Source organism: Lepidochelys kempii, chromosome 3 (genome assembly GCF_965140265.1).
Source record: "Lepidochelys kempii isolate rLepKem1 chromosome 3, rLepKem1.hap2, whole genome shotgun sequence".
In the NCBI taxonomy this organism is placed as follows: domain Eukaryota; kingdom Metazoa; phylum Chordata; order Testudines; family Cheloniidae; genus Lepidochelys; species Lepidochelys kempii.
In genome coordinates, this window is record NC_133258.1 from 199,420,509 (window position 1) to 199,492,597 (window position 72,089).

The window sequence follows — 72,089 nt, forward strand, 5'->3', positions numbered from 1 at the left end:
CACCTTAGAGACTAACCAATTTATTTGAGCGTAAGCTTTCGTGAGCTACAGCTCACTTCATCGGATGCATACTGTGGAAAATACAGAAGATGTTTTTATACACACAAACCATGAAAAAATGGGTGTTTATCACTACAAAAGGTTTTCTCTCCCCCCCCCATCCCACTCTCCTGCTGGTAATAGCTTATCTAAAGTGATCACTCTCCTTACAATGTGTATGATAATCAAGGTGGGCCATTTCCAGCACAAATCCAGGTGTATGATAATCAAGGTGGGGGAGAGAAAACCTTTTGTAGTGATAAACACCTATTTTTTCATAGTTTGTGTGTATAAAAACATCTTCTGTATTTTCCACAGTATGCATCCGAGGAAGTGAGCTGTAGCTCACGAAAGCTTATGCTCAAATAAATTGGTTAGTCTCTAAGGTGCCACAAGTCCTCCTTTTCTTTTTGCGAATAGAGACTAACACGGCTGTTACTCTGAAACCTATTGTTTACAGTTACCTTTAAATTAAACCTATTAAAATGCAACTTGTTTCACAGCCTCAAGATAACTGTGCTTTCTGGTTGTGTCAAATGACTACCCATGGTCAGTCATCAGCCCTCATGCCTTATGGGAACCACCGTAATCAACATAAGGAGACATGGATTTGTAATACAGGGTGGATTTTGTCTCAAGAAAGCTCTGTAAAAAGAACAGCTTTAAGAAGGCCAGTGGTGAGGGAAAGTGTCCCTGTCTTAAAAAAAGCGGGTGGAGGAGGTTTAGTACTAAAAATACAATGGGAGTGATTTGGGGGAATAAACCATCAAGCAGGCCAGTTTAAGAGGATATTCATACTTCTGATTAACTGTTTCCTTAAACATTTATCGTGACCTCCTGTCCAGGGATAAATGAATATCTTAGCAAATGATAGAGACTGAATGGACACACAGCTGGAACACTAGTGGCAGTAATTATTTATTTTTAAATTAAGCTTCATGTTATGGTCCCACGTTACTCTTGGCGTGACTGTAATTTCTGATCTGGGGAGATGACCTTCACATTGAAGAGACAGGACAGAACTTTCAAACCAGCCTGCCTGACACAAAATCACAGCCTCAAACCCACCATTTGTAGATTGTTTTTGCACACAAGCAAGCACAAATTGCAACTTGCCTATCATCAATGGCCGCTCAAATTTTAGGTCTCTTATAATGGTCATGGTGCTGAAGGCTTGTTGATAGAGCAGATGCAGGCTTATAATGGCGGTAGCAGCCTTCATTACAGTTTATCTGGACATGGCTGGCAGGATATAATAAACTGACTGAGGTTGAAATGACAGTCATGTCTCCAGGCTTATGAAAACCTAGTGCTATTTCCAGGAAAGCCTAGCAGTTTAGACAAAACTGACGAACACTTAACTCTCTTTTCTGATAGGTGAAGAACATTCCAGTCCAGGACTGTTTATCTGAATCTCTGAAATCATCAGAAATAAGTTTGAAGACAGGTCTCTGGAAAATAAACTCATGCCCTCAAACACAGCCAGGTGCATTTTGTTTATCTCAGTAATTTTAAAAAAAATTGGTTGGCTGAAAGGAAAATTTTAGTGATTAATTATATAATGCAATATCAAATTAATCTTAAAATATTATTGCAACTGAAAAAGGAATGCAAATTAAAGAAGGTCACTTCTACACCCTCTCTTCACAATACTTCTACACACTCTTTTCATAATACATGAACAAGAGGACATTCAACAAAACTGAATGGTGGCAGATTTAACACTGACAAAAGGACATACTTTTAAAGCCTGTGGAACTCATTGCCACAAGGTATTGCTGAGACCAACAGTTTGACAGACCTTCCAAAAAAGAACAGACATTTATATGGATAACAAAACTGTCCAGGGTTAGAGTGGTAAGGATTTATAAAATGGACGAGATTGAAAGGCATAAGCCAACCTCTCTAACTAGTAGGCGTTAGAAAGAAACTTTCCCTGTGGGCACATTATTCCATAACTGCTGCAATGTGTCTTGAACTTTCCTCTGAAGCAGCTAGCCATGAGAGGAGACAGGATACTGGACTAGATGGACCATGGGTCTGATCCAGTCTGGCCATTCCTATGCCTTATTCCCTCTTGTGCACTGAAGCACAATTCCTTCCTCAATTCCCCCTCAGGCAGTATATCTTCATACTCCTTTACTCAGGGTGTACTTAAAGGCACCATTTCTGTCTGAATGAAGCAGGGCTTAGCAGACCACGCTGTCCGACCTGTGACTATCCAAGGCACGGATCCTCAGCGATGCAGAAGCACACGATCAAAAATGAAGTGCACCTTTAAAACTCAGTTATTGCCAGAAGAGAAATCAGATACATCTCAAAACACAAACTTACCAGAGAAAATTCCCTTTGTCTGAAAACAGGAGAAAACAAAAGATCCATTTTCAGCTGTAGGTCTAGAGTTTTTCTTATGATGCATTAGAGAGAGAAAAGAGAGCACAGTCATAAGGCTAGATAGCTTTACTGGCTTAGTTGTATCCTTAGAGATGGGCTCAAACTATAAGATCCAGATGTGTTCTAGGTCTGACTGTCAAACATCCCAAAGTTCCTGGGCTGTTCAGACCCAGGGATTTGGGTCAGTCCATTCTAAAACTTGTGGATGTTTGCAAAATATGAGGGTATTTGGAGCCAGGCTTTTTGTTCATGGATCATCTCTTGTAAACCTAAATACATTAATGATGAAAATTGATTAGATAACACATTTGACCATCAGCCTTTGCTTTATAATCCTCTAGCCCCCAGCTGGAATGTTTATGGGGCCTTTTATAACTCAGATACAGCTACCTTGTGGAACCATTTAATCATATAAAAGTCTTACAATACAGATGTGTGAGTAAAACAACAACAGCTGCTGACTTCTATTTCTGGTGCGCTGCTTCACCTCTCTACCAGCACACTTTCCAAGATGTAACCTAGCTCCTCCCAAAAGCGACACTCCCCTGTTTTGCACACTATTTTGAAACATTGGTGTTTCTATCTCTGCAATGTGATTTGAGCACCTACAGCCTTCCCAATGGCCATGTGGAGGCACAGAACAATAAGGACCTTCGTATAGCCACAGATGTTAGAGATGCCAGGGCATTCCTTACACCCTTATCATTATGTATTACCTGTATAGCACCGACCGCGTCCGCTCTGTGATTTGCCAACATGTATGAAAAAGGCCCCAGCCCTGAAGAACTCACACTCTAAGGCCTACATTGTGGTTTTCGTGTTTGTCCTGCGTAAGGGGTGGAGCCCGGCTGCATCACACCCGGGGTAGATCATGGAAAGACCTTTGCCCCAGAGCAATGTAATTCCTTCTCTGCTCACTCCTCTCCCCCTGCCCTTTGCCCCATGAAGACAATAATCCGCTGCTGGCCCTCACTAGTAGAAAAATTACTCTCTCACCCTCTCCCAGCTCAATGCTGACCACACCCTGGCCTTTTCTGTCACTCGGGGTTCTGAGGGTGAGCCGTACCTATCTGATTCAGCAATGAGTGGGCACTCCAATGCTTGAAGGTACTTAGTTCTTTGCAAATCTGCCTGCACTGTTGGTGCATTATAGTTGATATAGTTTTTAACAATGTCATTGAATGCTTATGTACAAAGCACAGGTGGTCAGTTGGGAACTGGGACTCCCTCACAGTGTGACCGGCCACAAGTCACTTCAACTCTGTTTCTCCAAAGTAAGGGGAAGGTAATAATACTTACCTACATCACAGGGATCTTTCCAGTGTTATGCTGAAAGGTGCTAATGGCTAATATCAAGGGGGTCTTGGATCCAAAGATAACCACAAATCTCAGTAAAACCAATTGGTGTGCTATGCACAGCAATTAAGCCCTTTACATAGTGAAACAATTGCAGACAGTGGAGGCTACCATCCAAAGCACTAAACTGCCTGGCTAGGCCTCAGAAGAGCTAACCCCGGTAGATGAACAGGGGTCTCCTGGGTTGCAAACACAAGGGCAGGGTATTGGTGGCAGAAAGCCAAGAGGAGGAGGAGTGAGGGGAAGCAGAGAGACAGGGCTACTTGGCACAGAACTCCCTGGGACATTTCTGAGCAAGCCAAAATCTGCCTGCTGTTGTTTGTGTCTACTGTGCTCAAGGAAACAGGACTTGGTGCACACTTTTTGGAAATGGACACAGTTACCCCAAAAATAGCCCTGATTTGAATCTGTGATTGCTCATTCTACTGGATACACCCCCGAAAGGCCCTGAATATTACCAACTGCTTGGGCCCAGGGGCAACAGGAGGCTTAATTAATACAGTAGTTTTAGATTTTCAGAAAAAATAAGAACATAAGAACGACCACATTGGGTCAGACCAATAGTTCATCTAGCCCAGTGTCCTGTCTTCTGACAGTGGCCAATGCCAGGTGCTTGAGAGAAGATGAACAAAACAGGCGATCATCAAGTGATCCGTCCCCTGTTGCCCATTCCCAGCTTCTGGCAAACAGAGGCTAGGGACGCTTCAGAGCATGGTTTTTCTTCTTGTTGTTACTATTATTCAGTCCTTCAGTGAAACACTGGAAAATGCAGAAGAATCATGAGCAAAGTAGGTGACAACATCTCATCAACATGCAAAACCTATTAGTATGCAGCACAATCAAAAATGTATCATGTTTGAATGATTCCATTTCTATTTATAACCTTTTCTTTCTAGATTGTATTTCCTTTCTTTATTTGCTTGCCCTCTATCTCCCCTGCCAGAGAAAGGGGGTGGGGGTCGGGGGTGGGATGCAACGTGGGGGGGAAGGGGGAAGAAGGAGGGGGCTCTTTATATTATAGTTTATGTGACTAATCACTGATCAGTGTCTTCTCAGAATTAACATAATCTGAGAAAAGTTCCCATATGGTTAAGCATGAGTCAATGTTTTTATGTATGTTAATCATGTTCAAATTATAATCACCATATTACAGCACAACCCAGATAAGTAAATGGGTTAAATCATCACCCAAGATTCAGAGAAATGACAAGCAGCAATGTAGTAGAACCTGAGGCTTTAATTCCCTTCCATCAATGGGGGTCAGGTGTCAGGTGCATGGATCAGAATGGGAATAAGCACAGTTGTGTGCCAACATTGCACACACACAACATGCAGTCAGGAACAAAATGGGCAACTGCCTGCAATTTGCACTCTTGTTGCCTTTCCTTTGTTTGCATCTGCAGGTGCAACTACCTTTTTCTGCACATGCAATGGCATGTCTTAGCCTATATAATGTGGGCAGCGTTTTGATCATTTAATCCATCCACTTATTACTTTTCCACTTCTAGGATCCTGTGGCTATTCCTTTCACTATATCAAGGAGGCTTATGTGCTGGCAAGTGACCAGGTACAGATGTAGTTAACAAGATGCTCATCAAGAATAGCTTGCAGTAAAGAGAGTAGTTGAGCCAAGTCACCCCTAAACTGCTGTTTCTCAGCATCCATCTTTAAGGATCACTATTTATAGCTAGAAAAATCACCTGCAGCTGTATTCCTCTGGCGCGAAAGCCTTCAGAAACATTGAGCTTTCATTTCATCTGCTCCAAGCAGTGTACTCTCTCTGGATAGCCTAAAGAACGGATACATGATCAGATAAATCTGTCACTTAAAGATGATCAGAATGTGGTTACTGATCACTGACCCACCCAATTTTCTTTATTCAATGTCTCCTCCAACAGGCACTTGTGAATAATCATAACATACCCCTAGCCTCTTCTACTATGATGCTGATTTGGTTCTTCTTTTTTTTTAATCCTTCACCTGTTCCTAATGAGACTGGGTTAGTGGTGTGTGGCATGCAGGCTGTTCTTTCTCAACAGAAAATTCAAAGAACATTTGTAATTTGGTTTCATAGCTGACAATCTTTGCATGATTGTTTCAAGTATGAAAGCTTTGGCAATGGTTTGAGTCTTCTTTGCCCTGTCAAGCAGCTTTGCTTTCCCCCCGTATTGTACAAAATGCATTCACAAATCATTCCCTGAGAAATCCCAGGTGATTATTATGAGGGTTATTAAAAAGGCATGAAAGAGCTGAGGTTTAAAGAGTTATTAAAAGCAACCGTGCATTTCAATAGCAAGAAAAATGGGGTCAGCTGCTGCCCAGCTTAATTATCTTATTTTCTTCATCAATGGCCTGATTTCCTTATTGCAAAGTTCTCCAAACTTGTGCCTGATGACACTGCATGTCTGCTTTCTGACTGGAAACACTAAAATGCCCACAGGTCAAAAGCTCATGAGCATGGGTATTAGCTAAAAACAGAAAGTGCTGCAAAAATCATTGGTGCATCTCTGATCACTAAAGATGTGCACAGAGGTCAAGGAAGGTGGAAAAGTGCAGGTGCTCCTATGAAAGCTTCCTTGGGATAATTCAAAGGGGAACTCAGCATTTAGACAACAAGGCGACATCAACCTTAGAAAAGTTTCAGAGTAGCAGCCTTGTTAGTCTGTATCCGCAAAAAGAAAAGGAGGACTTGTGGCACCTTAGAGACTAACCAATTTATTTGAGCATAAGCTTTCGTGAGCTACAGCTCACTTCATCGGATGCATACTGTGGAAAGAAGATCTTCTACACTTTCCACAATATGCATCAGATGAAGTGAGCTGTAGCTCACGAAAGCTTATGCTCAAATAAATGGGTTAGTCTCTAAGGTGCCACAAGTCCTCCTTTTCTTTCAACCTTAGAAAAGCGATACTTAGCATGTAATGTGGTTTCCTTCATTTCAGTTACCTAAATGAACCTGGGGGTTCAAAGTCATCCCAGCCCCCTGATGTGCATTAAATATTAATATTAATAAGTCAACTGCATTGTGTATTTGGAAAACAAACTTAGCACCAACTTCTGCCCTGATTGGGACTCAGTGGGGTTTTCCAGGGTATAAGTTAAGGCAGAAACTGGCTCTGTACAGGTTGCTTATTGGCTCCTCTTATTAGCCAATCACTGCACAGTTAACCCAGCTCTTACCCCAGCCCATCTATCATCCCCAGTAAAACCTCTGACCCAGGTTTGACGGTGTTGTAAGCATGGGCCACCTTGCCTGGCTGGAGCTGCAGGTTACAGCCTAGGCTCTGCTTTAACGTGGACTGGAACTTGGGTGAAATTACTTGAGTTCTGACAATCCTCTAAAGCCCTTCCCACAATTCCCCCCAAAGGACAGACAAGATCTACCACAATTGAGAGCATCTCAGCACAAAGAACCATAGGCTATGTCCTCAGAACATCGAGAGAGTGTAGAAATGGTGAGGACACAACAAAATGAGAAAGGCTTTGCAGTGAGGATGTTCACACACAGGATAACTCTGCAGTGAAGACAGACCCTCAGTCCCTAACCATACAACACCCCTTTACTTTATATAGATTCTTTTTGTGCTTGTCTTTTCCTTTTTATTTTCCGGATAGCTTCATCTCACTGCATCCTACATCTTGTTATGATACTGGATTTATATAGATAGGTATTTCTGTGGTTTCCTATCACCATAATATCATTGTGCCTCATGAACTTATCCTCAGAACATTGTGCCTCAGAACTTCCCTCAGGGTAAGGGAAGTTTTAGCTTCACCATTTTACAGATGGTTACACTAAGTGATTTGCCCATAGTCACACAGGAAGTCTGTGGCAGAGGCAGGAATTAAACCCACATCTCCTAAATCCCAATCCAGTGCCTTAACAACATTACCATTCTGTTTGTATGAACTGACCATCCTTTCACTAGGTGCTTTTGGGATATCATAGCATAGGTATATTATAGTTGAATCATTGTCAGCTAAAAGACCAATAACTTCTGCAATGCCTCAGGAAGATCGTACTGAAGATTACTTGTATTGTTTAATATTATTTGTTCTGTAGAATGAGGTTTGGGGCTCCATTGTCCTATACAAATACATAAGCTGACACTGTCCCTGTTGTGAAGAGTTTACAGTCTCAGACAAGATACAACATGTGAGTGTAACAAGTAATAGGTAGAAGGGAGAGGAAGGAGGATAAAGGGTAACAGTAATAAGAAAGGTTTCAGAGTAGCAGCCGTGTTAGTCTGTATGTAGCTCACGAAAGCTTATGCTTCAGTAATAAGAAAGTTTCTTTTCAGAGATTAGCTGTCTGCACAGGATTTGCAGAAAGCATGAGCATGCATGGCACAGACCTGATTCTAAAGAGTTTTGTTTGTCCAGTATGGGGGCAAAAACATATAATATGATCAAAGTGTCCAATCAAAACCTCTCAAATCTCTCAAGTTTTAATACAATACTTATCACTGGTATCTAAGTGCTGGACACAACTGAAAGGTTGTGCAAATCAAAAAAGTAAACCTCTCTCATGTCCTAACAAGACAGTGGGACTTGTACATTTTGCTAGAGTTAGTCAATTAAAAACTGATTAAAATAAGACTATCAAACACTCACAGTGAACAGCTCATGGCAAAGCTACAGCTCTTGGATTATTTAAAGAAACTGTCCAGTGAATAACATTTCATAAAATCATGATCTGTTTGTGGATCATTCCCGATCAGTCTAAGCAGTGAAATTCACCAGGTACATTATGTGTTAATTATTCACCCAGCTCTCAGTGTAAACTTTTTATTTTTAACAAATCGTTAAAACGCTCAAAAAGCTGATCACAGTCCAACAGTTTATACAGCCTCCTGCCTTGGTTTTTTTCCACTTCTTATTTCTAGCCACTGGTTTTTTGCAAATAAACCTTTCTGGCTCAGTAATTTAGCAAACCAGTGAAAATGTTACTTGCAATGAGATAACTGCTGCAAGGCATTCCAGTCAGCAGGAATGCATCCAGAAGATTCATGGCTGCAAAAATGCATAAACAGCAGCTATTCCCTACCAAAGTGGTTTTTATTGGGGAAGCTGCAGTCCGCCGATGATCTGAAAACGTTGATGTATTGGAGCAAGGAGCAGTGTGAAAACACCGTTAGGCTTCTGGAACTCTGGAGATAGTTAGACTGCTCATCTACATCATCGTTATGACAGGTGCTGGAAAGGGCTAGATTGTAAATTAGATGATCAGGTGGAGGGGAGGAGCTGTGTCTTTTTTAAACGGAGCGTTTTATTAACTTTAAATAAAAATTCATCCTGATCCTGAGAAACGTGAAACAACATTTCACCACTTCCAGCTCACGTTTCTGCCATGTCCCTTTGTGTCTTACCATCGAACGGGATGTGGAGCCTGCCCTCTTGCTGTGAATGGCTAAAAGCCAACGGGGTATGAGGGCCCATGGGCCTCAAACCTGACCCCATTGGTCCCCAGGCAGCGTGCAGGTCACACGTGCCACTGGAGAAGAGAACCAGTGAAGCTCCACCTCACAAAGGGCCCCGACCCCAAAGCTCCTGACTGGGGGCAGCATCCAGCAACCCCATTGGGCTCTATTTAAACCAGGAAGAAGCACAGGAAGTTGTCTGAACTTCTAGTGGAATCCCTGGCTGGCTGCTACCATGGGCCCCTTCTGCTTCCCTGACTCATGAGCCCTGCCTCCCCGCCAGCTCCTGTCCTCCTTATGCCAGACCCCCACCTGCTCCCAGGTCCTGCTTTCCTGCCTCACTCCAGGTCCCTGCTCCTAAGCCTTGCCCCTGACACAGTCCCCGGTTCTGACCCCTGGCTTGGTACCACACTCTAATCATTAGGCATGACTGCTCACACCCTGGTTATTCCACATGTCCATCACGTCCTTCTTGCCCTACTAATCGTGTTTCTCCTTTTCTTTTTTGTTTGCTGTGTCATCTTTAGAATTCATTAAGATGTTATAATTTATTTAGTTTTAAACCTTGAGTGAATTCCTTGCTTGTAAAAGGTACTGGCTTGAACTGCTCTGGATAACACAAGGTCCTCTCTCTCTATCTATTCATACAGTACTATTCTGCTCAGTTCATCCACCTGACTCCCACATTTGGACCTCAACTCTGTTTTGGAGGGGCCTCTTCTAGGCCTGAGAGGGGGTCTAGTCTCTATGCTCATTTCATCCTTAAGAATGGCCATGTTGGATCAGATCAATGGTCCATCACGCCCAGTATCCTGTCTTCTGACAGTGGCCAGTGCCCCATGCTTCAGAGGGAATGAAAAAAATAGGGCATTTATTGAGTGATCTATCCCCTGTCATCCAGTCCTAGTTTCTGGCAGTCAGGGATTTAGGGGATACAGAGCATGGGGTTGTGTCCCTGATCATCTTGGCTAATAGTATTGATGAACCTATCCTCTGTTAACTATCTAATTATCTTTTGAACCCAGTTCTACTTTTGGCCTTCACAACATCCCCTGGTATGGGTTCCACTGGTTGACTGTACTGCTTCCTTGTGTTTGTTTTAGGCCTACCAGTCAAGTAATAGCATTAGGATGGCAGATTTTTACTGTGCTTTAAACTAGTGGGAACTGCTCTGAAACCACCAAATTCACACTAGATAAATTGCCAAACATGAGACAGTGTCAGCTCTTGATCATTAATGACCTTGGTTGGATCTGAACCCTTGATCTAAACCTGTATAAATGCTTTTTCAGTCCTCAAGCCCTCCTGGTGCCCTATAGTTTCTATTGAGGCCTATATCATTCTCTGTATTTGTGTGTGTGACTTACCTGTAATATAATTAGCTTAAACTCTGATGCTGTTTGCATGTGACTTGCTTCATTGAAATTAGATCAAATAGGAGTTTGTCCTTATTTTTTTCATGCTGTGCACACAAAAAGTGTAATCTTTAAATTCCCCTGCCTCCAGCAAATCAATTTTAGAAACTGCTGAAGAAATTCACGTTTGCCCGCTAAATGGTCAGGAACTCAGCAGTTCTGTTTGCAGCAATACTGAAAGCTGCATATTGTAGAAGGAGCAAAAGTTACATTTTAAACTGATTGTGCTGTGTTATGGTGGCTGCTTAGACAGACCATGAATCTTAGACAGCAGCAGTGGCTTTAGAAAGAGGCAAAATAATACTGGTATCAGCAAAGTGCTGTTTTCCTTGCAAGTTGTTTTACAGATTTTTGGTAAATGTTATTCACTTTTGCTTCCTGATTTTAATAGTAGAGAATTGCACAAATATCAGAATTTCTATAATTTTCCTCTTTTTTATATATATCTGTTTCTTTATACTAATATCAGTATTTGTACTCTCTGCTCATCAGACTCTTCTTCTATTGAGTTACAATCTCTATACATTCTGTAGAGAGTGATATACAGTAATAACCCACACTGAGAGCCCCTCCCTTATGTGTCAATCTTTATTCTATTAACTCTCCCTACAGCAGTGTTGCCCTTTTGTGGGAGCTTTTTCCCAGCTTGCTTTTCTGTGAGCTGGCCCTTTAAATTTGGCAGAGGCAAACAACTGCTACCATAAATTGGCCATTTTGCAGCCAGCTCCTGCTTGGTATGGTTCTCTCTTCCAGCTAGTTAAATAGGCTCAATTCCTGATCTATTTTCACGGTCTTATTCCTAAAGGAGATAATACTTATTCTCAAAAAGAAAAGGAGGACTTGTGGCACCTTAGAGACTAACCAATTTATTTGAGCATGAGCTTTCATGAGCTACAGCTCACTTCATCGGATTCTGTAGCTCACGAAAGCTTATGCTCAAATAAATTGGTTAGTCTCTAAGGTGCCACAAGTCCTCCTTTTCTTTTTGCGAAAACAGATTAACACGGCTGCTACTCTGAAACCTACTTATTCTCAGTATATCACATATCCACAGACAACTAAATTCTGCCCTCAGATATCCACTGAACTCACAGAGTTCCCTAGAATTTGTGAGGACTATCAGAGGAAGGAATTTGGCCCCGTGTACTATCTATGCCACATGCTAGTCATTAAAATAATCACCAACGCCTGTGTTTCATGAACCAGGATGTAAATTCCAAGCCATTATAGAAACTGACTTTATGGTGCATTTGCAGAGGCCAAGCGTTTGTTACTCTGCACCAGAACTAGAGTGAGATCTTCTGAAACAGGAACTCCACGCTCTTCCTTCCTGTAGCAGGACCGGTCCTATTGGGAGATGTATTATAAGCAAAGCCACCTGTGCGCTGCAGACAGCTTGACCTTATTCTGAAGATTGATTTCTGCATTGTGTGTCATCCCAGTGCAGCAGACTGTTGATCCTCCAGCAGCTGCAGATAAAATACAAAAGGTGATTGCCTTCAGAGGAAGGATGCTCCAGTGCTTAGGGTACTAGCCTGGGACTCAGAAACTGAGGTACACCACAGACTTTCTGTGGGCCTCATGTTCTTCTGTGGTCTCTGTTCTCACAGTATCTTTAACCTCAGAACACCCGTGTGAGGTAGGAAAGTATTATCCCCATTTTACAGATGGGAAAATATCAAATTAAATAAGAAAATGAATCATTCACTAGAGCAACCCTTCTGCAAGTTGACTATTACATTCATTTTATTTTACACTACTCCAAAATTTTAATTTTCAACCTGCTGCAGAATATTGTATTGAAAATGCACAGCTGTCTTATAGAGAAGTTGTCAGGGGGAAGCTAGCATTTCTGTAGCTGGATAGGAAACAGGGTTTGTGAAACCTGCAGAAAAGGTATGGGGAGACAGCTAGGGTCAGTGAATGAAGCTCACTAGCTGGATGTTAAAATGATCAGCAGTGAAATGTTGACAGTGAAATTTACTTCATTAGATTTCAGAGTGAACACCCAGTTGAAATAACCGAAGGTAATTTGCACTTCCTTTAGGACTATCGTTCCAAGGTAGCTCCAGACCCAGACTAATCACACTGCACGGCTTTGCACTCTGGTCACATTTGAAAGGTTTCCTTTTGAGTGAAAACCAAATGTCAGCTCTGGCCAAAGCCATAGGTGTTAGCTAAGAACAGACAAACTCATAGCTGGAAATCAAATCAGTTCACCTGTATGTTAGTCTTGTTCAAAATAGTATGAGTCTTATAAGAAAGTATTTAGTGTTTAGATTCTGTGGAATGCTTGTGAGCTGCTACATGCATGAATTTCAGTTGCAATGACTGTATCCCATGCAATAAGGAAATATGTAAGTTTTCCTTTATAGCTTTAAAAATGTCTGCTCTGAACTTGTGAACCCAGGCACATGAATGGCTGGAGCAGGGAGGATGATTCAGGACACCTATCAAGATTAAACAGGCCATGAAGAAATATCACAATACAAAGGATTGGTGAATGGCCCTATCACACCTTGGAAATGCTACATGCAAGGAAGCTTGTCTCATAGACTGAAGGCCAAACAGGGTCACAAGAAAATTTGTCATCTCTTTGCTGTTTGAACTCTCACAGGGACAGAGTGAAGCCAGAGATCTCCAGAGGCTACCCCAGAATCCTCCCTGAAAGACGTTTTGAATTGACAGGTTTCAGAGTAACAGCCGTGTTAGTCTGTATTTGCAAAAAGAAAAGGAGTACTTGTGGCACCTTAGAGACTAACCAATTTATTTGAGCATAAGCTTTCATGAGCTACAGCTCACTTCATTGGATGCATACTGTGGAAAGTATAGAAGATCTTTTTATACACACAAACCATGAAAAAATGGGTGTTTACCACTACAAAAGGTTTTCTCTCCTCCCACCCCACTCTCCTGCTGGTAATAGCTTATGTAAAGTGATCACTCTCCTTACAATGTGTATGATAATCAAGTTGGGCCATTTCCAGCACAAATCCAGGTTTTCTTCCCCCCTCCCCCCATACACACAAACCCACTCTCCTGTTGGTAATAGCTTATCTAAAGTGATCACTCTCCTTACAATGTGTATGATAATCAAGGTGGGCCATTTCCAGCACAAATCCAGGGTTTAACAAGAACGTCTGAGGGGGGTGGGGGGGTAGGAAAAAACAAGGGGAAATAGGTTACCTTGCATAATGACTTAGCCACTCCCAGTCTCTATTCACGCCTAAGTTAATTGTATCCAATTTGCAAATGAATTCCAATTCAACAGTCTCTCGCTGGAGTCTGGTTTTGAAATTTTTTTGTTGTAATATCGCAACTTTCATGTCTGTAATCGCGTGACCAGAGAGATTGAAGTATTCTCCGACTGGTTTATGAATATTATAATTCTTGACATCTGATTTGTGTCCATTTATTGTTTTACGTAGAGACTGTCCAGTTTGACCAGTGTACATGGCAGAGGGGCATTGCTGGCACATGATGGCCTATATCACATTGGTGGATGTGCAGGTGAACGAGCCTCTGATAGTGTGGCTGATGTGATTAGGCCCTGTGATGGTGTCCCCTGAATAGATATGTGGGCACAGTTGGCAACGGGCTTTGTTGCAAGGATAGGTTCCTGGGTTAGTGGTTCTGTTGTGTGGTATGTGGTTGCTGGTGAGTATTTGCGTCAGGTTGGGGGGCTGTCTGTAGGCAGCCTGTGTCCCAAGATTTGTGAGAGTGTTGGGTCATCCTTCAGGATAGGTTGTAGATCCTTAATAATGTGTTGGAGGGGTTTTAGTTGGGGGCTGAAGGTGATGGCTAGTGTCGTTCTGTTATTTTCTTTGTTAGGTCTGTCCTGTAGTAGGTGACTTCTGGGAACTCTTCTGGCTCTATCAATCTGTTTCTTCACTTCTGCAGGTGGGTATTGTAGTTGTAAGAATGCTTGATAGAGATCTTGTAGGTGTTTGTCTCTGTCTGAGGGGTTGGAGCAAATGCGGTTGTATCGCAGAGCTTGGCTGTAGACAATGTAGACCTATTTCCCCTTGTTTTTTCCTCTCCCCCCCCCCCGACGTTCTTGTTAAACCCTGGATTTGTGCTGGAAATGGCCCACCTTGATTATCATACACATTGTAAGGAGAGTGATCACTTTAGATAAGCTATTACCAACAAGAGAGTGGGTTTGTGTGGGGGGGGGAGGGGGGAAGAAAACTTGGATTTGTGCTGGAAATGGCCCAACTTGATTATCATACACATTGTAAGGAGAGTGATCACTTTACATAAGCTATTACCAGCAGGAGAGTGGGGTGGGGGGAGAGAAAACCTTTTGTAGTGGTAAACACCCATTTTTTCATGCTTTGTGTGTATAAAAACGTCTTCTGTATTTTCCACAGTATGCATCCGATGAAGTGAGCTGTAGCTCACGAAAGCTTATGCTCAAATAAATTGGTTAGTCTCTAAGGTGCCACAAGTACTCCTTTTTTTTTTTTTGAATTGACAGATCACTACAATTCTGTCACTTAGGAGTTAGATTGCAACTCATTTGTGTGTATATGTTTGCATGCTTTGACTTGTAAATAACTCTCTTATTTCTTTTTCCTAGTTAATAAACCTTAGATAGTTTATTACAGGACTAGTTATAGGCTTTGTCTTTGGTGTAATATATAGGGTACCAATTGATCTCAGTCTTTAATAAGACTAAAGAGGATCTTAGGGATAATGGTAGCATGATAAATGGGAATGAGGATATGGAGGTAGACATCACCATATCTGAGGTAGAAGCGAAACTCAAACAGCTTAATGGGACTAAATCGGGGGGCCCAGATAATCTTCATCCAAGAATATTAAAAGAATTGGCACAAGAAATTGCAAGCCCATTAGCAAGAATTTTTAATGAATCTGTAAACTCAGGGGTTGTACCGTATGATTGGAGAATTGCTAACATAGTTCCCATTTTTAAGAAAGGGAAAAAAAGTGATCCAAGTAATTATAGGCCTGTTAGTTTGACATCTGTAGTATGCAAGGTCTTGGAAAAAATTTTGAAGGAGAAGGTAGTTAAGGACATTGAAGTCAATGGTAAATGGGACAAAATACAACATGGTTTTACAAAAGGTAGATCGTGCCAAACCAACCTGATCTCCTTCTTTGAGAGAGTAACAGATTTTTTAGATAAAGGAAACGCAGTGGATCTAATTTACTTAGATTTTAGTAAGGTGTTTGATACTGTGCCACATGGGGAATTATTAGTTAAATTGGATAAGATGGGCATCAATAGGAAAATTGAAAGGTGGATAGGGAATTGGTTAAAGGGGAGACTACAACGGGTCCTACTGAAAGGTGAACTGTCAAGTTGGAGGGAGGTTACCAGTGGAGTTCCTCAAGGATCAGTTTTGGGACCAATCTTATTTAATCTTTTTATTACTGACCTGGGCACAAAAAGTGGGAGTGTGCTAATAAAGTTTGCAGATGATACAAAGCTGGGAGGTATTGCTAATTTAGAGAAGGACAGGGATACCCTACAGGAGGATCTGGATGACCTTGTAAACTGGAGTAATAGGAATAGGATGAAATTTAATAGTGAGAAGTGTAAGGTCATGCATTTAGGGATTAATAACAAGAATTTTAGTTATAAGCTAGGGATGCATCAACTAGAAGTAACGGAGGAGGAAAAGGACCTTGGAGTATTGGTTGATCATAGGATGACTATGAGCTGCCAATGTGATATGGCTGTGAAAAAAGCTAATGTCGTCTTGGGATGCATCAGGAGAGGTATTTCCAGTAGGGATAAGGAGGTTTTAGTACCGTTATATAAGGCACTGGTGAGACCTCACCTGGAATACTGTGTGCAGTTCTGGTCTCCCATGTTTAAGAAGGATGAATTCAAACTGGAACAGGTACAGAGAAGGGCTACTAGGATGATCCGAGGAATGGAAAACTTGTCTTATGAAAGGAGACTCAGGGAGCTTGGCTTGTTTAGCCTAACTAAAAGAAGGTTGAGGGGAGATATGATTACTCTCTATAAATATATCAGAGGGATAAATACCAGAGAGGGAGAGGAATTATTTAAACTCAGTACCAATGTGGACACAAGAACAAATGGATATAAACTGGCCATTAGGAAATTTAGATTAGAAATTAGACGAAGGTTTCTAACCATCAGAGGAGTGAAGTTTTGGAATAGCCTTCCGAGGGAAGTAGTGGGGGCAAAAGATCTATCTTGCTTTAAGATTAAACTCGATAAGTTTATGGAGGAGATGGTATGATGGGATAACATGGTTTTGGTAATTAAATATTCATGGTAAATAGGCCCAATAGACTGTGATGGGTTTTTAGATGGGGTAAGATCCAAGTTACCCGGGAAAGAATTTTCTGTAGTATCTGGCTGATGAATCTTGCCCATATGCTCAGGGTTTAGCTGATCGCCATATTTGGGGTCGGGAAGGAATTTTCCTCCAGGGCAGATTGGAAGGCCCTGGAGGTTTTTCGCCTTCCTCTGTAGCATGGGGCACGGGTCACTTGCTGGAGGATTCTCTGCTCCTTGAGGTCTTCAAACTACAATTTGAGGACTTCAATAGCACAGATATAGGTGTGAGGTCTTTTTTAGGAGTGGTGGGTGAAATTCTGTGGCCTGCATTGTGCAGGAGGTCAGACTAGATGATCATAATGGTCCCTTCTGACCTAAATATCTATGAATCTATGAATCTATGAATCTGGGGTAAGTGACTGGTCTCGGGACTTGAAGCAACCTGCATATTTTGTGATTTTTGGTGTAAGTAATAAATGGTCACTTACACCAAACTGCAGCTTGCCTGGGTGACAAGATAGACTAGAGAATCTAAGGGGACTATTTGTGACTCCATGGTAAGACTGTTACAGTGATCCAAGAGTTCACATTTGTCAGTGGTTTAGTGAATTCTAATAATCGAAAATACCACTAGTTTGGGGGGCGGGCTGGTGTCTGCCCTGAGCTCAGCACTCACAGTCTTGAGCCACTCCAGACAGCGTAACACACACATGGAGGAAAGAACTGAACAATATACAAGATATGCATTGAACTGGAATCCCCAGGTCAAGACGCCAGGGACAACTTAGAAACACATAATAGAAGCAGAACTGAAAGCATCAAAATGACACGGGAAGAAGGTAAGACTGGAGCAAAAGACAGCCAAAGATGGAAGGCAATGGGGAAGGCCCTATGTTCCACAGGCATAAATCAGTAAGTCAAATTTGCAACCCTTTGGGCTTAGAAATTTAGGGTCAGAAACTGAGATGGTGGAAGCTGGCATGGCCCTGCTCAGTGAAACTACACGGACTTATATCAGTTGAGGATCTGGTCTGTAATTTTTTTTTAATGGATGCTGGAGATCACTTCTGTTGCAAAGGTGGATTCTGCAAAAAAGTCTGTGGCTCCCACTTTTCAGTGTACATGGAACTCTCCTTACTTCAGGGTATAAACTGATCACTAGGTAGATTGGGAAGAAATGTTCTCATGGGATCGTACTGCACAATGTTCTCCCTTTAGTACCACGTGTGCATCACAAACAGCTGAAAAATACATTTCATACGTGAATGTTCTTTCCACCATGGGTTGGTGGCTCTCTGGAGATCTTTCATTACCAGAGCTGTAAATAATGCAAAGGTTCACAAATAGTTAACAACTCGTGCAAGCTTAGATTTGACACCTTTTCCCCAAGATTAAATAGGATACTTGCAGAGAAAGACAACTCACCAACTTCAAAGCTTCCTGTCTTAGTAAAAAGAAACAAATTGCTTCCCCAGTGACTTTTCTGAAGGGAGCAACTGAAGGATAAAACTGTGATATTTGCATTAATTCCTCTTTAAACATAAATCTTAGGAGATTTCTTTAAAATATTTTCACATTATTTAAAAAAACAGTAATATATTTGCTATGGGGATATTTTTCATTTTGTATTTACTTTTGGGCAGGCCATTCATTCTTATAAAAAAACAGCTGAATGTAGGTGATTAAGGATTACAAAGATTTTAGAAAGGATTTCCACCTAAATCCACCTTCTTCCTGACTTTCAGTAGGGCTAATTTCCAAGGTTTAGTGACATCTGCAGTACTGCCAACTTCAAGAGATGAAAAATCAAGAGATTTTTTTAAAAAAAAGATGATCTTGTGTTTTTTGGTCGGTCTCTTGATTTTTGACCTCCCCCTACCCATCCACAGGGTGTGGGCATGTGACAATTACTGTTGCCCACTCTCCCGTGTGTCCTGGATAAGGTGATTTTGGCCCGTGCTGCAGGAGTTCACTCCCATATTTGCACATCTCTTGCCCAGCAATTAATCCTGTCCCCCATCAGTTCCGTCCCCACCCAACCCCCCTCAATTCAGGTCCCCCTCGGTTCACCTTCCCAGCACTCACCCAATCTGCTCAGAACCCACCATCAATACAGTCCTCCCACCCCGACAGCACCCAGCCTCCTCACGTCAGTCCCCCTGCAGACCCCAATCTACCAACACCTCTGCTCCCCCTAGGGTTCTTCACCCTCCCCAAGTCTGGGGCGGGGGGGGGCTGCAATGGGGTCCCCTCTCCCACTTCCCAGGCTGGCAGGGGAAACCTGGCCACCTGGAGCTGACAGCAATTTCTAAGTCAAATTAAGCCTCACTCATGATCTCAGGATAGAACTCTCAAAAGTCAGGATTTTTTTTTCACCAGTCTCTTTCAGGCTCAACGGAAAGAGCAATCCAACTCCTTTACGTAGTCAAGTCAGCTGTAAACAAAGGAGGCTACCACACAGAGACTAGACAGGTCAAAGTTAAGCTGTGTGGACTGATGGGTTTCCCTGGTAACCAACCTAGGGGCTAGGATATTTGGTTGTGTGTGCTGAGGGAGAAAGCCTTGAGAAGAAGTTGTGAGCATTATCCTGAGAGGAAGCAGAGGGAAAGGGCTGCTTGAGCACAGAGTTCGCCGAGCGCTTCCCATGCAAGGAAACAGGACTTTGGCCCGAGTAACCTTGCAGGGTTGTATCCGTCAGGATGAGACAGGTATATTCTTGGCGTAATCTTGCACAGATACAAAGAACAAACACAAAGAGGCAACAGGGTCTCACTGGTTGGGATCAAAAACGCCTTCACCTTGGTACCATCCTGAGCACTTGGTGCTCGTGTTCTGATTTGAACGGTGATGGTACCCTCAATGGTAATATTTATCATTCTCTACACAGCGCCGCGGATGGATCAGCACTCATGGGTGGATGCATTGTTGAAGCGCCAGCCCTTCATTTTCTTTAAGACAATCATGAGACACCAGCTATCAGACAGAAATCAGACTGTATGTATGCTAGGATCAAACCGTTCAGCATGAGTCAAAGAGGCTGTTCATGTATATTAGGATCTCTGCATTGTACTCAGAGAAGGTGGCTTGGTGATTGCTTATTGTGAAGTGTCAGAAAACAAATAGTGCCTTGATCACTGAGCCTTGGTCTACACTGGGGTGGGGGTGCGAATTGATCTGAGTTACACAACTTCAGCTGTGTGAATAACGTAGCTGAAGTCAACGTACTTAGATCGACTTACCGTGGTGTCTTCTCTGCGGCGAGTCGACTGCCGCCGCTCCCCCCCGTCGACTCTGCCTGCGCCTCTCATGGCAGTGGAGTACAGGAGTCGACGGGAGAGCGCTCTGGGGTAGATTTATCGTGTCTGGGCCAGACACGATAAATTGATCCCTGCTGGATCAATCACTGCCCGCCAATCCGGTAAGTAGTGTAGACATACCCTGAGTAAAAGCCTTGAGTTCTCTATTGTCTTTCAGATTTCCTGTTTAGCCACTTTGATTCCTACCATGTGCAAATGTTTCCAGTATTAACTAGAGAAGAGTGATTTGTAGGCAGGGAACTGGAAACATTACATCAATTTAACTGGGCCATTTGGGGTTAGTGCAAAATGACAGAACAGCAGGAAGCAGTTAAAAGCTTCCCCTCAGCAATCAAAGCGTTGCAATTTTGTGACTTTCCTCCAATCAAGTGCTGTATTGACAAGAAACCATTTCTGATAATGACCTTTGAAAGACCTCTTGTTCTGGTCTTCTGGGGTAATTTGTTTTTCTCACTAGGGTGCCATAGCAGAAGCACGGGGAAAGCATGTTTCATGTGTTCACTCACTCGATGCAGCAAGACACACAGCACGGACCTGGTTTATTAGATTCCCCCCACCCTCAACTGTCCAAATCCATTTTTAAAATTTATTTTTATGTGCCCTTATTTGGTCCTAGACATATGATGTTGCTTTTTCTGCATGTATCTCCCATAAGTGATACACTTAACTCTCTGTACTGGGTCACAGAAAGTAGAGATGGAATAGACTTATGAATTCCTCATTTCTGCTATGCCATTCCCCCATCTCCCATGCATGGTTGTTCCCTTCTGTATATTTTTTTTTATTTTAGTTCTCTAGGTATTATTACTACAGGACTGTTTCCCAGATCAACTCGTGCTCATGTCAGCATTTCATTCCAAAATTCATTTCAACTAATCCAATTTTCAGGATTTTTTTTTTTTAAATCAGATTGAGTTACTGAACAAGGATGTTGCAGACACACTGTTGTTAAAACAGGGATCCCTTAATATCCACCCCACTTTCTTTTACCAACAAAGCAAAAACTTTGGATCATGAATGTCTGAGCTAGCTTTTCTCTTGGTGGAAGGTGGTAGGTATTTGCTATTAATCTCAGGGATGCTGGCATTCAGGATTTTCTTCACACACCACATTAATGGAAATCAATATTCACCCAATGATAGCACCAATTCATTCTGTAGCTTCAGACATGCAAAGAACTAGAAAGGGTTAAATAATCCAGTGTAATAATCTCTCACCTGATTATTAAGCACACCCCAATCAGCTTTCTAAAGCCACGTTTTTCAGGATGTGCCTTGTCATAATACACTGGAGCTGATGGCATCAGTGCTTAGCATGACCACAGAGCAAATGCAAAGGCCAGCATCTCCCTAGATGTTGGACGCTGATGCCCACTGCTAGGCCAGGCTGAGAACTGCAGATGCTATGTGTGTTAATGCAACATCTGTGCCAGGAAGAGCAAAGTGTATTATTTCTTGGCTGACAGAGACGGGAAACAGGAGCCAGCAGGGTGCATGAGACTGTGGCTGCTGAAATTGCCTACTCAGGGTCTGCTCCTGCATCATGTCACTGAGGCCTTCAAGTCCAGGATGCTGTTCCTATTGACTAAGGGAGGAAAAACTGTCCTGGCGTGGAAGGCAACAAACCAGCCAACCAGCACCCTCAAAAGAGGAACCAAAGCTGTTCCTGAAGAGTGAGGTGTAGAGCCCTCCCAGGCAGGGGAAGGACCATTATTTCAATGAGCTTCACCCTTCCAATTCTTGGGCCTTCTCAATGTCCTCATCAGATACCAGTCTCCAGGAGAGAGACTCAGAGACTGCAGTACCATCCTATGGGGTGGCCAGGTTGCACTTGGCTCTGCAGAGGGGTTTCTTTTTAAATTAAAACAAAATCCATCCCTGGGTGAAAGGAGGGCGGTGTCCTACCATTGAACGTCTGAGACGGAGGAAGGGAAAGGTTCCTCCTTCAGTTGCTGCTACATGACTCCACCCTGCCATCCTCTTCTGGGGACCTTCTTCACTGAGGGCCACAGTGGTTGTGTCTGGACAGGGAGGGTGGATGCTTGGAGTTGCAGTTGTTCTGCCAGCAGCAGCCTGACAAATTCAGGTTACAGCGTCTTTAAAATTATTTCCCAGCAGGCTGAATCTACTGGGCAACAATTCTGGCAAAGAGACCTGCTCAGTAAATCCACCCCACATGGTTTCAAAGAGCTCATTTGCCACATTTTGGGAAGGAGCAGCTAGGAGAGAGAGGGGGAGAGAATATGCTGTTTATTTTAAGAGGCAAAACCAATCTCCACGAAGGTCTCTGTGTCCCATCAAGCATGAGAAACAGGGCCAAAATGATCAATGGTCATGCCTTTGTAGTCTTTACCTTACGTCAGGTTATTGGCTCCTGAAACGCCTGAACGGCTCCTCTGAAGCCAGTGTTTTGTCTATTGTTTATTGTCTGTAACTGACAAGAGCTGCCGTTAACTGGTGGGATACATTTTTTCTTATTTCTCAGTTTCCTCCTCCTTCCAGCTCTCTGACCTTCCTTTCTCTCCAGCACTTTACCCAAAGCACTAATGTTGTTGGACACAAGTAATGCTGCTGGCTCTGTCCCCTGATAAAGAGAGTGCACCAGGTTGTTTCAGGAAGAGGGGAGGAGGAAACATAAATAAATAAAAAAAAGCACACATTGGCTCAACCTTGCATGCCAAGGGTCCCAATCCTGCAACCTTGCATCTTTGTAATGTGAGAATTGAACCCCTGAAGAATATCATTCAACACCCAGATGAACAAAAACTAATCTGAACCCCTTAATTATAGTTCCCTTTAAAAAAACAAACAAACAAACAAACATTCTTTTAATTTACTAGAGTTTAAATTCCTGTGAGATGACATTTGGCTTTAGGCTGGGAGTGGATATTTTCCCCCCACATTTGAAAAAAACCTTGTAAATTCAGTTTACTGCATTGTAAAGTCCTAAAATCAAGGTGCTAGAGAGGAAGGCCCTGATCCTGAAAAGACAACTTTAAACATGTGTCACCCTGTTGAACCCATTGAGTTTATTCATGGGCTTAATGGTAAGGCATGCATAAGTCTTTGTAGGATCAGGGCCCTCACACCCTATAAAACTTTTGTCCTGGACAGTATTGTAAGAGAGAATCAATTGTGGATCAGTTCCTCAGCTGATGGAAACTGGTCCCAATGGAGCTATGCTGATTTTTTTTCTTTTTTTTACATGAGCTGAGGATTTGGCCTTGTGCCTAAGTGTACAAAGCTAAATTATTTTATTGAGGACTGTTGCATCTTTCAAACAAACGGCAAGAACTCTGCATCCAAGGACAGGCCCGGCTCTGTGGAAGTGAGGTGATGAGTAATCCCATAAAATTCACTTAGATAGCAGACATCTTATGTGGTTGGCTGGAGCCTGAGGAAATTAGTCCTATGTCTCATTTGCATAGTAAAATAAATGCAAATGAGCTCTGTAGGAGATAAGCGCTCTAGCCAGGAAAAAATCCTGACGGAAGCCCCAGAAAAGACATGTACTGAAGCGAAGCTTATTTTCTTTGTTTTTACAGTAGTGAAACATTAACAGAGCTGTGAGAGTCCTTTCTCTTCCACTGGACTGTTCATGGGAATCCGCCATACCAGTCTTCTCTGCCTGAGGTGACGATCTGGGAACATGAGGCCTATCTCACTAGGTTTTCATCACTACCTTCATTTAGAACCTCTCTTTCTGCTGCTTAAGTCCCGTAACACTGCCCCTGTACTACTGCTGTACCATATATGTGACTTTCAGCCTGCTGCTGAAATTAACCATGGGATGGTGTGAAGGGCCACGCCCTCACACTGGTATGGAGGAGACTAAGGAGCTTTTCTGGCCTGTTCACCCCTAACGAGGTGCATCGGCAACGCTTGGTCAGCCTGGAGTGGGAGGAGCGTAAAAGAAGAAACTTACCCCAGGAAGAGGCAGAGAAAACGAAGAAGGCTGCCCCACTCAAAAACTGCTTGTAATAGAGGCAATCCACACAAGGAGGAGACAGCCGCAGGCTCCCAAAACTGCCCTGAATGGTGGCAAAACAGTACCCCCCAGGAGGAGGGACAGAAGGAGAACCCCACAAATTCCACAAAGGGCCAGAGACTCTGATAGACTAAGCCCATAGGGCTAAATCCCCTGGGACTGCCTGAGAGACTGGCCATCTTTCCAGATTCTCCTCTCTTGCCAGGGGAGAAGCCAATCCTTTGCTGTGCGTTTGCCTCAGAGTTCCCCAAGTGCTGCCAACTGGGGGAGGGGGCAAAGAGGGTAAACAATGGACAATGGGACTGGGGTGGGGGAGGAGGATCCAGGAAGCCCCTGCTTCCCCTGCACCAGGTGGTGGATAAGACAACACAATAAGGAGTGTCCACCCTAAGGGGGACAAAATACCTTGTCCACAGCATTTCCTTGTGGCATTGCTGCTGAACTCATCCCCCTCTTCCAAGTTCTAGCTTGTTTAGTCTAAAAGCCAGCCCGTGCTCTTCTTGAACCGCTGGCTCTCCCAGAGCGGCAGCTGAAGTAGCTAGAAAGCTTTAAAGTTAGATCTAGAAAACACCACCGCAGCAAAACATAGGATCCCCTGATGGCCAACTACACTATTGCTGTCTCTAGCAACCAATTAAAAAGTGAATGTTAAAATATTGTTGTTAAAGGATTAATATAAATGCATTCCTGACGCTGTTGACAAACTAAACGGACTTTAAGAGATTCTTTTAAAAGGACTGAACCTTGGAGCAAAGTAGCTAAAGCCTTTCTATGTTTTTCCTTCACTTTGAACAGGTCTTTTGAGTGCATGAAGCTTTGCAATTCAAACATCTTCTAATGGGAAAATTACTATACCCAGGCTAAACCTTGTGTGCTATGAATTCTAAGTACTGCTTGTAAAAATGTACATAAAAACATATGCGAATATCACTGTGGTTTAGGATAAATTATTTCATGTTATTGTTTGCCATATGCCCTGGAGGGTTATTTTAAGATTTATTATGGGATTTCTATCCTATCACCTGTGTTATACAGGGAGCCAAACTAGATGATCACAGTGGTACCTTTTGTCTTTAGAATCTATGAAGTTTTGATGGACTTCTAGATAATCAGTTTACAATGTGGATTTTAAAATTTTCTATTCCCTCAGCAATGGTACTGATGTTATTGATGTTAACTGAATGCTGTGGGTGAAATCCTGGCCTCACTGAAGAAGAGGCAAAACTCCCATTGGCTGGGATTTCACATTATGTATTTATAAGGGGAAGTCTTGGGAAAAGGAGGTCCATCTGAGGCAGAAACAATGCAAGGAGAGAATACCTCTCTGGGCGAAAGGATAGCTTATTCTTCACACTCATTCAATGCCGAGTCTCAACAGAGAGGCTGAAGGTGCTGGTTTTCTGATGCAGTCAGTTAGTCCAGTTAAAACTGGACTGACACTAATTTATACTTTTTGTAGTTGATAACATAGATACCGTATGGTATGTGTCTCTAAGTACTGATGCAGTTAGCATAGAACAAGGCATAGACAGACCCTACTGGAAGAGCTTACAACACAGCTAATGGGATGCAATGGGATCACCAGCAGAGGAATAAATTTGAAATCATTTAGGGTTTTTTTTGTGGTTTTGCATCTCAATGTGCACATCGTATGTTTGTGGATTAACAGTAGTAAACGATTTTAGAAAACCCATCACAAGTGATACTAGATGGAATGTTTAAAATGTATTTTAGTTTGCATTTTAGGATCAAGTTAAGAATTCTCTCTTTTTCATGAGGGTGGACTTCTCCAGTTCTCTTTAAATGTCGCTTTCTTGAGTCTTTCCTAACCCTCTCTTTAGCTGGTTTGTTATTAGATCCAAAATTCACAGAAAGGATCATAGAAGGGTAGATTCATCTTCTTTGATGATTTTCTGTGAAGAAATATAATGAACTGATATTCAACTCTGTTGGGAAAGAAATGGTTGAATGAGAAGACTCAAATTTCCAACAGGGAACAACCTCTTTCCACTAAGCCTGCATCATAAATCTTTCTGAATTCTATCAGTGTATCCTGTTCCAGAATCTTAAGGACTGACAGCGACGGTCACTTTCAGTACCTACTATCTTTTAGAATAAACAGAATGACACACCAGCCCCCCCACCCAGCTTGGTAATAGTAATAGAAAATATTAAAATGCTAGTAGACAAGAAATTTCATAAAGCATATAAATTAATTCATTCACTCCATCTCATTAGCTTAATCGTCACTCTTAACAATGTAACTGATTAACATATTCATTGTTCTTCCTTGGTTTTGCCTCAGACTTTTACTTCTTTTGGGTTCAAAAGATCCCAGAATACCTAAGCTTAACAAATACTCTCGCACAATTATGTGGAACAATGGAAAACACTAAAAAGAATAGCCAAAGTAAGGATTTCACTATTTATTCCATGGATGCTTCAAAAGTATCACAGGAAACAACTATATAAGAACCAGTTTTATTTATGTGTTTAATGTGATTATACACATTCATGTGTCTAACAAGATCTGCACTGTTACATTAAAGATACAGTACAATAACATTCAACATGAGGTACTTCATATTTATATATCTGTCCTTCATAAATAATGCTGTAAGCCTAAGGTCAAGCATAACAGGCTGCTGTGACCTGAAATTAGCTGACTTTATTACAACAATTAAAAAAAAACAGTTCAGTGCAATAAGTATGTAGAAATTAGAACATTAAATACTATTTCATATCTGCTTAAAGCATATTACATGACAATGCCCTATCTTAGTTCCCCTTACTAGCAAAATCAATATACAAGTAGTAAAGACTGCCATAAAATTCCATTCACATAATGTTCTTTTTGCTGAAGTTGTATTTATGTTGCAGCTTGATACATTGGGTGCTTCCAAAATATAGATCAATATTTTCGAACTTGGATACCTCAAGTTAGTTGACCAGACCTAGATCCATATTTAGGCACCTAATTAAGTGGCCTGACGTACAAAAGTATTTGGCAACAGCAGATTCTATTTACTGCAATAGGCTTGCTGGTGTCAAGCACCTCTCAAAATCAAGCCACTTACTTAGGTGTCTATATTTACTGATCCAAGCTTAAATAGTTTGACCGTAGGCAACAACTTTAATTTATACCTAGAACAGATTAAGAGGAATTAAGCAAGAAGCAGAGCTTTCATTCCACTTTGTCAAAAATATTCAAGGGATAACAAGTAAAAAAAAAAAAAAGCTAATTTTCTACATATCACAGCTGTACATTAATTTGATCCCATAACTATCTGTTCCAGCCAGTCAGTTTAATAGATGCTAAGCCTTTATTTGTAGATAAATTAAAAGCACCAAAAAACTAGAGCCAATCAGAGACTGGCTTGTCCATACTAATAGAGTACACTTTTTGTCCCACTGTGAGGCACGTAAGTCTGTTCTAAACGAATCAGAATGCAGCTATTTAACAATGTTACAGCAAGTAACTGTCACTCTACCCCGTAGCATCATTCAGACAGGGCCATTATGTTCGTGTCAACCATTTCATATACAGTAACATGGCCAGTCTTTGCTTCAAAGTTTATTTTAAATAAATTCAACTACTGTTCAGATAATGTCTAAAAGTAGATGACTATTATCCCATGACAATCTTACATTCCTTCGTTGTCTCTTCAATAAATATTTCCCCAATCCATAAAATTATACTGCACGTATATTTTTGGTTGCAGAGAGATCTAAATATAATTAACTGGAGCTTTAAAAAAAAAACCCTTCAGTTTTCCAGGGAGCATACTGTCCAAATCTCGCTAACAGTCTGGTTTAGGTACATCTGTTATAAAAAGCATTCTCTATATATTCTGAGGGTATTTAATACTTCAGAAAGAACGTATTTGCTCATATATGTAAAATTGTAACCATTACAGTGAATAAAGAACATGGTACTTGCAGAATAGTCTTCCCCTCGCTCTTCTTTTCATCATCCACGGGACAGGGAAGAGACTGGCTTTGGCCTTTGAGTTTTTGATGCCTACTCCAATCCAGTTATCATTACTCCAGGTCATGTTTTGGCCACTGCAGAAACATACCAGCACTTTGAGATGGCCAGAGGCCAAGATTCCAACAGTCAAGAAGTAGGTGGAACAATAATATTAACTGATAAGTAACCATACGGGAAAAGCGGTTCCCTTGTAAAACTGATGATTACATTTAGTGTAGCACAGACATTAGTCTTTAGCCTGGCCAAAGACTCATTTGGTCCTCTATTTTAGCTTAAAATATGGAAAGCAAGTATAACCACTTCAGAGATATTATAAAGGAGAGACAAATTACCTCGGTAGTGTCCTCTTTGTAAGCAAATGTTCATAATCTAGTGACTAAGGATTTTCTTTTCCAAAGAGTGGATTTTATAAAGTTTAAATGGTACTTGGATCTTTAGTTACACCGATTTCCTTCCCTCTTAAACAGCAATGAGTCTGTAGTCCCTTCCTGCTAAAAATAGACAGGGCTACAGAAAGCTTGAAAAGTAATTCAGAAAAAAAAAATAGCTTTTGGACCACACAATCCTCCATTCCACATTTAAATTAAAACTAATTGCAACAGATTAGACATAAGTTTCCCCTCACTGTATTACATTTGGTGCTCACCACCAGACATAATCCACTCTTGGGAATTTCCTTGTTATCATCTATTTAATTATCTGCTGAGTCAGAGTGTGTGGCAATAATATAATAAAGCTCACATTCCAGAGAAAGAAAATGTAAATCAGGACTAGTACGTTACTCTGCAGTGATATTTATTTTCATTTTTACAGGGGGAACCCCCGCCCCCCTCCAAATGCTGTAGGACTATATTGGATAAAGAAATGTAAATTAACCTATCCTTTGTCTCATGCTGGATATCATCACCCAGCTATTTAGTAGTGGGCCAAATGAGAGCAATTTTAAAAGCATCTCAGTATAAGTATTGCAACATTTGGTTAAATGGGCAAATGCTTCAAAGCCACCTACACAGTTTGTGTGTACACAAGTATGTCCCAGTCTTAAGGGAACGAGTCAAAGGAGCTCAAGAGGGTGCTGATGGGAAAAGCTGCATGAGCCCAGTTCATCCTGGCTGCAAGTATGATCCTGCAACTGTATAAAGCAGTGTGTAGCTCCTTGAATGTTGCCTGCCAACCCTCACTCTCTTCTCTTTCAGCCATCCCCAATACAGCTGGCCACATACAGGACTGGCTTGCCTCTATGGGGCTTCCTGCTCACACACAAGCTTCTCTTCTCTTCTCTGCCTCATAACACTTGGCTCGGCTGTAACAATTAAAGCAGCCCAGCCTTGTGGAGCCCCTTCCCTGACTGAGCAGCACGGAGCCTTCTGGAGAGTTGGGGAGCAAAAAATAATGAGAAGCAGAGAGAAAAAGACATGAGACGGAAAGAGAAAATGGACCAAAAGAGGCAGCATCCAGTGTATTGGGGGGCACAGTCCGTAGGAGATATGAGGGAGAGCATCCATCTGCTGATCCATTGCAAGTAAGCGCATACCAACAAGACAGGCTGGGAATCATGGACGTAGGTATATCTGACTCAAACAAAGCTTTAGGAACTTCCTTGCTCTTAAGAGATTCCAGTTAAAGTTGAATATTACATTTAAATTTCATCACCAACAAGGCTACAAGTCCAGCAAGCAGTAACTATCCACAACTTTTAATTACATATTCTCTGTACTGATCACAGCTGCAGATAACAAGCTAAGCAGCAGTGGGTCTGAACCAGATGTGTACTTCAGGTCAAACTCTTCCTCTGGAAACATTTTTGCTCAGGCGTAAAATATGAGTTCTGGAATCTGCCCTCCCTGCACTCCCGTGCCATTAGTACTGTCTGAAGAGCACTGGAATTGAACAGTTACCTTCCCACACTGAACTTCAGTCATTCCTTCTTGTCCAAAATAGCTTAGTTCATTGCCATCCAGTATCACACTAGCTGTATAAAAGGTATCGGGCTCAATCTGCACTGGATACTCAAACCACACTGGGAAAGTGTTGCTCGATCCATCTGAGAAATACTTGCTCAAGTTCTGGCCTAGGATAACACCTTGGCGCTTAAGTTCGATCTTTGCACTGTATTCTGCTGATCCACAACTAGAACCATACAGCCCAAAGCCGGCAATGAAAACTCTCTTATCAACAGCAAACTGGATGCTGTCACATCGACCCCTGTAACGCCACTGGTTGCTGCGGTAGGCGCAAGACTGGAATCGGTGGCAACGCTGGGGGACAAGGCCTTTTCTGGCATTGCTCACAAACTCTAATTCTGGCTTTTTGGCAGCTGTATACCAAAGGAAGATATCATTGGTTTCATTGAGCGTCAGCACCCCAGACTGAGCAGCACCATTTGCAAAGTCGTCGAGTGCCATCGTAGGGATGCGAATCAGGTAGAGAGCTTTCCCTAGAACCTTGCGTTTATTTTCTATGCTAACAGGTAAATCTTGCCGTTGACACTCAACTTCAGCCCAGTTAAGTGCAGCTTCGAAAACAACAATTTCTTTGGCATTCAGCGTCTCCCTTCGGAGGATGCTTTCAAGCGTCTGAAAATCAATATCACAGAACCCCTCAGATTTCAAAGCCAGCTCTGCTTGGGCATCAATCACTTCCCAGCAGCGCTGGGTCAGGTCAGGTTCCTCAAATAAGCAGCTCTGGGATAGCAGCACACAGGCATTCTTTGCACTTAGGCTCGTCTCTAGGAAGTTGACACACGCTCGGGCAAGATGAGGAACGATGTACTTCTTGGCAGCATAAAGAGTGGCCAGCACGGTATCAGCAGCTAAGTCAATTTCATCACAATAGATGTATCTGAAATAAAATATGCACATGTAACACTGCTCTTTAGCAAAAAGACATTGACTGTCAATAACACATGAAAACTCGAAGCACAGGGCACTTGAATGGTGCAGTGCAGTCTTAAAACTAAGAAATACCTTCTGGAAAAATCAAATCCTGCTTCAAATTACACGATAAAGAAACTACAGGCCAAAGTCATCCATGGGTTAAACTCATCAAAGTCAGTGGGCTTATGCTAACGATGAATTGGGCCTTTCATTTGGGTCACAAAAAAACTGATAAAACTATGAAGTGCTACCCCTTCAGTCCCATTTTCTTCCAAGTTCAATAACAGCTGCTTTCAATAATGAGGTAGATAGTGCACTCTAAACAGTCAATCAGCAATTGCAATATGGTAGTGACTCTAATGTATCCATATCCTAGCAAACTTGGGTGAACAAATTCCAAATAAATGACTTGATTAATAAGATTTTTTCACCCCCAAAAAGGGTTCATGTCAATCAAGGTGCTTGAAGAAGGGTTGGTTTATATGGCTATAACAACAGTTAATACTGTCTAAGAACTTCAAGTGGGCATACATTGAACTTCCTTTTGTGGTGAACTATATGGTGACTTTATTCAGACACATGTGCAAAGGAAAAGAAAAGTGAAGTTTTCAGCAGTAACACACACTTCACATCAGACATGGGTGCCAAGACAAACTGGTTGAATATCTAGGCTCTCAGAAGTGTAACACTGTCTAAATACATCAAATACCATGCATCATCATGCCATAGCCTCTAAGAGTTGCAATCAATTGATGAAACCTCTTAAGACTAACTAACCTCAAATGGTAAAGGGAAGGATTTCATGTGTTTATTGATGCTACAACATGCTAGCTTCCCCAGAAAAAATGTATTCTCACACTTTCCTAGGGAAGAAAACTTGTTAAGACCCACTGCCATGTCAAAACAGAAGAGATTCAGCTAAAATCTGTTTACATGATAAAATTCCTGAGGTCCACTACTATTGGGGAAGTAATGAATTAGGCACTTTGTTTTTAATCTCTCACACATGAGGTCCGATCTATTCAGGGTAAATGCATTCTGTTAGAAACAATGTTAAACATAAGTTTGCCTTTATAGTGAACAAGGGAGTTATGTTTAAAAATATGCTTGTTGGTTGTGGCTGATGAAAGTCCTTGTCCACACTAAAGGGAAATTGCATTTCATGCTAATGAAAATGTGTTAGTTAACTGGTTTTCTAAAAAGATGCATTTTCCCAGGATATACAAGGCCTAGGAGAATAAATGATAAAATGACATTTACTGGATTAGTATCAACCCTGATCTCATTATGGCTGTTTTTGTTTTTACTGTAAATATGTATAAATCTTGTTTTGTTGTTTGGTTTTCATGAATCAGGATATGGCAGACTCAACCTGCCTGGGCAGATTTCCAGTTAATGATGGAAAACTAGTAATGTACAACATGTAACGGGGCAGAGAATTATGAACTCAATTATGAGTTCTAGAGAAATTGGGGTCAAATAAAAATTAGATACATTTTTCACAGTAATGTGCCTCTAAAAACTCTAAGTCACACTTGAAAAATTCTATTTAGAGTATATAAACACCAAGGTGATGCAATGAAATGTAGGAAGTAATGAAGAAAAATATTAATATAGGACTGAATCTTGCGACCTTTAGTTCTTGACTTCAATGAGACTACTTGCAGGAGTAAGAATTACTCATGCAAACATAAATTTCAGGTTTGCATCCCTAAGGGTCTATATATTTTCTTGTTTTTTCTACCATAGTCTCTCCAAATTTGTTCCATTTTATAATTCTCCTCCTCAATTTCCAACTTCTTCTCCTTTCTATTCTCCTTCTCTGCTTGTTAATACAAAAAAGTAGGGCAGCATCTGTTTTAAATTTAAACAGTACAAAAACTGCGAGTTTAATATTCATGGAAGTGGAGAACTAATATCACTGGTTTAAAGCAGCCATAGCACAGATAGGCTGTCTGTAGCATTCCACATTTCTCATCCTGTCAACACATCTCTATCCTGATCTGCAACTGCAGATATTCCAGTCCTAGCCTATTCCTCAGCAAAGTACGTTACAGCTGTATAAATTGTGTGATGTGCACAGGCTGAGATTAGAATGAGACCGTGAGTCTAATTTTAATTTATTATTTGAATCCTGGTCTTCAGTGTTAAAGACACTAACTGAGTGTGCCAACCAGGATATGCATTTAACAACATGTAATTGTTTTGCATTTGTAAAACTACAGTGAACAGCTAATCGATTTTGCTGGGGGCATAATTACTACATGCCAATAATAGACACTACTGAAGATTCTGCATCTAATAATAGGTTTACTGGTGTTTGTCTTCCATGTGTCCACTACAAAATTAACCAACTAAACACTACTAACAACTAATACACTAATCTGTATTTGTGTGTATCACATAATAAGAGTTCGTCTTAGAAAAAGATGAGTATTTCTAACTCTTTCTTTTCTTACAAAAGATTACACTGTACTCCTCCTGATTGTTGAAAAGGGGACCTGGTGAGAAGAGGGCTCAACTAAATGCTCCTCTCATTCCTGCTTTGCACGGACAGGTGCAAATTCTCTTCTACTCTTCTTCCTGTAGCCTAAGTGTTTTGGGTCTTCAGTCTCAGGCTGCTGCTTGGAAACGTTTTGAACATCAGTAGAGATACTAGAGCTTTCTCCAGATTCAGGGAGACAGCGCCGCATCAAATTCTCATTTGGAAGGTAATCTGCACGACCATAATAACTAGATCTTTTTTTTTTTTAATGAAAGCTTGGATTCTGAAGAAGTTGATGATGGAGTCCTCCCACTGTTCAGAGAAAGTTTCCTAATTTGCTATTGTCAAGAGAATTCATCAGGCATTGGATTTCGGTATTAAAGTTCTCGTTTTTTGTTGTACAGTTTGCCCCACTGTACAAATCTCTTCAAGCAGATTTCAAAATCCATTTGTTCTTTAAATGATAGGGTTAATGTAGCAGTAATAAAATTATGTAGAAAAGGTTGGTGTTCCAATAGAAAAGAAAAATTCAAGTACCTTATATTCGCCCCTTGCAGAGAGAAAGTCTAACTACATCTCATTCTGTAAAGTTAAAGTATTAGCTGTATGAAAAACATGTTTTAAATAGCAATGTGGAAAATAAAGATTGTAATGTATCTATTCACATGTGGTGGTATATCATAACTTTGTCTCAATTCCATATTAAAATTGCTGAGTGACCTTTGAGCTTCATGGAGAAGCTTTTGTCAACATGCAGCCCAAATATTTCTGATGTGTTCCTGCTGACAAATTGAAAAGTCTGCATCTGCATGCAACTTTGTTACATTTCAATGGTATGATAGATATAGTGTTCAAAGTAATTGTTTGCAATCACAAGCTAATTGAGGCAATCCATGAAGTATATTTATAAAGTTGGTAACTAGCAATTTCACGAGTGCATGCAACAAAACCAGTAGCATATTAAAAAGGCCTGGATATTGATCTCAATTAAAATGAGAAACAACAGGGTCCAGAAGTAACCAATGACAGTGTTAAATACTGGAGGAAAAACCTCCAAATTATAGAGTTTGATTTTCAAATGGAAATTACATCATGCAAAGTTTATAGTCACAGTCCAAGGATAATTCAGCAGGGGAACAATTAGTATTTCATTCCGTTCCCTTTCATCCAGTGAAAAAGCAACCAAGTTCTGATTCACGCTGACAGAAAGAAACCAGATATAGAGGGAAGGAATAAGTTCATTTAAACAGCCCTTTTATTTTTAATAGTTTCCAAATGCCCCAATAATAAATAAAATAAAGAAAGCTTTTACTTTTCAGGGCTGCATTCAGTAACTCAGAGGTGTTTTGAACAGACAAGAACTCTGTACAGTAAGCGTACAAAAGAGCTAACACAATGTCAGTGTATGAACCCAGAAATTCCAATTTTTTACTTTTCACTATACTTTAACAAAAAAACCTATTTTACGCTGAGAGCTGACAATTCTTTTTAGTAACTCCCTTCCTTTGTGTAGCAAGTGTAGGGACAAATCAAATCAATAGGCATTACGATATACAATGTGCTCACAGATCTCCTGTCAGTCATTATTTATACAACTGCCTGTATTAGCCTAACGTTTCCACGTCTAGAAATAGAGGGTGGGAGAAGAGTTCAGTGAAAATAAAAGTTTTAAACAACAAAAATATAGCTGAAGGCATACTTTTGAACAATTACTTCATTTCTAGTTTTATGCCTCTGTTTAGACGGCTATCCGGTATTTTAACTGTGACACTATTGCTGTGCATACACAGCATAAACAAATACATTTCCAGCAGAAGAATGATGCTTACTTCAGCATAGCGAGAAAAGCAGCAGGCTCAACATCTGGTATACGAATTTCATCTTTGTCCTCAGCAAGCTCTCCGTAAAACATTGCATGGAATACAGAGCTCCCAACAGCTAAGACATACTGTTGAGAAAGGGAAATCTTATTTCATGCTATAAACTGCAAGCATTGCCAACAAAAACAACGAGAGACAGCCACTACCACTACGAGGATACTAGCTTCATGGGCACAGAAATTCAATACTATTATGTGAGAACGAAGACAAACTTACTAACAAAATTACATGTTTTCCTACCATTTACCTCGTACAATTAGATGTTTTATCTTCAAAGAAACAAGTGAATTCCTGAACTTTATTACTTCTAGAAAATCTTCACAATGCTAACCATAAAAAGTTACAAAAAACAGTCTTCCCAACTTTACATAAAGCCTCTTTTGTCACAACACAATGTTTAATTGGAAATACAAAGAAAAGTAAAGTATTTCACGGGACAAAGGCATTTCAAAATTTATGACTGTCACAAAGAATTGGAGTCTCCCACAGTAAGTTACAATGTTACAGTTGAAGTTACTCTTCCTATTCCCACATCTGAACTGATAATGCAGCTGTTGCTTACTTTGTGTCCTGGCAACCGCTGGGTCCCACCTGGTGGCCCAACCACAAAATGAACATCTGCCATCAAGTCATTGTTGAACATCACTGCATTTCTACAGACAGAGGCAAAGTTGTTAATTTATGTAATCTGGCATCCGATTCCCACCCCAGACCCATGAGATCAAACTGCTTAACATCTTAAAGTAGCATTTCAGTAACAAACCCGCTAAAGAACAAGAGAACAAACAAAAAAACATGTCACACAATTTGCGATCACTTTGCACATGATCACACACAAATATACCAGGGGAAAACAGATCCAAGAAAAACTTGTGAAAACTTTTCAAAAAGTGAACATTAAAATCAAGAACATGTATTACTAAAACAAACAAACATGTAAGTCTGCATGCAAATACCTATCAGTTTAAAGTACTGCAGCTTACAACAACATTTGTACTACTTCAGGAAAACAGCTGCACTGTCCGGAAAGAGATACGAAAATTTTTCCATGACCAAATACTTGCTTTGGGGAAAGGAGTAGCATGTTTTATTCAATGTGTATAAATGAGAAACTAAATTTAACATTGCAAACCCCTTTCGCTACAATTCAACGCTTCATTTAAACATTAAAAATAAATTCTCCTCAACTTACCTCTCTCGGATGGTGGGATAAAGCCCTTGCCAATTGGGGGCAGGGATAGTGTTGTTGTTGTTGAGGTTTTGTTGGTGGTATTGCTGGACAGCAGTTGTATTAGGGTTGGCTGGTTTCTTTCTGGGAAAAATATCAGCAGCCATCTTCTTCTTCTTTTTGGTCTTCAAGGTAATGATTTCATAGCAAACTGGAGGCAACTTACTGCTGCTGCTGCTGCTGCTGCTATTTCCTTTCTTAGAGCTTTTCTTGGACCTGTTCTTGACTGTCTCTGGAAGCATCAAGAAGAAGGTGAGACATTTCATGTTCTTTCCCTTGTCATCTACCATGAGTATCCTTGTTTGTATAGCTAGATAGCCTAACTAGGTAAGAACATGAAGAAAATTTAAGTGGGAGGCAAGCTGTTAAATAAAAAAGCAGCAAAGCTGAGATTTTGCTTCTTTTCCAGCAAGACAAGGTGACCTTTTCAGTGTACTGAGTAAGAAATTGGCTTTAAGTTTGATCCAGGATTTGACTTGTTAAATACATCTCCATCATGACTCCCAGTTTTATTTACTTGCAAGCTCTTTTCCAGATTCCCTGAAACTGAATCACCTCAAAGTGCTACACTGTGCAAAGAGAGTATGCATCTAGCTATCGCACTGGCTTTTTGAATTAGGCTAGCAAGATGTGCCGTAGCACTGCTAGGCTGTTCAGCTGGCTGAACTTGTGTGTTGAATGGATCTGAACAGAGTAGGTATTACAGCCCTGCAGATGGAGTCAGACAGCCAGTGTTTTGAGCCAATAGCTGAAGTCACCGATAACGATTGGACCCAGCAGCACAGTGACACCTATTGTAATGTGCATAGCTCTAATATTAAAGGGAAAGCATTTCATGTGTAGTCTATGTAATAAGGGAAATTGCACAGTTACATCAGGGCATGACTAGACAGGAATGTATAAATTCTATGTATCTTTTAGTTGTCCTTGATGGTACTCAGATTTTCACAATTATAAGAAGAGCCCCACATTAAGTAAAAAGATGAATAGCTTTCTATTTAAATATTTCTGTTCGAGAGACACTTTGTGAAGTAGTGAATATTCCATGGAGCTCTACTATGTATTTCTGTTGAATTCTCCCAACCCATTATTACAAAAATATAATGGTTAATCAGAGAATGATATTAATATCAGAAGTAAATTAAAGCAAATTAATTTGCAGCATAAAAGAGAAAGATGAAGTTAAACAGTGCCTTTTGGTACAGTTTATACTCTGGTCCAACATGAATAGAGAGGAGGTCACAGCTTTAGCTTTAACTCACTATGTTTTTGCTAACATAAGAGTCTTTGATACCAGTCCCAAATCACTGAGCAGAACTAATTAAGCCAAGTTACACCAGACATGGTTGCACTGCATCAGAAGAAAACTTCTAGATGTGCAAATCAGATTCAAACAGTATCCATACATTTAATCATTGTTTCAAAGCTTTAGATAAAAAACTTTGCCTTATCTAAGGAGTCTGTCAAAATCATAGTTTTAGGTGTGAATAAATGCAGATTTCATTAATAAACACATTCTGAAATAACAGGAGAATTACATAACTAAGCCTACCTAAGCCAACCAGTTTTATTATGAAAGAATTGTACTTTTCAGCTACCGACTTGCTCAACAATCTAAATGTAGAGTTGGGCGGCCTTAGTGTTGAGCTGAGCATCATGAAAGTTGACAGACATAACTAAAATTGTTTTTTTCCCCCAAACAGAAGGATCCCAAAATATCACATTAAGCTATTTATTTTTTAAATGATCCACTACTCATAGACAATTTCACTATTTTCTTCACGATTTTTTAGAAAATTAAATCTAGTGATTTTTAGGCCAAACCAGTTTCCCAAGACAATAGTACAGCTGTGGAAGAGGGAGCTAAAAAATAGAAAGTGAGATCCTGGCCCCATTGTAGTCAATGGAAGTTTTACCATTGGACTTCAATGGGGCCAGGATTTCACTCAAGGTATTTAATGGAACCTGGTTACAACCCCAATTCTTGGAGTCATCACCATGATTCTATAACAAACATGTTCAAAATGTCTTTAATTCCCATTAATTACAAGAACTAGCTGCAGGTTGTTCATTGACTGTATGTTCTCCCTGTCCCACTCCCTTCTCCAAAAGAGTATAGGCTGCATTAATAGAATGGCTCTGTGTTTGCCTTAGGCCAACAACAGGATTGCATCCCAGCAAAATGACAGAAATGTAGCAAACTCATGGAAAGTATCACAGATGCTAAGCCTTTTCTCTTTAGTAGGATAATACTACTACTTCACACTTACATAGTGTCTTGCATCTTAAAAGCACTGTACAAACATTGAGAAACAGGTTACGCAACCTCAAATGACAGATATATCCTAGCAATATGGTTATAGTCTGCCACAGATGGAAGATTGTCAACAGAAAGATTGGGGGGGGGTGGAGTTGATCGTCTAGGTCATGTTAGTCGTCAATGAAAAAAAAATACACTCTGCAGAAATTTCTCACTATAACCCAGATTTAGGGAATTTATAACACGGGATAAGGGGCAGTGACTTTTGCAAAATTTGAGATTTTTTTTTTTTTAAACAAAATCTTCTAGCCTTTCTGGTTGTGAAGATAACCGTCTGGATGTGCACTGTTTTCTTCCAAAGTCTCCCTGGGAAAGACATTTCACAGGAAGAAGGTTTCAAGCTTTTACAGATACAACTAAATGAATGTTCTAGCAAATATTGCAATGATCTGGTCTTCAATGTATCAGTCTGGCAGAAAGGGAAAGAGAAAATAACATGCATGGGAGTCAGAAGATCTATAGAGGAGATTAGGTGTGAAAAGGTCCCTTTTATAAAACAATATTCAAATACACTATAATTGAAAAAAAAAAAACACCCATGAAAATCCTAATTTATTTGCCAAAGGTAATCCAGAAGTTATGCCCAGAATTATTTCCAGTACATTTCCAGCGGCCCTGTCTTGTAACTGTTTATGTATTTCTTAAGGCAAATAGAACAGGCAGATCTAATGAACTCAGTCTTGGAAAAAGAAACATTAAACGCAAACTGGCCGGAGTCAACCATACTTCAAACTTCTGGAAAATATAATGCATGTATAGTAAGTCTAGGTGCAGTCCTATGCCACACTTTCTTGGGAAAAGAGGAAGAAGAAAGAGCTGATGTATATTCAATCTAAATAAATAAACTATCAGACAAAACCCTATTAAACAAGAAGATAATATCTAGATAATAGCAGAAAGCCCTATCACAATATATAGAAAATATGCCTACTTTGACTACTTTCCTGCCATACAGCAAAAGCCGTCATGTGGTGGCTGGAAGAACTGATGGTACAATAGAGACCAAGAGCTATGACAGATTATGGAGCTATGACATTTCTTTGTTTTTCCAGCTGCCATAAAACTGGTTTTATTTACTTAAGCATATAAAAGTCACATGAGGGTCACTCTTGTGTAAGATAGGAAACCATAGCAAAGTTATGAACAAGAGTACGTGATCTAGGAACAGGAAAAACTAACATTTAATTTTGGGATTTGCAACCATTGGCCTCCAATGCCAGTGGAACAGAACAATTCCAGTCTGTCCAAGTACAGAAATACGATCTGTGCACAAATTACTAAGGTAAACATCATTAGCATTCTGTATAACGCTAACTGTTCTTTCCCTCTTCTGGGGCTGTTTTAAACCATGTTCTTCTGCAAAGCTGTACTTTTCTAGCCCACATACATGTTAGTAACCTCACAAAGTAGTACTTTGACCATAATTAATACAAGTTACCTCTCAACTGCTCACTGTTGAAAGACTAGTGGAGATCATCACAACAAATCAAGAAGTCTGCCTCTGGTGACAACATCAAGCAAACAAACTGATTATCTTCCACACTCTTCTCTGCAGAATCTAAGATGGTTTTCTAATGTTCTAATAGCTTTTCTTTCTTCGTTAATTCCCTATTTTGTATTACCAGAGTGGAACATTTGTTTTAAAAACAGATTTATCTTCGTTTCGGGAGCAAAGCATTATAACTAGATATAATTTTAAAGTTAAAATATGTAGGAAATTCACACTTAATTCTTCAAGCACAGGCAGGCAGAGTCCAAAACACCAGATGTTAGAAATAAGGAAGAAAACGTTTCAAGACTGAGATATTGCGCATTACACAATTCCCTTACAAACTGTTAAAGGAGAGTTATAAATCTATGGATATCAGCTTCTGGTCACAAGTCAAAAAACTAAAGGCTATTTTAAATTCAAATTTAAGTAATATATGTGCAATGCTTTTTTTAAAATTAGCTTTTTAAGATTATAAAGTGCCTTGTGATTATTGAGAAGGATGCCAGAGGGGCGTACTACGCTGCAAATGTTAATACAACTTTAACTATGTTGGTGCCATTATAATGACATCATTCAAAAGTCTACACATGCTATTAAAAAAATATTTTCAGGGACTGATGGCATTTTTCCCGAAAATCTGTCATGCTGTGGTAGCAGTGATAACTAAGATTTCTAAATCACCCTCTCTTATTAGGCTGTAGTTTTATCTCTGTTTTAATAAGCAGGACCCTGAATCAGAAGTAAAAACAATATTTCATCAGATTTCGCAGCTCTCTATCACCACAAGATCATGGTCACGGGAAGATAATTCTAAGTGAGTAATGAGAAAATTCATACTTCTCTTTTGTAAAGTAGCCAAGCATCTCCTCATTTGGTGAAGTAATTATTGCTATGCATTATTAAAATTATTTGTTCAAATTCTACATTTCCCCTCACAGACAGCATGCCCACATTAAAAGGTGCATCTTGATCTATACCGTGAATGAATACTCAACATCAGTGCTTAACAAAATCTGCCCACTGCTACTTTTCGCACAATGCTGAATTTAAGCTTTGATTTTAAAACAATGTGTAAAATTTGCCAAAGTACCTAAGTGGCTTAGGATCCTAAAATCCATTGATTTTGTCTATACGACAGCAGCTGCAGCGGCATGGTTATGGCACTGCATCTGTGCCACTGCAGTGAAGACCCTTCTTACATCTACGGAAGGGGGTTTTCCCACTGATGCAGTTAACCCGCCTCTCCCAGAGGTGGTAGTTAGATCAGCAGAAGAACTCTTCTATCCACCGAGCTGCATATTTATGTTGACCTAACTACAGCACTCAGGCAATATGCTTCACAGTCCTGAATGATGTACCCAGGCTGATCTCATTTTTAAGTGTAGACCAGACAATAGACTCCTGAACCACGTATCCAGTTACCTTTCCCACCCTTTTTATCGTGAAGACCACGTTTGAAGATACCTCCTGCAGTGTCACCTTTTTGAATCTGAAGAGAGAGATGCTTGACTTCCCCCAAGTAGCAAATTGTCAAAAACCTTTCAATTCCACAGTTCTGAACGGCCGCATGGAAACTGTCCAGAATCACGCAATTTCAGTCTGGTGTTGTACTGGAGAAGTGGCTCTGAAGCTGTATTCACAAAGGACCCTCCAGAAAGAGAGGCTACAGAAAAGGCAGAGTAGTGAAGATTTCTGACACCAGCCAGGAATGTGGGGTAAAATAGCAGAGACCATTCCTATCTTAGAAAGGTCAAAAAGTTGGGGGAAAGGTAAAGTAGCACAGGAAAATGAATGGCAATATCAGACCAGCACAATGGTCCATCTAGTGCAGTAGTTCATCTTATGGGGGCCAATACTAATAATATATCTACTGGGAAAAATTCTTCCTAACTCTAGTTAGCAGCTGTCTTATGTCATCAAGTAGGAGAGCTGATACCCCCTTATAAATTCTATCCTGGCTAGTCTAATTGCAGAAGATATCTTCTCTGAATCCTCCTAAGATCTTTTCTTCAGTAGTAGCCTGTTGAACTCACTGCTCAGCGTAACACAAAGTTGTGCTAAAAAATTATCAGTTTTCAATTAGTTGCCCTTGATTTTCCCATTTTTTTGTCCTCTTGTACATGTATAGGGAGGGTGTGTGATATATTTCTCCATGCCGTCTCTTACAGGTCTCCTCACTAAACCAGGGTTAATATTTTTAACCTGCCCTCATACAAAACTTTTCCCAAGCCTCTAGTATTTTTCACCACCCTTCTCTGGATCTTCTCTCAGATATCCTTTTTGAGATGGAGTGACCAAAACAGAACACAATATTTAAAATGAGGGAATAGCATCGATTTCTATAATGACAGGATATTTTAAGTATCTTCTGGTTTGATTTCAATCAGATTTGAAATGCGATGCAAGTGTAAGGTAATAAAATGGGGGGCATATGGGTTTATCAGTTTAATCACATACCTACTAGTCAGAGGCTGATATGAGTCCCCAGTAGGTTCAAGGGACATGATGAATCTGGTAGGGATGGTAACACCCAGGTGGAGGAGAAGTCATTGTAATGCACCCCCTCCCGATGCTTTCTATATTAGCTTCCGGCTAGCAGGTTTAAAGTTCTCTAGCTAGTAGTCCCCTACATTTTCAAAGCCCCTCTGTACATGTTAAAGAAGACCATTACAAATGGAGGGCTGGATTGTGCAACTACGGTTGACTTCACTGGGAATTACTCCTATTCAGTGGCTGCATAATCGAGCCCAGAATGTGACATCGCGCCCCCCCCCCCCTTTTTTTTGTAGCTTTTTTTTTTAGTTGTAGCTGACAGTACACAGTGGAGCAATTGTTTTACCATTAAATTAAGAGCTATGGACCCATTATAGGTATTATGCTTCGAATCAGACCAGATAGTTGACTACCTAGCCACATTAAATCTACACGATGAATGTTTAAAGCTAGCCTTGTGTGCTGATTTTAATAGAATTTGCTGCATGAATGTAGTCTGTCTGGACCATAGCTATAATGAGCAAGGTTTCTGATATCATGTGCTACAGGGATGCGGTCCTCAAAGTTGAAAATACTGTTAAGACTTCTTAGCCCACAAACATTTTGTTCCATCTGCATGTTGTAAATGGCATAGAAGAATATTAAAAGTTTTATCGCTACGCCACGTACAGTTTTCCAGTGTGTTGATACATATCATCTACTGCCAGTCAGCCTGGGGAAGATAGGTAAGGAATATCCCAAATACAGTATTTAGAATTCAATCTATAAACACTAGTTTGTTTCTTAATGGATCCAGGCAAAAATGAGTGACTAAAGACTACAGTTAATCTTAGACAAATTCTTGGATGAGTAAATCTGCAACTACACAACCTCATGATGAAAATTTACTTCAAGGTCTATAGAAGCTATAAAAAAAGATACAGTAATTTAAAATACTTAATTTCCAAATTGAGCAGAAAAAAATAATTCCTCTTTATGCATCCCCAACCCCCTCAGTCACTGGAGTGTAAAGATTTTGGTTTCATTTAACCTCAAATTTTGCATAGTACCTTGAAAAACTGTAATTTTCCTCCACCAAATCTGTTGGGTCAAAAAGTAAGTTCTCTTCCTTAGTGATCGTCATTTTTGTTTCTAAAAACAGACCTGATAACATTCAACCCTTTTTGTAGTAAGTGACAAACAGATCAACTTTAATTCTATCCTGCCTCTTACAAAACGGATGTATAAAAGAGAGACTGGATAGCTCAGGAAATTGGTAATGAGATACAGAGCTTTTCATCTCTAGGTCACAAATTCTAAATTGACAGAGGTCAGTAGTAATCAAAAGTCATTAGCATTTAATGATTATTCAGTGCCCTATAAGAAAGGAGCTAGTGATCACAGCGTACTTCAGTAACTCCACCATTACAATTAGCACCCTTTCTAGAGTCTCAGTGGAGAGGCTGAGTACTGAATGTCTATTCAGACTGAACTTCCCTTCTTTTCTTAAAGATAGGTCTCATCAACACAGTTTTATATTGATTTAGCAATTTCAGTTAGCGGTGTGATTTTTTTTAAACAAAATAGTTACATGTATATAATTCAAATAAAGGTGCCTTATACTGATATAGCTTATCCCTTCCCAATGGGAATAGCTACACAACTCTAAGGCAGCTTTATATCAACATAATGGTGTCCAGGAGATCGTTCCACTTTAACTATACTGATATAGCTAAAGTATTGCAATGTTTGCACGTAGAGTAGATCTGTAGTTTCATCAGGTTTCAGCAGGGTTAAGGTGCACTGGCAGAGTAGATTGGGGAAGCTCACATTACCATTGCCTGCATTGTACCTGTTCTGTGGATGGAAGACATCAACTCCCTGGACTGTCAGTTTGCCAGCCCTTACAATTGGTAAAGAAAAACATAAAGGGAACCTTCAAAAAAGTCCTGTGTTAGGTCCTGTAATGTAAATGTAATTGTTCCGTCATGGGTAAACTAGATAATGTTAATTTTGTTTTAAATTACAATTCCCGAAACATTACTACAAATAAAAAGTGCAGTTTAAAAACCTAAATCAAATCAGTAACTTGGCAGACTTGTGTTTATAGTGGGAGATTATACCTGGCAGCATTCAGTGAAAGACATTTTAAATGAGTTTAAAACCAGAAAAAATTGGCAATGTCTGTTATTTTCGATGAATTTTAAAAGGACAGAAAAGGAAAGCAAACATTAATCCAAACAAAAAAGAGCATGTAGCTCCATGGGCATAACCGTCAGTTCACAGCTGTTGCAATCAAAGTGTGATGGAAATTTTTTGTTTTGTTTTACTGACTCTTACTTTTCACAAAAATGAAGTTCAGGGTGCATAAATGGTCAGCTGGTAATATATATATATAGATATATAGATATATAGATATAGAATACTATATACACTTTTCATCTGAGGTGATAATTTCTGGTCACTGCCAACCTGAGCTGGATCTGAAACATTCAAGTTATTAGAGGTTTCAGAGTAACAGCCGTGTTAGTCTGTATTCGCAAAAAGAAAAGGAGGACTTGTGGCACCTTAGAGACTAACCAATTTATTTGAGCATGAGCTTTCGTGAGCTACAGGATGACCCAACACTCTCACAAATCTTGGGAGACAGGCCAGTCCTTGCCTACAGACAGCCCCGCAACCTGAAGCAAATACTCACCAACAACCACATACCACACAACAGAACCACTAACCCAGGAACCTATCCTTGCAACAAAGCCCGTTGCCAACTGTGCCCACATATCTATTCAGGGGACACCATCACAGGGCCTAATCACATCAGCCACACTATCAGAGGCTCGTTCACCTGCATATCCACCAATGTGATATACGCCATCATGTGCCAGCAATGCCCCTCTGCCATTTACATTGGTCAAACTGGACAGTCTCTACGTAAAAGAATAAATGGACACAAATCAGATGTCAAGAATTATAACATTCATAAACCAGTCGGAGAACACTTCAATCTCTCTGGTCAGGCAAACACAGACATGAAGGTCGCTATCTTAAAACAAAAAAACTTCAAATCCAGACTCCAGCGAGAAACTGCTGAATTGGAATTCATTTGCAAATTGGATACTATTAATTTAGGCTTAAATAGAGACTGGGAGTGGCTAAGTCATTATGCAAGGTAGCCTATTTCCCCTTGTTTTTTCCTACCCTCCCCCCCCCCAGACGTTCTGGTTAAACTTGGATTTAAACTTGGAGAGTGGTCAGTTTGGATGAGCTATTGCCAGCAGGAGAGTGAGTTTGTGTGTGTGTGTGTGTCCCCGGGGAAAAAGGGGGGTGGTGAGAAAGCCTGGATTTGTGCTGGACATGGCCCACCTTGATTACCATGCACATTGTAGGGAGAGTGGTCACTTTGGATGAGCTATTACCAGCAGGAGAGTGAGTTTGTGTGTGTGTTTTTTGGAGGGGGGTGAGGGGGTGAGAGAAGCTGGATTTGTGCAGGAAACGGCTCACCTTGATTGTCATGCACATTGTGAAGAGAGTTGTCCCTTTGGATAGGCTATTACCAGCAGGAGAGTGAGTTTGTGTGTGGGGGGGTGGAGGGTGAGAAAACCTGGATTTGTGCTGGAAATGGCTCAACTTGATGATCACTTTAGATAAGCTATTACCAGCAGGACAGTGGGGTGGGAGGAGGTATTGTTTCATGATCTCTGTGTGTATATAATGTCTGCTGCAGTTTCCACGGTATGCATCCGATGAAGTGAGCTGTAGCTCATGAAAGCTCATGCTCAAATAAATTGGTTAGTCTCTAAGGTGCCACAAGTACTCCTTTTCTTTTTATTCAAGTTATTAGAAACCTAAATTTAAATGGCCCTTGGTCACATCACAGTGAGCTGAATTAATCTTTGGCATCCAGGTGAAAGACTTAGTATCCTATTACCTGTTCATAATTTTAAAAGCTTCCCGCAAGAGCTTTGTTATGTGGATTTTTTGCTAATTCAAGTTCAGAATGAGAGTTCCAAAGGTGAGATGAAAATTAAGCAGTATTTTCCTTTGAAACTACTATTTTAGAAAGTTACATTTATTTTCCCATGATCTAAATATTTCAGTCACATTTTACCTAATAGATCAGTCATGCTCCAGTATTTTTATTTCAATATTTTCCCCTCCTTCTCACAATTTAGTGGCATGTGCTTCATTTTAATGAATTTTCACGATAAACAACAGAATTAGTTTTCTGAATACACTGTTTCAAACTAAAGATTTTTTAAAACCATTTTAGGGGTAGTTGTCCAGCAATGATTACCTAAATGCAGGTTTAATTTCCCTCCATGGTAACTCTGCCTAAGAGACCCCTGGAAATTCCATGGGCCTTGACTTCATAATGAGACAGAAATGGAAATAATGATAAGCTAGGAAGGAACAAATCCTTGTTTAAACAACTAATCAAACATGAGACGTTAAGCTATTTTAAGAGACCATGTGAGGTGAATGGATTTCTGTGTTAGCTTGAAATATTAGAAAGTTTTATCTAGTATGAAAAATCTTTATTTAAATTGTGAAATACTTTCCTCAAGTACAACTTCGTCTGACAGGACAGCAAGTGTAAAACAAGACAAGTAGTACTAAAAATGGAATGTATATTTCGTGCCTGGGTATACTTTTTTTAGCACACGTTAAGTGAATGGAGCAATTTTACTATAATCCTAATGATAGTAACACCCTTTTTTTTTTTTTTAAAGTGATGTTTCTTAGTAAGAGCTGAGCAAACTGGTTGATAGTGGCGGTGATTTTATAGCTATTCTAAATCCTTGAATTGCATTATATACAGAGGATTTTACAGAAGTGTTATACTCTGTGCTAAAGATTCACAAAATGAGTCAAAATTCAGCACTAGTTTAAATGGTCTCAGTTCCACTGAAATCAACTTGACACTGAAATCTACTGGTCTTTGTGCTTACACTGTTAGTTCTGCAATTGCAAAGAGTTACTTCAGTAACACTTATGAAATGCCTAATGTGACATTGTTACTGTGTATTTAATTATGTACACAAAACGGACACCACAATGATGGGCACCTTATACATTTGTTATGAATAATATGTGGCTGCCAACAACTCCACTCTGATGCTGCAGAATAGACTCTGTGCATCCTCCACCATACTATCATGTGGGCTAGGTGAGTCACTGGTTAACTGATATTCAGCCGACAGAGGAAAGATTTAGAAAGGGGTCCTGGCCCTGAAAACATTACAAACCCAAGGATAAGAGATTCATGGCTATTAGACAGAGAAAAGCAGTTGGCCCAGTGGACTGAAAACTTGCTTGGCTTTCACACCCTTGAAGAAAAAGTCTTTGGGTCAAAGTGGAAAGCACAAAACTGTCGTCTTCGGGAATAAGAAAAGGAGGACTTGTGGCACCTTAGAGACCAACAAATTTATTTGAGCAAAAGCTTTCGTGAGCTATATCCAATGAAGTGAGCTGTAGCTCACGAAAGCTTATGCTCAAATAAATTTGTTAGTCTCTAAGGTGCCACAAGTACTCCTTTTCTTTTTCAGATACAGACTAACATGGCTGCTACTCTGAAACCTGTCATAGGGAATGTAATGTTTTCAAACAAAATTACTCATATACATTTTTTTCCACCAATTGAGTGAATATTGGTCCAATGAACTGTCTGACCGGCGAGCCTCCTGGGTTATGCAGCTGTGTAGGCTGCTTCACTTTATGAAGGAGTACTTTCATCTCAGTATCAACTCCAAAATGTTTGCCATAGCATTTTGTGACTGCATGAGTGCTCTGTAATGGAGGATGTGCTCAGTAAATAATTAAAAATTCTACTGATTTGAAAGGTGATTCTATCATGCACTGAGGTAGAGGTAGTCCTTCAGAATGTGAAGTAGCCCACAAGGCCCATACAGACCGTTCATGGGTCAGCAGCACCCACTGTCCCCCTCACCGTTTAAAAAAAATATCGATAGCTTATTGGCTGGCAAAAACACCAGACTCCTTTGTTCTTCTTTCATAATAATTTCCATAGGCTACAGAGTTCCAGCAAGTGGAGGGTGAAGAAAGGAAGACAGGCCCAAAATACAGAGTTTGAAAAGACTGGAGCCAGGTGTACATGTGCCTAAACTTTTCTCCTCAGGTTTATAATAGGATGGTTTTGTGGTTAAGGCATTGGATTGGGGGATTCGTAGCTGGGTTCAATTCTGTGCTTTGCCATGGACTTTTTGAGTGACCATGGGCAAGTCCCTTAATCTCTTTGTACTTTGGTTCCTCATCTGTAAAGTGAGGATAATAATAATATTTTGTTCCTTCATCTCTACACTTTTAGCAGCATTAATGGTCTCTTAATATGTATATATTCAGTGCCTGCCACAATAGTGCTTCAATGCCAGCAGGAGCCCAAATCAGGGGTAGGCAACCTATGGCGTGCGAGCTGATTTTCAGTGGCGCTCACACTGCCCGGGTCCTGGCCACCGATCCGGGGGGGCTCTACATTTAATTTTAAATGAAGCTTCTTAAACATTTTAAAAACCTTATTTACTTTACATACAACAATAATTTAGTTATATATTATAGACTTACAGAAAGAGACCTTCTAAAACGTTAACATGTATTACTGGCACGTGAAACCTTTAAATTAGAGTGAATCAATGAAGACTCAGTACACCACTTCTGAAAAAAGAAAAGGAGGACTTGTGGCACCTTAGAGACTAACAAATTTATTTGAGCATAAGCTTTCGTGAACTACAGCTCACTTCATCGGATGCATTCACTTCTGAAAGGTTGCCAACCCCCGCTCTAGATGCTTCTGTAATACAAATAATAATATGCATGTTTGTTTGAGGGTTTTTTGGGTGGGGAGGGAGGAGTGTGTGGGGTTATTTTGATCTACCACAGAAAACTAGCTTTTGTCCTGAATAGATCACCTTGCTACAGAACCAGTATTACATTTACACAAGTTCACAAAACAGAAACAACCCAATTTCTCATAACAGAATATGAGCCTGTCACCACTAGATCTCCATCTTTAACTCGCCAAGAAGTAATTCCATGTCAACATCATCGATAGCTGTTTGGTGACATATCAGAAATGTTGGTTGTATGCAGGGTTTAATGGGCAAGTGTCCACACAATAAAAATCACCATCACAATTAGTATCTCTGCTGTCAGCCTCAGCAAATAAGCTGAGGAGTCAGAATTACGCTCACTTCTGCAGATGTTTCCTGCAGGTTGGAGTGGAGACATATTGGAAGAGCAACATAAGACAATGTAAAGTGCTTTTGGCTGTACTGAACTGCAGAGGATAAACAGAGGACTTCAACCTCCAAAGTTGTCTATTGCTCATCTTTCACAAACACAGCAACATTGAATGAAGTTAAAAGTTTTGAAACTAAAGAATTAATTTGGAGAATTCATTTCTATAATTAAACCAGAGATGTCATGTTTCAAGACAGAAACACCACTCTTCATAGAAAATAGTGAGACTAGTTCTTGTCTGCTTAAAACAAGCGCCTTGACATAGGTGGTGTGTAATGGAGGCCAGGGGAGGCTAAGCTTCCCCAAACCTTGTGCTGCCAGAGGTGGGGAAACAGTGGATTTGGGGGCCCTGAAGAATCTCCCCCTGCCATGGCCCCTGATCTGGAGAAGCTCTCGCTCCATGCCAAGCTCCAGGGTCACAGTAGGGACACAAAGCTTTTCTGGTCTAGGGACAGCGGGGCTGTGGGGGAGCCTCACGGGGAAGAGCCAGAGTGGGGGCAGGGCGGTGGATGGGGCGGGGCCGCGGGTGACAGGCCAAACAGGGGGGGGGCTCTGGGCTTGGCTCTCCAGCCAGGGCAGAGAGCTCCATCACAATCTCGGCCGATCTCTCAGCCCCCCCTTCTGCCCCCAGTGGGCCTGACTGAGCTTTCAGCCCTCCCATCCCCAGAGGGGGAGGGGTTGAGCACTGAGTGGGGGCGAGGTCTCAGCCAGAAGAAGCGGGCTGGGGCTAGCCTCCCTAAGGAGAAGCTTCACTTACCACCCATGCGCCCTGCATCTATGAGTCTCAAATTAAAAAAAGATGAAGTTAGGCCACATATAGCATTATATACAATTAGCCCACCAACACCACCTTTCTCTACAAAGCCCTAAATGTTAATGTTTGAGACTACACAACTGCTAATAAGGTATGGTAAGACTACTAACAGAGCAAACCAGCTCTGTCACTCAGACAGAATACCTCAATGTACATGGACAATATTTCTTATTTTGATTTAGATGCATTAACAATTAATATTTAAACACGCTTAAATATCAACATAATATCAAATCAAAGACTTCATCATTAGAGGAAAAACAGATCTTCATTTGTTCAACTCATCCCCACTCAGGAAACAGCCTGTTGTGAAGATCAACAACTTTGCTTCTTCCCATCCCTTTTGGTGAAACAGAGTTCAAATTCCAAAGTTACTGGCTCTCAAATTACTAAAAATGCCCAGCCCCCCCCCAACATACATATCTAAGGACTCTCAGCTGATTAGAACTTCTGGGGTAGCAGAACACATGAAGAAAAGTGGTCTTTAAGATAAACAGGATCCAAATCCCTTACTACAAACAGCATGAAAATTACTCTAAATTAACTTTTCTACTAAACTTGTAAATCAGTACCTTGGCTTGCCTTAGGTGCTCCAGTTGCGTTCTCTGCATTTTTCTTTTAAAAGGAACATGGTCCCAGGTCAAACAGTATTTTAAGTTACTATAGTTAGCATCACCATTTTGGAAACTTACAAATAATATTTGTTTTCCAAATCAAGGGTGTAACCTTGCAAACACTTACGTGCAGGAGTAACTTTATTCTCCTGAATTTATCTTCAAAAGGACTACCCTGCTGAGCAAAGTTACTTGTGTGTTCGCAGGATCAGGACACAAATTTATATTACTCCCACTTGTTATTTGACTGCAGAGTGATGAGCAAGTTAAAGTCGTTTATTTCTTGGTTCAGTCATACAGTATTGTGACAACAGCTACCTGAATTGTTGCCTAAAAAGTTGCACAGGTTTAGCTAAATGCAAGTTTTAAACCCATTAAATTAAACTGGGGCAAGCCCATCCAGACACTTCTATTTCAATTTAGTAAACTTAAATAAATCCCCCCCGCCCAGACGTTTGTATCAGTTTAGCTAAAGTGGTTTAAAAACTGGCCCAACTTTCTCAAGTAGACAAGGCCTCAGATTCTCCTTTGGGAGCTTTTGTCCACTTCCATTTCCTTCCACTTTTAAAGAGACCCAAAATACCTCCTGGAACACATTACAAAAAGAAGGCATTTAATTTTGGAATAACGCAATCTATAGCTAACCACTTACTTTCTTATTAGAGACATTGGCAACAAGCTTTTTTTAAAAACAAACAAACAAAAAAAACCCCAGGAATTCATTTGCCCAGGCCCCGCTGTGTGACATCTGAGGACTTCCACAACTCAGACGCGTTTTCATAAACAACCAGCACAAGAAGTTGTGACAACCCCCATCGCCACCCCCACCCGTTATTTGAGCTTTGCAAGAGGAGGTTTTGCTTTGCCCTTTGGCAGCTCCTTTCCAAGCATGCAGGAATGAAGCTGCAGGATCACAACACAGGGGGAAACTTCACCCAGCCCAGCCATTGCTGGGTGCAAGCAGGGGAAGAGGAGAATGCAGAACCAGCCCCCCACCCCCGACCCTTCCCCAGCAAGAAAACACCCCCCTCCAAATAGCCTTCCTACCCCAGCAACCACCTGGGCCTCAGCCAGCCCCCTCCCCACAACCAAGAACCCCCTCGCCCCCCTTAGCCCGCTCCCCGGGGCCCAGCCTCTTCGGCCCCCTCCCCGGCCCCTTCTCCCGCACGGCGCCCGGGCGCTACCCTTGTCCTCCCCGCCGATGCCCGCGGGAGGGAGGGTCGCCGCGCGGCCCCGCTCCCTGCACTGACCTCTCTCTCTCTGCGGGGCGGCAAGTCGCAGGCAGGCGCCAGGGCACCTCGGCACCTCGGCGCGCGCCCGGCCCGGCGCTCGCTCTTGCGGCGCGCACGCGGGGCACGGTCACTCGGGCGCGAGCCCGCCGCCAGCCGCTTGCGCGGTGCCGGTCCGCTGGGGTGCGGGGTGGGAGGCAGGGATGTGGGCGGGGGGAGGAGAATCAGTGGCCGGGCGGGGGAGGGGGTCTGAGGCTGAAGGGAAGGGGGGGGCGGTGCAGGGGGGGGCGTCTGTCTTGGGGGAGGGAGAGGAGGTGGTGGGTCTGTGGCTGGGAGAGGAGGAGGGAAGGGGGTCACTGGTGGGGGAGGGAAGAAGGCGGGGGATGTGAGCTGGGGGGTCTGTATGGTGGAGGAGGGGGAGGATCTGTGGCTGGAGGAGGGGGTGATAGTGGGGGGAGGTGGGGGCTGTGCTGCAGGGGGAGGTGGCGGGTCTGTGGCTGGGAGAGGAGGAGGGAAGGGGTCACTGGTGGGGGAGGGAAGAAGGCGGGGGATGTGAGCTGGGGGGTCTGTATGGTGGAGGAGGGGGAGGATCTGTGGCTGGAGGAGGGGGTGATATTGGGGGAGGTGGGGGCTGTGCTGCAGGGGGAGGTGGTGGGTCTGTGGCTGGGAGAGGAGGAGGGAAGGGGGTCACTGGTGGGGGAGGGAAGAAGGCGGGGGATGTGAGCTGGGGGGTCTGTATGGTGGAGGAGGGGGAGGATCTGTGGCTGGAGGAGGGGGTGATAGTGGGGGGAGGTGGGGGCTGTGCTGCAGGGGGAGGTGGTGGGTCTGTGGCTGGGAGAGGAGGAGGGAAGGGGTCACTGGCGGGGGAGGGAAGAAGGCGGGGGATGTGAGCTGGGGGGTCTGTATGGTGGAGGAGGGGGAGGATGTGTGGCTGGAGGAGGGGGTGATATTGGGGGAGGTGGTGGGTCTGTGGCTGGGAGAGGAGGAGGGAAGGGGGTCACTGGTGGGGGAGGGAAGAAGGCGGGGGATGTGAGCTGGGGGGTCTGTATGGTGGAGGAGGGGGAGGATCTGTGGCTGGAGGAGGGGGTGATAGTGGGGGGAGGTGGGGGCTGTGCTGCAGGGGGAGGTGGAGGGTCTGTGGCTGGGAGAGGAGGAGGGAAGGGGGTCACTGGTGGGGGAGGGGAAGAAGGCGGGGGATGTGAGCTGGGGGGTCTGTATGGTGGAGGAGGGGGAGGATCTGTGGCTGGAGGAGGGGGTGATATTGGGGGAGGTGGGGGCTGTGCTGCAGGGGGAGGTGGAGGGAAGGGGTCACTGGTGGGGGAGGGAAGAAGGCGGGGGATGTGAGCTGGGGGGTCTGTATGGTGGAGGAGGGGGAGGATCTGTGGCTGGAGGAGGGGGTGATAGTGGGGGGAGGTGGGGGCTGTGCTGCAGGGGGAGGTGGCGGGGCTGTGGCTGGGAGAGGAGGAGGGAAGGGGGTCACTGGTGGGGGAGGGAAGAAGGCGGGGGATGTGAGCTGGGGGGTCTGTATGGTGGAGGAGGGGGAGGATCTGTGGCTGGAGGAGGGGGTGATATTGGGGGAGGTGGGGGCTGTGCTGCGGGGGGAGGTGGCGGGGCTGTGGCTGGGAGAGGAGGAGGGAAGGGGAGGATCTGTGGCTGGAGGAGGGGACAGGGCTGGGCTGGAGGGAAGGTAAGGTTGTGGCTTGGGGGTAGGAATAGGGGAAGGGGGGCTGAGGCAGGGGAGTGAATGAGTGATGGGAGGGTCTCTGGTCAGCAATGATGCTCTTAGATGTGAATATTGTGGGATGTCACTCCCCAGTCCCAGCTATCCATGCCCCTCTAGATCTGCAACTCCTGACAGGTTAATGGGGAAAGCGGATGGTTTTGAGGGGTTTATCGTTTAATTATACCTGGGATGATAAATGGAACCATCCTCTGCTCTGAGTGGGTAAGGGACCAAAGTCAGCATTTTTGCATTGGTCAATAGGAAGCAGCAATAATAGGAAAAAGCAGCATCTCAGTGTAGAGAAAAAGATTGTGCCAAGAAACACGAGAGATTCACTGGGGAAAAAAACCAAAAAAGTACCCATTGACTTTAGTGGCAGCAGAGTTAGGCCAACACTGAGAGCTTCTTGAAATCCTGCCAGTCAATCTTCCGTATGCCCAACTTGAAATCAGTGCATAAAATTGTGTGTGTAAGAAACTACAAGAATAACAGAAGTTGAATATCTCCACAATATATGATGGAGCTGACACAGAACAATTTAAAAACTTGAGTACCTCTGTGAAAATTATTGATCTTCCACGCTGGTCATTCAAATTGGTACTTTAGTGTCTAAAATGGATAGCTATGGAATTAAGTGTCAATATGAACACACAAGTGATAGAATTAAGGCATCTAATTGATCAGAAAGATTAGAGAGACATTAGGTTCTAAAGTCTGAAAACAAGGCCTGAATTTAAATATAGAATCGTAGCAATAAAAGGCTGGAAGGGATCTAAGTCAGGACCATGTACATCTGCACCTTCCCCAAGAGATGTTTATCCAACCTGTTCTTAAAAACCTCCAATGACAGGGATTCCACAACCTCCCTTGGAAGCCTATTCCAGTGTTTAACTGTTCCTATGGTTAGAAAGATATTCCTAATATCTAATCTAAATCTCCCTTACTGCAGATTAAGCTCTTTACTTCTTGTCTTGCCTTCAGTGGACATTCAGAACAATTCATCACAGGCTTGCTCTGTGCTATAGTTAGTCGACATACAGCACCTTACGTTGACCTAATTATGTCAGCGTACACAGTACAGCCTTGCTTCCACAAGTGGAGGTGCCCTACTACAGTGGCGTAATAACTCCACCTCCATGAGAGGCATAAGGCTTATGCTGATTTAGTTAGGGCGATGCAGTGTCTGTGTAGAAATTGTTACTTACATGGGCTGTTGGCTGTCATTCTTGTCAATCTCAAGACTCCATGTTGGAGCCATGAAATTGACAAGAAAGCCAGCCTATCCACCGGAGCAGGTGGAGGTGTGACAGGTTCCCCCCAGGGTGTCACCTGGAACTGGGGTACCACTGAGCCCCTCTGACTGATCAACCTGGGCTCCCTTTTACACTACCGTGACAAGCTGCCAAACCCTCTGCAGGCTAGAGCCCGCACTTTCACCAGCACACATATAGGTAAGGACACACCCAGCTGCAGTAACATGCAGATACTCTGACCAGCCCCTGCATGGGAAGGCTCCAGCTGGGGCACCTCCCAGTTCCTAAGGCACCCACCCCCCAATCTGGAGTGTAAACCCAAAATTATACCATCTTGCGCTGCACAGTGTAAGCTTATGAAATTCACCCCCTCCCTCAATGTGGAGACGAATATACAACACCTTCCTGCTCCAAGCTATGACTCCCACACGTTGGTTTTAGATAAAGCAAAAACACATTTATTAACTATAAAAGATAGCTTTTAAGTGATTATAAGGGATAGCAAACAAAAAGACGCAAACTAAGCTTAATATACTACATAGATTGGATATGAATAGCCAGTTCTCAACCTAAGTGATAATACAAGCAGGCTGCAGATTCTTAAGGGGCCAGCTGCAGCTTAGAATCCCCAGGTGTTCCATTCACAGGCTAAAAATCCCTTTAGCCTGGGTCCAGCACTCTCCTCCCACCCCCGGTCAGTCTTTGTTCCTCAGGTGTTTCCAGGAGTCTTCTTGGGTGGGGGAGTCAGTAAGGAACCACGATGATGTCACTCCCCTGCCTATGCATATGGCAGGAATCCTTTGTTTCAAAGCTTGGGTCCCACACCAGTCAGTGGAAAAATACTGACATCCCAAGATGGAGTCCAGCACCAGGTAACCTGGTCACATGTCCCTGTAGTGTAACAGCTGCCATTACTCAGAGGCTGTTTGTAGCATCCTCAGGAATGCTCCCCAGGAGGGAGATAAGCTTCTCCTAAGGCCTGTTCTTCTCTAAACTGGCTCATTCACTTGAATGGACCCTTCCCAGCCAGCCATCTAAACTGAGAGCCTTTTGCCTAGTGGGCATTGCCCAGGAATAGCTACATGTGAAATAGATACATAGTCAATATTCATAACTTCAGATACAAAAATAATACATGCATAGAAATAGGACAGTCATATTCAGCACATAATAGCCTTTCCAGTGACACCTTGTGATTTATCTTGCATAAAATACACCATAACTATGTCATAGTCATATCATCATATCACTGTGAAGAATAAGGGGTGCAGTGTCACAGGGGGCTCCAGCTAGAGCCCAACTTCCCCCAGGCTTCCCACTCCCAGCTGAGCTGCACCCACCTCTGTCAGAGCCTGGCTGCCCCAGATCCCTGTTCTCAGCCCAGCTGCTGCTCCGGCTCCCCACTCCCAGCCAGGCTGCTGCCTGGGCTCCCAGCTTCCCCATAGGGAGCACGGCTGTATGGAGGCTCTCCAATCCCTGTATGGAGTCCGGCTGCTGCATGCAGCTTTCAGTTCCCCTTTGCCAATGAGCCCCTGTGCATCCAGATCCACCACTGAGCCTCCCGCACCCAGATTGCCCCCTGCAGAACTCTCTCACCCCACACCTGGATCCCTCCACACTAAGCCCCTCCACACTTGGATCCTGCTGGGCTGAGCTTGTCTGCCCACACCTGATGCATCTGTTGTGGAAAGGGAGACCCTTGGGGTGTTTCTGAGGCAGGCCCAGCCCTTGTGCTGGGACAGGGGCGGGTGCAGCCTCCCTTTTGAGTCCCTGTCCCAGGGTGTGGGGATGCTGCAGGGTGATCTCCCACTTCTGTGTAGCCTGGCCTGGCCCCACTGCCATGTTAGAGCCTCCACATTTAAATGCCTTTAAAACTCTGGCCCCAAGTGACCTGTCCAAAATCACACAGGAAGCCAGTGGCAGAGACAGAAACAGATCCCAGGAGTCCTAGTCCTGCACCTTACCACAGAAACGCCTTCTCCTTTCTGTTAAGGATTCAGCATCTCCACCCCTTAAAGGCTGAGAGAGCTTTCAGCTCATGTATCTGAGCCAGGGACTCCTGCAGAAAAACAAGGAAGACCTGACATTTGTACAACAAGAAAACATGGAGCTTTTTCCCTTATAAAAATCAACCAACCAGCCAAGCTTTCTGTCTAGAACAGGGGCAGGCAAACTTTTGGCCTGAGGGCCACATTGGGTTTCCAAAATTGTATGGAGGGCCAGATAGGGGATAACTGGCATAATAATGCCTATGTGCATCTATCCCCTCCAAAGTGGTAAAAAGCACATTGCACAAATTAATGCTGCTTTAACTAGGCTTAAGTTCCCTTGCCTTTTCCAGCAGCAATTGGATGAGTTTCATATTGGAGAATACAAAGTAATGCTTCTTCCCACCACTCTTACCTCCCCGCCCCTCCCCCCCGCCTCTCAACCCATGTCTCCCTCAGGGGCAAAATTTTGCACAGCCCCAGCAGTACAGTATTTGCATGGTATGAAAACAAACTGGGTTTTTTGAGGCTCTTTAAAATAAAAAGTATGTTAAACAGTTATCATCTAATAAATAAGGTAGCATGTCTTAGAAAAACAAATTAGACCTGAAGTGCTGCAGGGTTCTGAGGCTCACTCCAAGAACAAAATAAGAACTGGAGCAGGTAATTCAGACTGTTTTTAATATATAGTTTTAAATGTTTGCTTGGTGTTTGTGAAATGATTTGTTCTATCCTCAAATACTCAGTTTATCTACGGAACCTATATTGTACAGGCATAAATAGTTTACAAAAACAGTTTAACAACAGTGGTTAAATTCTGAGGACTATCTAGGTTATAATCTTTGGTCCCATCTACAGTCCAGTTACAACCAAGTCAGGAGACGCAGTTACAGTATATTTCCATTTTGTAGAGCAGATGAGGTCTTAACAGTGTTTTGTGACCAACCTAAAACTGATTACAGGTTTACCCCAGATATGGAATATGAGTATAGTCCTAATGCACACTATAAAATTTGGTTTTATTTGGAATCCAGACAGACTCTTTGTGGACAGAGATCAATTGTGTTACAGCTAGGTTAAAAAAACTCTCCTTTGCCCAAGTCTCTACCAAAGCTAACACATAGATTTTTCAGCCTGGTTGTAACATAGTTTTGCCCTGTCCACAATTGCTAGGCCAATCTGTAGCATAACTTGAATAAGCCACAAGAAAGTCCAAACCACTGGTAAAGTTCTCATTGTGTGAAGAGACCTAAGTTTCCCTGTACTACATCACTCAGATACCTTGACCTGGAAGAACCACTCCTAGATGTGAGAGAGAGAGTTCACTCTCCAGGCTGTCTATGGTACGACTAACAAAGGCTCCAATTAGTGCTAATTGTGGTGGTCTTTTTGTACTATGGATTTCTGTTTAGTAGATCCTTAACTGAGCCCAAATTCATTCACATAGACCAGCAAATGGTCACCAGATGGTGATATCTTTCATTAAGTATTGACCTGGGCAGTATTAAAATAGAAATAGAACCTAGAAATGAAAGGCTCTGTATCCCATTACCTGTCTCCCTGACTCATTCAGGCCCTTAGACTGGTGAATAAATGGCAGCATAGTCCAGGCAGCCATGCTTTTGTGAGGGAGAAGGGGGCATGTGGGAGGGCTGCCATTTTGTGTGGCTGGGGCCAGTATCCTGTACGGATCCCCTGGCTCACTTAGGTAATCATAAGGAGTTTTCCAAAGCTTGGAAGCTTATTAACTAACATACTTCCCCTTCCACACACTTTAGTATGTTTTTGTGGAAGAGAGTATGATTCAGTCCTTTGCCTACAATGATATCTAGGGCCTGATGGTTCAGGATTGGGTGCATGCAGTTACACCCTCCCATATGATAGTGTAATTGTCCATCTAATTTGGGTGTGTAAATGGCCACTGTGAAGTTACACTCCATATGATTTTATGAAAATATGCTAATGAGTGTAAATATAATGTAACTGGAATATGCTTCATGCAAAGGTCTCTTGTAAGATATCATTACAAAGCTTATAATCTACTGAGTGTGGTCATCCTATTTGTATAAACGTATCATTCTTGTATCTGAAACTAGAAATATGAAATATAACTCTGAGGTCCTATTGTAATTATGCAAAGTGTGGGCCATTAATGATGGTTTGGAAACTTGATGGCTCCCATCAACTAGGACAACTGGTTGGAAATGGCTCTGTTTACTTGCAAGCCTTCCTGTGAGTCAGGCCAGGAAGAATGAAGGCTTGGGGTCTCACAGGACATATGACCATGTCACCTGGTCCTAGAATCCATCTTAAACCTGGTGCTTTTCCATTTAGAAGTGGGGTGCGGACTCAGAGAAACAAAAGATTCCCAGCTTGTGCCAAAGCTATACAAGGGGGTGAAACAGAATAAAGGGGGCTCCAGTCATGACAAATCCCCTAGCTACCACCTGAGCTGGAACAAGGACTGTACCAGGGGAAAGGATTGGGCCCAGACAAGAAAGAAGTCTAATCTGTGAAAGAAACTTATTGGAACATCTCTGAGGGTGAGATTTATCTGTGATCAGTTTCTTAAGGTATTAGGCTTAGACTTGTGTGTTTTGTTTTATTTTGCTTAGTAACTTACTTTCTTCTGTCTGTTATTACTTGGAACCACTTAAATCCTGCTTTTTATACTTAACAAAATCACTTTAGTTTCTTAATTAATCCAGAGTAAGTAATTAATACTTGGGGGAGCAAACAGCTGTGCATCTCTCTCTATCAGTGTTATAGAGGTCTGACAATTTATGAGTTTACCCTGTATAAGCTTTATACAGAGTAAAATGGATTAATTTGGGGTTTGGATCTCCTTGGGGTCTGGGTGCTGGAGGTAGGTGACCTGCTGAGCAGTTTTTGGTTGAAGTCTGCAGCTCTGGGGGCGTGGACCGTTGCAGCAGGCAAGTGTGTCTGGCTCAACAAGGGCAGGGTTCTGGAGTCCCAGGCGGGCAGGGAAAATGAGCTCAGAGGTAACTTCACCACATCAGGTGACAGTCCCAAGGGGGTCTCTGTGACCCACACAGCCAGTTATGCATCCAACTGGCTATTTGTATCTGCAACACAAAAAGGTAACTACTCACACATATTAGGTGGGGAATTGCATGGGCAACCTTTGCACACATTCATGCATGCCTAAGTTGATAAACTGCACGTTACATGGCCTTCAGCGTGTGATCTGAGTTGTACTGAGTATGTTGTGGTAACAATGAGTGATTGCTTTCCACCCTGGCACTCTCACAACAACAAGAGGTGAATCACATGTCCAGTGAGCAAATTAAATGTTATCAGACTTTCTTTCTATTTCCCTCCAGGAGGATTGTGTATTGCTATTTGGCAGGGTGTTTGCTTCCCTGCCTTTTTTGCATAATGATACGTTGTTTGTGTTTGAAACTATTTTAATGTTATAGCATCTGAGCAGAATGGGTTATATCCTTGTTGGGAGAGAAAAGAGTTGATGCAGATGCAAGATGCTGCCTGCTACTGTAATTTACTCACAAGTACAATATGTACCAGAACAAGTATATTAGACAGGAGAAGGAAAGGACCGTGTTTGCACAAATTTAGCACAGCATTTTCAGAACTGCAGCATATCAGTGCTGTGTTCAGATTTTCCGTGGTATAAAAGTCATTCGCCATGAGCCCTGAATCTCCTGACATTTAGTCCATGCTGCATGCCCATCTCTTCTCCTTAGCTTTTGTGGCTGGTAGGGAGGTTGTTAAGAGGTTACAGTGAGGAGTGATTTTCAGGAGTGCTGTACCTCCATAGCCCCCATTAACTTCAGTGTGTGCTCAGCACTTCTGTCCCCCCAGCAGGTCGAAGACTGGATGAATGGAAAGGGGGCATGTAGCCACTTCTTCAGCAGTGCTGAGCTTAAACTGAAGATCCGGCTTGCAAATGATTAAAAATATATTTTCCTTTAGACAGCACAGCACATGCTATTCGGGGCTAGCTTTTACTGCTTTGAGGCACAGGGAAAATAAGAAGGGTCTTATTTTTAGAACAGTCACATTAAGACACATCTGTTCTTGCTTGACAAAGACATATTCTCAGGTAAAAGCAAGCGATGCTCTCCTCAGAGCTTGAAGAGCTATTGATTGATTGATTTATTTTCCAAGGAAGCTTGCGTGCTGGGCAGGTTTTTTCCGAGTGCTCTGGGGTGTAATTAGGACACCTTTGCAGGCATCTTCCCATTAAACATTGTGCTAGCACTGACCTTTTTGGTTTTGGGTTTTGTTTCTCCTTTATTTTTTTTAAAGCTTCAGTGAATTGTATTCACAGCATAGGCTTCCTGGAAAGGCTGCCATCCTATGTTTAATAGGGGAGGGCAAGACAGAAGGAGAGATTTACTGCAAATGGAAGCCATAACTGGCGCAGTTAGCAAATGAAAGAACAATATAATAATGTCTAGTACTAAAGATAGGAAAAGTTGCCTGCCTGCCGGCCACAAACACCTGAGCTATTGTAAAATTAACCTTTGCAGCTGCTGCTCTCTCTTCTGTTGTGTCAGGCAAAGTGAGTGCCACATATGGGCTATCATGCAAGCCCTAGGGGTAAAAGCCAAGTGTTTAGAAACCATCAGCCTTAAACGCAAGCATCCAGACTTGGTCCCACATAAGGGACATGCATTGGCAACTATCCCTGAGCCCCCCCGACTGCAAGTGATTTGCACAAAATGGAGCAGATTGCAGCCGCTGTCGCTGTAAGCCATAATCCTTTGGGGTGCTGGATGCCCCTGATGTGGTGCTGAATACCCACAGTTTTATAAGGACCCCAAGAGGAGCTGAGTACACTCACCATCTCACAGGACTGGGCCCATTATCTTAAACAGAGAGGTGTAGCCCATCAAGGCTACAGGTCCTAACATGTAAAGCTCTCGAACCATGTAACTAGTTGCAGGCCAAACAGTAAAGTTCTTTGGGGCTGTAGTTTTGGCCATCCCTGATCCCGTATACTAAAAGATGGAAGGTCAAACCCACAAGCCAGGAAGTTACAGCCAAAGATAGTGATTTCCCATGCAGTGTTTTGGTGCAGATTGGTCTTTTCTTACACCCCCCCTGCTTTTTTTTTTTTTTTTTTTTTTGTCTTCTAGCAGGTTGCATAGCAATTCTCTCAGGTTCAATTGCAGTAGTATTAACTGCTCTGGAAAATACAGACTAATAGATATTTGAGTCTGTTACAAGGCAATAATTCATTTGACAGGTTCTGCTGACATTATAAAATGTGAAAGGCAGTTTCATTCAGTAGCATGGAACTATCCCCCAAAGTGAATTACCGCCTGTTAGCCGGGACTGGTGCATTTGTGACCAGACTACTTTCATATGAAGCAACCCGAACTTGCTTTGAAGAAAAGGCTTGGGATAAAAAGGGACCTTTAAGTAGCAACTATAAATCTTTGTCTTCAGAGATGGTCATTTTTCCTCCTGGCATTTAATGTCTGAACTCAAAGAACATTAACTCCTTTTGCTTCCTCCAGGCCTGTCTCTCTAAAGGTAGGTGATAGGGCCAATGGAGACTGCATAAGCAGTAAGCCAGAATACTGTGCACTACTTCATGGTCAAACAAATGGAGGCACTAGAGGGTCAACCGCATCGGCAGAGCCATCCCTGTTGGGGAGCCATGTCTTCTGTACTGCACAAGATGCAAAGGATATAGGACTTGGGTGGAGAATGACCTGCTCTTTATTCTTCAGTCCCATCCTTACCATAGAGTTTATGTGTGCAGGGGACAATCTGACCCAGGGATGCTACTCCATGCTCTTACCTAGATCAAGAGACAGCAGCAGCAAGACCAGGGACCCAACCTACTTACATGGCCCCATTGCCTTAAACATTAATGGATATATCCTCACAACACCTGTGTAAAATAAGGAAATATTCCCGTTTCACAGATAGGGAACTGCAGCACTGGTCATGCAAAATGTGTACACATGCTTAATTTTGCTCACCTGACTTGGATTCAGAGGCACTACTCTTGTGGGTGAAGTTACACAGCATAAGGATCTGGGTTTAAGTGACTTGCCCAAGGTCACATAGAAAGTCTGTGGCAGAGCTAGAAACTGAACATAGGTCTCTGAAGTCCTGGTTTAATAGCTTAACTCCAAAACCATCCTTGTTCACCCTGGAGGAGATACCTGTACACATTATCTACATCTCACCCAGCAAAGTCATTGGACTTTAAATGCACACTCCCTTATTTAGCAAGAACCTATGGAGAATATTCTCACACTCTCTGAAGTGGCTCTTGACTATGAGTGCTGACCTCAGGGCAGACTGTCAAAAACAAGGCAGACTCTCCAAGCTGGTGGTGTGTTCTAAAATTAGTTTTCACCAAACCAATAACAAATGTGAACTCCTGGATCACTAACAGTTTCATCATGGAGTCACAGACAGTCTCCTTAGATTCTCTAGTTTATCTTGCCACATCACACTAAAGATGCCTGTAGCCAATTCTGTAATGAACTAACTTACATGTTTATTAACTAGGGAAATAAATAAGAGAGTTATTTATGTTTAAAGCAAGCAAACATATACACAGATGAGTTAAATCTAAATCCTAAGAGTGATGGAATTGTAATGATCTATCTAGTCAGAATGTCTTTCTGGATGGACCCAGAAGTAACACCGGAGGATCTCTGGCTTTGGCTCAGTGTCTCCGGCCCTCTGAGAGTTTAAACAGGAAAGAGATGGAAAATTTTCCTGTGTCTTTGTTTTTATTTCCTTCATTCAGCCTCCAAGTCCAGAGGACAAACTTCCTTGAATGTAGCATTTCCAAGGTGTGATAGGGCCATTCCTTTGTATTCTGATGTTCCCTGTTGGCCCATTTGATTTTGATTGTCCTTCTGGCTGGGGGAGGAGGAAACACTGTTCCCATCTGAGTTCACAGGTTTAGACCAAACATTTTCAATGTTATAAAGCAAAACTTGCTTTTTCCCTTATAGCACTGAATACAGACATTACAAACAAGATTAATGTCTGCAGCCAGCAATTTACCAGTGTTCGACAGAGTGAAGTGAGCTGTAGCTCACGAAAGCTCATGCTCAAATAAATTGGTTAGTCTCTAAGGTGCCACAAGTCCTCCTTTTCTTTTTGCGAATACAGACTAACACAGCTGTTACTCTGAAACCTACAGAGTCTAAACACTAAATACATTCTTATAAGACTAACACCTATTTTGAGCAACACTAACACATAAGAGAACTGGTCTGGTTGCCAGCCATGAGTTTGTCAGTTCATAGCTAATGCCTGCAGCCTTGGCAAGAGCAGCCACCTGGCCTGCCAGTGTCACAAATACCATTCATACAAGTCATAGAATCATAGAATATCAGGGTTGGAAGGGACCTCAGGAGGTCATCTAGTCCAACCCCCTGCTCAAAGCAGGACCAATCCCCAATTGTTGCCCCAGATCCCTAAATGGCCCCCTCAAGGTTTTACTTTTAATGCTGTGGTCCCCAAATTGTGGGGTGCGGCCAGCTGGGGGTTATAGAGGTACATTCAAGGGAACGTGGCAGGCCTGGGCCCACCCAGCCCTCACCGGGGGTGGGAAGGGAGTGCCATCCGGCCCAGCTCTGGCCCTAGCTCTGCCCCTAGCTGCAGCCCTGGCTCTGAGCCGTGGCTCCAACCTCAGCTTCAGCCCTGGCCTCGGTCCCTGACTCCAGGCCTCAGCCCTGGCCACCAGCCCCAGCTGCAGCCTGTCCCCAGCTCCACTCCCAGCCCCAGCCCCGACTGCAGCCCGGCCACTGCTCTGCTCCGCTCCTGGCTGCGGCCCCAACCCCGACCACAGCCCAGCCGCGGCTTTGCTCCTGGCCCCAAATCTGCCCCCAGCAGCGGCCCCAGCCTCGACCCCTGGCTCCTGGCCTGCCTGCGGCTCTGGCCCCAGCCTCAGCCCCCATCCCCAACCATGGCCCCACTCCTGGCCCTGGACCATGGCTCCAGGAGGCGGGGGGCATGATGTAAAAGTTTGGGACCACTGTTTTAATGAAATGCAGTTACAGTCATTCCAACACTTCTGAAGGTACAGAAACACTTAAATAGGGATGTGGGGGTTACTGCATGAAACAAATAAATACCACCCAAATACTTTTACTAACCATTCTGATCCTGGTCGCACAGGCTCTGCAGGGAGGGTTTCCAACCCTCTACATCTATGGCGCTAACTCCTGATTCAGAAGGCAGAAACGTCTTTGATTCATGGCCATTGAACCCTGCCTATTAGCATCAGTTCCGCTCCTTCCCCCTAGTCATGTGGATTCCGTAGAGGTGCCTCCTCCCTTTGTAAGTGAAAAGGACCTTCCTCTAATGCCCTCCCCATGAAATGGCTGGGTGAGGTCAGCTGTCAGTGTGAGATGGTGAGCGGTTGTCAGAGGGGATTGAACTTAGAAGTTGGACTTTTAACTGAAAGGTCAGTCTCTTACCACTTGAATTAAAGGTCTAAGGTTTGGTCTCCTCCAATGATACATAGTGGGAATTGTTACATCAAGAACCCCTAAAAGGACAGAGCAAAAGTTTCAAACTTGAGTGCCTAAATTTGGACACCTAAATAAGTGGCTTGATATTCAGTGTTCCCAGGAACCCACAATTCCCACTGAAATCAATGGAAGCCAGGGCCACTCGGCACCTTGAACATGAGACCGCTTATTTAAGTGTCTAATAGTTAGGCACCCGCATTTGAAAATGTTGGCCACAAAGACCTTAACCAACATTTTTTCACTCAAACTTTTTTGAGGGCATTATTATCACCCCTGTTTTACAGATATGGAATTCTAGTGACTTGCCCAATGGCACTCATATAAAGTCTGTGGCAGAGCAGGGACCTAAACTCAGGTCTCCCACATCCCAGGCCAATACCCTAACCACTAGGCCATGCTTCCTCTTCTTCAGGACAGGGGTCCAGGAAACAGTCCCTGAAGTTAAAAAAATGTTACAGGTCTTGTTGACCAGAGGAGAAGGAGAAGATTGTGCTAGACAATGGTGGGAGAGAAAGGAAAGTGTTCGTGATCGAGGTGCTCCACCCAGGATAAATAAGGAATCGGACAAGGGTCAGCTGACACATCCTCTCCCTGGCAAACACCATCGGCTGCAGCAAAATTGCCGACCTCCCTTCAGGTTAAACTTCTGATTTTGCTTTTATTTTTGTTTATTAATTAAGGCAATTACAGGCAAGTGTGATATAGTGAGGCTTGTCTTGGAATAGCAAGGTATTGATTTAAGAGCCTGGGGGTGAAGGGACTGGTCCTGCTTTTAAGCTAGGGGGCTCTGTAGCAAAGTGTCTGATTGGAGTCAGTTTGCAGCCAGCCAACATAAGGTAAGGTGGCCTGAGCTGTGGCTCTTCTTTGAGGGAGCAGCCTGCTTTGTGTCTCTCTCTGTTTAGGGGTTTTTGTGCGTTATTGTTCAGGATTCTAGGAAATACAGCAGTGTTACTTTGTAGGCGTATATGTGGGTTTTTATCTAATTCCTTTGTGTGAGTGTAACAGCACTGAGAAAGCACTGTATGGCCTTGAGTCCTAATAGTTACTTTTAGAGAATTGGGGAGTGAGTTAGAGGTTTTGTAGATGAGGGAGTGTCCTCCCTTCAGAAATATTTAAAAATTACCTGCTTTTTGATACAGTGTGGTGGATTTCAGAGACATAAAGGTTGCTCTTCAGATGTGTCTTTTTTAAGGTAGGGTTGACTGTCTTCCAGGCAGGGAGTCTGATTGTTTGTGGAGAGGGGCTGAACATGGGCAGGGGTATCAACCTACCCGGCCCTTTTAGTCTCAACAGTGGCTTAGTTGTCATTCAGATTACAAAAAGAAAAGGAGGACTTGTGGCACCTTAGAGACTAACCCATTTATTTGACCATAAGCTTTCGTGAGCTACAGCTCACTTCATCGGACCTCGTTACTCAAATGTGTATTACCAGCCCTTTGCTGGTGGATCGCCTTTTACCCTTGCCAATAAAGAAACAAAAAGGTCAGTTCTGTGTTTCATTCGCCGATCTCTATGAACAAACATGGGCCACATTGATTTCCTGGCACAGAAATGCCGGGGGGAGGAGGAGCAATGAGAAAGGAGCGGTGGTTTTCCACTAAGGACAGGCAGCAGACTGGTGCAAAGAGATTACCTCCATGAGTTTGTATCCTTTGGGAACACAGACAGCTTAATAAATGATAATACTTAGCTCCAATATAGATTAAACAACCCTTATTGTACCCCCAAAAGGGGTTCTACACAAAGGGTTTGTCTAGAGGTTCCTTTGCACGAGTGTAGCTACATCAGTGACTTACACCACTGGAGGGGAGCGAAACTGGTGAGCTGTCCTGCTGAAGCCACACTGACATATTTGCCTGCACACACCTGAAGTATAGACAGGGCTAGAAGACTGTTTTTGCTACTAGTGAGTTAGGTGGAAAGGTTTTAAGAGGCTCATTATAAACTCACCATGACTTCAAAGCTCTCTGTGGGCCTGCTTCAAAGCCCACTGACATCCATGAAAGACTTCAATTGACTTCAATGGATTTGAATCAGCCCCCAGGGGAGTCACCTGCAGAACTAGCTAAACCTGTTTCCCTAAACCCACTCCTGCTAGATAGCTCAGCCAGGTGCAGAAACAGGCTCCAATTGCTTCAAAGCAAAGGGGGCACAACTCATCAGCTAACCAGGGCCTGGAGCTTTAATGAAAGTAACATGGTGTTTTAATGGAAAATGAGAAAGGAAGATGATTATTGCATTTTATGACAACACCCCAGGGCAGAACAAGAAGTAAGATGTAAAATGTTTAAGGGAATTGAACTGGCAATAAGGAAGGGCAGTGTGTTAACAGCAGGTTTAATTATCATACTTACAATGGGATTACCCTGCAGTAATTTTCAAGTATCATTCAACTGATCACCATAGATTTGACCCAGTACTTCTTAAATAAGCTGCTTTCTTCTTCTTCTTCTCCTTCTCCTCTCTATCTCTCTTTTTAATGACTTGCATTTATCATTAGGAGCTGCCAGGAACAACATCTTGAATCCAGTATTATTGGAGAGATGTTCAGGGTAAAATCCTATCTGTCATGCGCTTACCCGTGTTGGGTAGGAAGAGTGGGGCGGAGGGATCAGGGGCCTGCATAGCATGATCGTGCGGGGAGGAGGGAGCTATACATGTATCCCTAAAGCTTCCTGATGCTTCAAAGAGGTCAAGTGCACTCCAGAGAGGAACAGCTACCCTTCTCCCCCAGCATGTGTTGCTGAGTACTGCACATGAAAGGGAGGAAATTCTGACCATGCCCCAAGCTGGCCAACCCCATCCCACCACCTCAGGACTGGGCTGACCATAACTTCCTTGCATTCTACTGAGTACTGGCTTTTGAATCCTGCCCTACTGCTGAACGGGGAAAGGGAGAAAGCCCCGTACATTCCTTTCCTCCACACAAGAGAGGGCAGGCATTGGCCCTCTGAACATAATCCTGAGAGAGGGACCCTTTGGAGTCATTAGTTCAATTTGATAGAACTGGACCAATGTAACAATTTAGTGAAGCAAAACCTCTTAATTAAAAAAAAAAGAGAACGAAAGAAGACGATGGGTTTTAATTTTGTGCACAAATGAGAGAGCACCATCATTAAAATCTAGGGTTTGTTTATTGGTTATTCTCTTTTTGTAGCACACCACTCTTAGGTCCCTTAGCTTGGCCGGCAACTTCCCTCATTGGACTGTGACTGTCTTTCAGCCTAGAATTCCCCCTCCCCTTTTCCTGTAGCACTGTGCCATTCTTCCACACACAATAGGGCCACCATTTCCTCCAGAAACAAGTCTTCCCCCAAGATGTGTTATGTCAGGTCCAGGTGGCTCTGTGGGGCTGTTCCTGAAGATCAGTTTGGATGAAATGGAAAGTTTCAGCCCTCATTATGGGGCAAAGAAACAAAGAGCTAGACACACACAATTTTTTTTCTCTCTCTCTCTGTATGTGTGTGTGTGTGTATATATATATATATATATATATATATAGGGATCTTAGCCCAAGTATTACTAGGCTGGGTAGCCAGTTCTGAATCAAGCCTTCTCTGTCCAATCCCACTTCCCCTGAAGCTTCTTGTTTTCTTTGGCTGCTTTATAGTGAAGCAGGCTCCCCTACTGTGTCTATCACCAACACTTACTCTATTCCTCAGACATTCATACACACTTACACTTCTCTTTATTCTTCACAAAACATACCACAGCTCTGTGGCGTCACTCCACGTTCCCGCTACTTTCCCTCACCCCTCACAATATAGTCTCATAAATTCTTCACAAAGAACCTGTCTTTCTTGGGAACACTACCTACATTCCCACAGCAGGCGATCAACTGTTTCTTTAACCTTACATGTGTTACATCACCCATCTTTGTTTTTATTTGATAAATATAAATTATTCAAACCATAGTCATCTTGCATTCTTTTTTAAAAAATCCTATTTTCTGTGCCTCAGCTTCCCATTTGCTCACCTGCTGCCCCTAGCCTGCAGCAGAGTTAGGCTAATCTGGCTCTGCCAGTCATTAATACCACCACCCCCCGGCCATCCGCACAGGTGTATGCATTTGCCTGCTTGTCCATTCCCTAGGTCTTTGGGTGGGATTGAAATGCTACAGTGATTAACAAAATGAAGAAGTAAACCAGAAGAAGGCGGCACCTCCATTCAAATTTCATTCCTATCATTCACTCGCATACCCAGACCACACAAAACAGGGGACCCAGAGCAGGAAAGAGAGCAGCATCTCCAAGGGGGAAAAAGAAGTAAAGAAGCCAGACATTCTCTTAAAGAGGCAGACCACTCTGGTTACAGCTAGACCAGTGGTTCTCAACCTATTTACCACTGTGGGCCGCATATGCCGATCTCCGTGTGTTATGTGGGCCACATCCACACTATATATACTACCTGTCTGGCCCTGAAGATGTCACATGTGTGCTGATTGGGCCGCAAGAAGCCAATGGGCCGCAGGTTGAGAACCACTCATCTGGACAGTAGCTGGGAGGGGTAATTCCCAGAAGTGCTAGTGTCTAAAAATGGCAGTGTTGCCATGGGAGCTGGGGCTCACCTGCCAACTACAATCCTGCCTGACCCCGAGCGTCCGTACTCAGCCTGAGTCACCATCTGTGCTGCCCCCAACACAGTGCTAACGTTAGGCGCTAGCTTGAATAGAGCTAGTGTGTGTCCATCTACCTGAGCGGGGAATAACACCTCCCAGCTGCTGTGTAGACAGAGCCATTCTGAGTCTTTTAAACATTGAGTGTGATGGCGGGTATTGAAAGATGTATATGTCTATTGATCAACAGGTCGACCTCACTGATTAGAGATCATAGCGGTATAAGAGATGAAATGGACACATTTCAGACACGATGTTCAGTTTTAAGTGTCAAATTTTCTTCAAAACGAGACCTTGCTGGTTAAAATATTCCACATTAATGAATCCAAAGTAGCAGATGAAATGGTGTTAGATGATTAAAAGTTAATTAAGTGCTGCTATAAGTGGGATTTAAATACGATATATTGTAATGTGATTCTGATTTTCACTTCTAGATGTTCAAAGGAAAACCATGGGCTAATGAAGGGTGCAGAGATATAGTAACACCTCACTCTTATAGTGCTTTACAAAGGAGGTCAGGCTCACGATCCCCATGTTAGAGATAAATAATATGCGGCTGTCTTCATATCACAGCAGCAATCACGAAAGTAAATGAATACAAAGGGTAACTTAGAACCACAAGCTACATGATATGACTCTCTGGTGCAATAACCCCTCCCACCCACCGACATTTCATTATACAACAAATCCCTGAGTCCAGATGCTAATTGTTACAAACAGAATCCACGTTATGCTATAATGGGAAAAACCATATGGTCTGTAATTTTAAAATTACAGACCATGGACATTGAATCTCATGGCAGAAATGCATGGATCTTCATCCTAGAGATGGACCCCTTGAAATGAACCTGAACCCAGCCCACATAGCCAGATATCTCTGAACATTGTAGGCATTGGGAGCTAGACCTGGAAATTGTCTTAGGGTTATCTCTAGTCTGAACTTAAAGCAGAGACTAAGGGGCCTGTAACTGCTTCCCCTGAAGTCCGTGAGAGTTTTGCCAATGTCTTCAGTGGGAGCAGCTATAGGCCCAATGGGAGGAAAGCAGTATTGCCAACCCCAAGGATTAAACAATCATGAGCTAGGTCCTCAGAATCATGAGACTCAAAAAATGGACCCACATTCTAGGTTCTTTCCGTTTGCCTTGT

The 72,089-nt window shown here is 42.5% G+C and overlaps 1 protein-coding gene across 3 annotated transcripts; it reads right to left on the minus strand.

Moving 5' to 3' along the window:
- Positions 1–26,622: 26,622 nt before the first annotated feature.
- On the minus strand, positions 26,623–53,047 carry BTBD3 (BTB domain containing 3). 3 transcript variants are annotated; one of them, XM_073339603.1, is made up of 5 exons: positions 52,888–53,047; positions 36,636–36,994; positions 36,006–36,096; positions 35,393–35,511; positions 26,623–31,043 (listed from the first exon to the last, which is right to left on the minus strand). In XM_073339603.1, the coding sequence occupies exons 2-5, from the start codon at positions 36,959–36,961 to the stop codon at positions 30,011–30,013; spliced, it is 1,569 nt and encodes a 522-aa protein (XP_073195704.1). In that variant the 5' UTR covers positions 36,962–36,994; positions 52,888–53,047; the 3' UTR covers positions 26,623–30,010. The 3 variants fall into 3 exon arrangements, with proteins under 3 accessions (XP_073195704.1, XP_073195706.1, XP_073195705.1); XM_073339605.1 differs by having other exon boundaries at positions 36,636–36,903; positions 52,888–52,993; XM_073339604.1 differs by lacking the exon at positions 52,888–53,047 and adding an exon at positions 51,596–52,570 and having other exon boundaries at positions 36,636–36,903.
- Positions 53,048–72,089: the final 19,042 nt, after the last annotated feature.

Coding starts and splice junctions, on each gene's coding strand:
- BTBD3 (XM_073339603.1), bottom strand. CDS start 36,961: ATGGTAGATGACAAGGGAAAGAACATGAAATGTCTCACCTTCTTCTTG. Junction 35,512..36,005: donor AGCGGTTGCCAGGACACAAA/GTAAGCAACAGC, acceptor CTTTCTCAACAG/TATGTCTTAGCTGTTGGGAG. Junction 31,044..35,392: donor GCTTTTCTCGCTATGCTGAA/GTAAGCATCATT, acceptor ATTTTATTTCAG/ATACATCTATTGTGATGAAA.